Source organism: Patagioenas fasciata, chromosome 1 (genome assembly GCF_037038585.1).
Source record: "Patagioenas fasciata isolate bPatFas1 chromosome 1, bPatFas1.hap1, whole genome shotgun sequence".
Classification (NCBI taxonomy): Eukaryota; Metazoa; Chordata; class Aves; order Columbiformes; family Columbidae; genus Patagioenas; species Patagioenas fasciata.
Genome location: NC_092520.1, coordinates 181,231,148 through 181,303,236, shown reverse-complemented (window position 1 = coordinate 181,303,236; position 72,089 = coordinate 181,231,148). Strand labels below are relative to the sequence as shown.

Genomic DNA, 72,089 nt, shown 5'->3' with positions numbered 1-72,089 from the left:
AATGGTTTGTCACATTTCATGTAACAAATTTGGCTCAGCACAGTTACTTTTGCACTGCTACACATGTTGCATTTGTGTTCGTTTTTTGACCATAAGACACTGGCCTTTTTTAAGGGAAGATTCATGCACAGCAGATGCACTTTATCATAGACTGATATTTTCAATTGCATTCTAACTTGTGCGGTGTCCTCTATGATATACATTTTAATGAGCTGATCAACAAAAATTGAACTAATACATTTCCCTTTTGTCTATATTTTGCCTGTATCTGTTAGTCTTTGCATGATGCATTTTATTTATTTTTGGTACAATACCTGAATGGTTTAAAACCATAACTATTGCTCATGGTCCATTGGACTTATAACTACAAGTAAGAAATACACTTTCATTAATCTAGATGTGCATTTGGTCAATATCTTCTCATGAAGTACCACAGTCTCCTCTCCTAATTAGTTCTGACTGTGATATATTATGGTAGTATTTTGACTGGGTGTCCAGCTCCTAGTAGAGGCAAAAAGGACCTCAGTTGGGATTTCATGTGTCTTTACAGAAAGATAGCCAAATCAATATTTTTAGTTTTTAGTTCTCTGGTCTTTAAGGAAAATGAAATAAAACAAAAACAGTTTTCTATGGAACCCACACAGTTTTTGCAAAGAAAAAAATCTGGTTTGTTCAAAAGCCCAATTTTCCATTGAAAGATTTTCGATGTAGAATGTTCAAGCAACCATAAAATACAGTAATAAATTAGTGGAATTTAATGTTTCAGGCTATCTCCCTGCATCCACTCATTCTCTCACATGCAGACACACACCCACAAAAAGCAGGGACTGCTGGCGAGACTGTAGTGTACATTTTACTTGTCATTTAAAAAATCAGGAAGAGAATAGTGATGTTTTCTAAATTAGAATTCTCAAACAAGATAAAAAAATATTCTCCTGCAAGCTCTATAGAGACCAACATCATTAACATCATACTTCACTGAAACTGCTTCCTAGCCTTTGATACGGACACCTGTAAAAGATAATTGAGCTTTGATAAAATTTCAAAAACATTAATTCACTGAATAAGCGTGAGTTCTCTAATTGTATAATTTTAAGAGGAAAGGCAAATGTGGAATGATTATAGTATTCCCTACACTGCTTAATGAGACAGAGAATTAGCTGAACTTCAGATGTGTCATATCTGGTAAGTCAATGCATTATTAACTTTAATGCAGGAAATGCATTGTTAGGCACACATTTAACAACATAAAATTCCAAGATAATGGTTGCAAAACTTGTGAAATAATAATCTGTGCATTACAAGTTCATAATAAAAATAGCGACATGTGTATATGTAAGTGGATAAGGTGAATGAAGAAAAACAGGAAAAGAAGCAGAGAAGAAGACAAGAGAGAAATAAAGATGCATATGACTGACCATTTATAATGATATTCAGAGAGCAGTTTAAGTACACCCATAACCCATGTGGTTTCTACTCTTGCCACTGGCTAAAGCCCGAAAAATAAGTAATTATAGTATGCTAAGTAACTGCAGAAATCACAATACCAGCTACTGGATAGTTCACATGTTTTCTTGACTCTACCTGATCCATTAGGCTTGCACAGAAGGGAGTTTAATTGGACCTTTGATTAAGTATTAGACATACTCAGGGTTTTGTTTTCTAGGCTAGAATCGTGCCTTATGTGCAGCATAGAAGTACCCAGATAAACTCCACTCCCCAGTCACGCCATAACAGCGGTACTCCTATAGCTCCAGAGGAGCAACTTTAACTGACACCAGCATTGATGTGAACTGGCCATTTTCTGGGTGAGAGATCCCTGAGTTTCATCTATACACTTCAGAATCAGATCTCACACATTTAGCTGTGAAGTCCTTTCAGAATGTGTGCAGTTTTTGTGGGTGGAAAAACATGGTTGTATGACAACTCGGAAAGAAAAAAATTAGAATGTGGGCCAATATGGTAAAAAATTAGAGTAGATTATCATTCCAGTTTGTAGCAGTCTCAAGAAGCTGAGGAAAAACCTCTGCTGTTCTGACAAGGCAATAGAACAGTTTGCAAGCAAGTATGAAAACCACTTTTTTATTTTCAAACATCCTAGAAAAATGGTAGTACAAAAGCCTTCAGGAACCAAAGATATTGTCTTTTGCACATTTTCACACAGAGAGCTCTTGAACATGCTGCCCTTGTACAAAGTAACAGTTATATGCTGTAGTGAGGAATGGGATGCCTCTCCAGACAGTTGTTGGCTGCTCTCTGCTTTGATCTTAAAAACCAAAATCCTTCAGAAATTAAGTGAAGTAATGGAGAGCCTTGAGACAATGAAGCAAAGCATGTTTCCCAGCAAACAGGTAATGAAATAAAACCCGGTTAGCTCACTATGTTTTATGTGTTTGGGAACAACAGAGATGACTCAGAGATTCCTTGAATTGCTTTTGTGCCAAGTTTAGGACAGTTCGTTTTGTAAATACTTGCTTATTATCATACATTTTGTTCTGTGGAAAGGATCTCAAAGCAATATTTTTTCTTTGTAGAAGGGTGTTTGAAAACTTTATATAAAACATTGGTCTTGAGTACAGTGGTTTTATTAAAAATGACTATCAATCTGAAAATGTCAACGTCAATAGTGAGCTTTAATTAAGTTTTACACATGTAAGCGTCTAAACGCTGTGGGAACATATGCAGTTAGGTTGCTGAGGTGAGATGTTTGGACCAGGATGTTTTAATTTAGATATTTCAAATAACAATCACATATTTTGCTGACTTTTTTTTTTTTCCTAGGCATAATTACAGCTATGCAATGTTTGTTTCCAAATATTTAAGAAAAGGTTAGAAAACTTCATAATGGACAGAGTTTTCTGAGACAGAAACTTTTTCATACAGGCTTCTGTTTCCATATTTGATCTTATTGGAAGAGCTGGGGGGAGTGGGAGAGGAGCTCATGCTCTCAGAAGTTTCTTTACTTTAGGCAGACTCTGATAAATTTTCAATATAAAGAGAAAAGTTCAAGGTGAGACTTTTAGCTGGAAAGGGGCAGACTGATTTGGGAAGAGAAAGACCCACCTCAAACCTCTATTGGAAGGTCATACTAATTTTAAAGCAAAATATTTTCAGGTTTTATTGTTTCTTCCTTTTTCTAAATAAGAGTAATTTTTGGTGCTTCTGAGTGTACTAAACATTCTCAAGCATTTCCCAAGTGGCAAAAGTCAGTTAGCATACCATAAACTACAATAAGAATTCCCTCTCTGCAAGGAAACACACGAAGCAACAGCAAAAATACAGAAATTTGAAGGATCAAATAAATCAAATAAATCACAGCAGCAAAATCTTAAGTCTTGTGAAAAAAGATTTTGAAGTATCTTTTGAAATAAGAATTGGAGTATAACGACTGTAGAGATCACTCCAAAACAAGGTCATCTGTAACTGACCTATTTATTTTTTTCTGTAGATGCAGCTGACAAGGAAGTCACAAACATTTTATTACCTCTCTCCAAGGTTATAAAGTTCTCATTCGTAACAATTTTTCATGTTGACATCTGACCCTGTTCTATCATGTTGGAAGAAAGACTATTATGATTACAGAATATTAGTATGAAAGACCGTAAAGTGTAGCTCTTGCACGAAATCTTCCTCCTCCCAAGCAGCACCATTTTATTCAGCAAATCTCCTTTTTTCATGGATTCTGTAATAGCTGCCTGTACCAGTAATATAAATAAGCTTTCTCTCCTGCAGAGCCAACACAGCTAGGTAATACTAAGCTGCACATTTTGTTTGGTCTTGTATATCATCAACAAACGTGCTTAATAACTTTCAGCTGGATACACCTGTGCAGTTCTGTTGAGGGAAATAGGGTGATAGTGCCATCCACAGAGAGCTTAATTTGGAATTTAGTGTTGCACAGATGTATCTGGGAGATCGTTTGCTTTGCAGAACATTTATGACTAGCAATGATAAGTGACACAAAAAAACCCACCATAGAACACGTACCTTGATTCTAAGGAATGCAGAGAAAACATTTAGGAAAAAAAAAAAAAAACAAAGAAACAAAAACAAACAAAAACAAACAAACAAATAAACACCACCACCACCACCCCCAAAAAACACATACATGGACACGCCAAACCAACCAACCAACCAACCAACCAACCAACCAACCAACCAACCAACCAACCAACCAAAAAAACTAAAAATCCCCATTTTATTTGCAAAACTAAGCACATTTAATATAGAAATTCTTGAGTGATGATGATGTGGAAACCACAATGCATTAGCATAGTGATCTTTCGGAACAGGACCATACTTATATTAATAAATTCAAAATTTGCAAATCTAAATTAATTTTGAGGGTATATCCAATATATCCAACATGAAAAAAAAATAGAATTAATGTTATATTAATTTTATAATGAGCATAGTTGATGCAAAGACCTAGAAACATTTGTTAAGATATTTGATCCAGAGCCTTGTTCCAGGGTGAATTTTGCTTAAAAATTGGCTATAGAATGATTTGTATGATCTTGTCAGTAATCCCTGAAGAGTCACAGAGTAAAGAAAACTGTTTTTTCTAAACTGACTACAAAGTTGTATTTATTAATTGTACTAGTATGGTCGTGTGCCGTCCTGCATCTGTGCATGTGATAAAACGTGGTCAGAGGGTTTGATTTGTGTTCACTTGCCTGCATAAACAGCCCAATCAAGAAGCTGCGCAGGTTTTATAGAGTCGGCATTGCAGCTAAACTATGAGTTAAATCTACAAAGTCAAATATTTGCCTTGGAGTTGTTAATGAATACAACTGTAGGAATTTATATCATATTAAATGTTAGTAACTTTCCCTTTCATTTTTTCAGGAAGAAAGTGAGGTATTTTGACAGTGTGTTTCATGGGTCTTTCAGGAGATTTTTCTTAAATCATGAAAAGAAATTTGTGGATATAGAGTAACAAAAAGCCTTATACTTTTACAATTGCATACTTTCATGACTAATAGTAGAACTGTAGTGCATGACATCCATGTTGTCAATGTCATTCAACTTTTCAGTCTATAAGACAGTTCTATAAGACAGTGAGTGTTGTATGTATGGTATGAATTCTGCAACTCCAAGTTAATTATATTTATGTATAAACTGTAACCAGATTTGCAGATGTCAGAACTGTCAAGGCATTTCACATGATATGAAACCTGCTGCTTTGGTGACAAGGATGTTAAGGTCTTCAATAGACAGAAAATATCTAATTTCCAAATAAATATTTTTGTCATTATTTATATATAGCCATCTATATTCTAGCTTTTTATAAAAAGGCATGAAGTATTTTCCCCGAGGTTAAAAATTTTCCTGCAATACAGAATTTTTCAATGTGCTTTTACTTTTCCCTTGCCTTCTATGAAAAAATGTCTTGTAAGGTCTTTCTTTGCCTTGTGTGATTTGTATTACTATGATCTTTTTACATACTCTGACCTTTTTAAGACTTCCTTCAGACTGAATAGCCAGCATAGTATACTATCACTTGTTTCTTGTAGTATAAGCTTTTGTCTTATGCCCAGCAAAAGCTGGCTTGATTTATGCATAGACAAAATTTCTGATCCTTGCTTTTAAGTTCAAAGGTGTTAATTTGCTCTCTCACCAGATCAAGTAGAATACATCATTAACCGTACAGAAACTACAGTGGCATCAGTGTTGCTGCCTCTCACCGTGCTCTCCAAGCCTCGGGATTGTTTTCTTAAAACTGTGGTTTCTGGAGTCATGTAACTTTACAGATTTTTTTTGTAAAAATGTTACAGACTTCCTATGACCCTAGATGCAAGTAAATTCCACAGTTTTAAAGATTTCTCAGGATTGGATGGTCTGAATAATTACTTTTGGACTCTGGTTTGGCAATATTGATACACTCACAATCCTCCTAGCCAATTATTATGAAAGAGTTAGAAGTGCAGAGATGCAAACACTTTTAAAACCACTGTCTGTCTGGAGATATACATGGAAAAGGACTGGGGCAGGAGCAGATAGGAACAATAACTCTTCCAGACAAAAATAAATAAATAAAAATGAGGAACTTCATATAATGCTCGATGTTAGATGTGCTGTCAGTTCCTGGGTACATTTCCGGTGTTGAAATCTGTGAATGTCATTGCTGACCCAACATCTAAATTCTAGCAGTTCTTAGACCTGAATATATCTCACCTTGTTTGGACACATAGTTGAGGTCACTCAGTTATGAGAGTAAGCTCAGTATCACAAAACATGTCTGTTTACAGAAAACTGAAGAAAAATCAGTCCTATCTTGCTTGTAATTAAATAGTTCAAATATCCAATGGAAAAAGACAGAGATATGGATTATACACTCAATTATTTATATTATTTAAATAATGATTTTTATTATTTGTATATTTTCAATAATCCAATCTTCAGTCTGAATTTAGCAAAAGGTATGTCTCCATCCAAAGACAATGACATGTCTTTAAAATTCAGGTTTCCTCAGTAACTCTTTATCATAATGTAGTAAAAATGGTGATTTTTTAGTTATTAAATATATTCTTCTTCAGAGGGACTTGAACCTGGAGAAGCATATCACAGGCAAGCAAAAAGAAGAGGCTAATGAAAAACACTTCTCAAGTCCTGAAGTGGAAACTAATAGGGAACTGCTTTTCTTGCCTCTGAATAAAAAGAAAAACAAACCAAACCAAAACAAACCAAGCAACAGTTTAGGGGAGGTATTTTATATTATAGTGTGGACATGTGTGAGAAACTCAAAGTTGTGAGCTATTAATAATTAGTTATCAGTGACGTGTTTAGACTTCCCTAAATTGAAGGTGATTAAAAGTTTCTGCATTATTCTTGTCATTTGCTGAGTACAGTCACACTAAAATAATAAATGAATGTTCTATAGCTAGCATTTACCTAACCCTCTTCCTCTGCTAGCAGCAAGGCTGTCTGGAAAAAACTGTCAGTGAAACGGTAAACTGTAAAGAGTAGCATTAGCAAATTCCATGTAAAGAAAATATTTTAGCAGTGAATTACTACCAAGAAATTCAGAAAAGTGATTCTGAGCAGATGTATTTTTGATTTCTGATTTTGCAAATATATCCAGATGTGATTAAAATTGTTCTATTCTGCATGTAATATCCATCTTCTACCTATTTTTTTAAAGACAAAGACATTATTCTATAACTATTCCTATAGCACCAGAAGATACAAGTCCTGCACCCACTAGTAAGTGGAGTGCTTATGACAAGTACAACTCTTCATAACAGTGGTCTAAAATTTATATTACTGCAGCGGTGAGTCTGTGTGAAGTAAAACAATGCTTACCCAGGAATGCATTGAAGCACAATCTTAAACTTATCTTTACTCATAAATATGCCCAACAGAATGACCATTAGGACTAAAGTACCTGATTCAAGTGTTTTCTGAGAGAGCTTCTGTTTCCTTCCCCAACTGGGGTCATTATGCCTGCAGTCCAAGATCACACTCCATTTTTACTGCATGCCATAGCTTCTCCTTTTATAAAATGAAGTTTGGGAGCTACTAGCTCAGAGAAGATAATCTCTGAAACCTGTATCTTTTCTGTTCCTACTGAACTGCTGTTAAAGTACAGTACCTCACAGTAGTTTGACATATATCTTAAAATAGTAATTTGTGGCCAATATTGTCTTATGATTTAAGATATCAACAGACCATCTGAAATTTACTAGAATGGATTTTTACTACAAAGCTTGCTCCTGTGATTTTCTTGTGCTTTTTCCCTTTTGGCACTAAATCTATTTTATTCTGTTTGTTATTTTCACAGCATGATGGACTGAAGTAGTTAGTGAAAATAAAACAATATTATGTGTTCCTGCAGTCATGGAAGTTTTGGTTCATACAGATCTGGTAGGATGTTAGTCTGATGGTTGCCTCAATCTAAGTGTAGGTATTTTTCTAAATGCTTTTAGAAACAATACTACGAAGAACTGAAGTGAGAAAATATTGAAGCTAAAGTTGCCCTTTTTGTGTTGTGTTTTTTTAAACTGTTAGCTGCTTTGGATGTTTCGTGCTGTCCCTAATAGAAGATACGGTGCATCTAAGTTTCCATGGGCTTTTTGAACACATATTTTAGAGGCTATAAGGCTGTTGTGGCTTTGTTACAGACTCTAGCTCTTTTCTTGTTTCAGTGTGAAACACAAATGACTGGGGAATTTTGACGGGAGTTTGCATAACAGAGGACTGAATTAATTCTATAATAGTGGAAAAATGTCTGTATTACATGTCATGTCCACATTTAACTCCCCAACCTCCAGACTCAGCTGAGTGGCAGTTTGGGACAGTGGTTGCAACGATGGTTGGTAAGTGTATTTCTTGGGCCAAATCAACGTTTTTCTTCCTCTTCATTTTTTGGCAGACAAGTTCTGGAAGGTTACATCTACCTGGAAAAGAAATGGCAGAAATAAGTGCATCCTATTTGTAACTAGTTTCACATAGAACAAGAAATATTATATTAATTTATTAATATTTTTTCTCATTTGCCACTCATTCTGTCTTAACAATATTAAATGCCAGAGTCTACAGGAACTAGCAGAATAGAGAAACTGCTAACTAGCATTACCTGTTGCTGCAGAGAGACGGTTTCTGATTCACTCTGCTCTGGTGGTCAGAAATATTATCCTAAATTTTAACTTAATTTTACTCCTGATTATTTTGCCTATTTGTTCTTAAGTCAGGACTGTATTTTATATTATAGGCAATAGTCCCTAGCTTATTCATGAAGAAATAATATTCTAATTTAAAAGAAGTCCCACCTAAAAGTCCCATATATAAAGTCCCAAAAAAGCCATGCCTTCCTCTGCAAGCCAGGTTGTTCATTTGATAACATCATTCTGGAAATAGATCTTGTGTTGACACTAGCAATGAAAGCTCACTGAGTAGACTCCTTCACAAACACTGACCTGCACTGCTCAGTTCCGTGGCACATTACACCAAAGTGTGAAGTGAGCAGCTGTGAGCAGTGGTCAGCAGCTGAGAGCTGTGCTCATGGGTTACACAAGGCGGTGTGCACATGATAATGCTGCTTCTGGATTCAAGCTAGCTTGGGTGGAACTAGCTTGGATAGCCACTTACCAAATTTTCTCATGCTTCAAGTGTCAAAACTGCCTTGTGTGAACAGATGTGGCTGCCTCTTCAGTATCCTCAAATTGTTCTTTGTTTCTTGAGTGCTGGGAAGTTATAACTTTTCTTGCCCTTGTCTATTAAGCCAATAATGAGACAAAACACAACTTTCCATTTGTAGAGGGATTAAATCTGTTTTTCCTCCCAGGGAAAAATTGTCCCCATACAGGGAAAGCACACTGCACTTTCCTGTATTATGGGCACATTAGACCTCCTTGATGATAATAACTAAACCGTTTTTCTTGGTGCCTCAATTTTTTTTTTTTTTTAGACTTATTGATTAAATACCATATTACTAAATGTCTCTAGATCCTGTAATATTATATCCACAGTATCTGTATTACAGTCTTCCAAGAAATAACTATCATAACAAGCTAATGGCATAATTGCATAGTTTAGCTAAACAACCAAAGGGAATTCTGCTTGGTTTTACTTTAATGATGTGTTTGTTTTTAAAGATATTCTTCTTTCTTCTGTTTGATATTCCACAGGTAGTATATACTTTATCTTAATAAGAAAAACCATGGATTTATATAATAAAAAAAAGTCTGAAATAAAGAAATTTATAGAATTCTGATATTCCTGATAGGTATGTGGAAAAATATTCTATAAATACAATCCAAAATACTTGATCTATTTTCGGTATGAAGTTAAACATAATGACTCATGATTCTGTAATGTGTTTCAGTCAGCTGAGATTGTGCCAACAGAATATGTGATACTGAGAGCTTTTGTTTCACTTGAAGAAAACAAAGCAACGAAAGTATCCCCATAGGGACAATCATTGCTCTTCATCAGTGCCCCTTGCTAGTCTTGAAATTATTACTAGATATACTAATATATTCTGAAACTAAATGGTTGGGAAAGTATGAAAGTATGAAAAAGTATGTAAATTAATTTTTGTTGAGTGGTTCGCTTTGTGTTGAGATGTTGCTGATGTAGGCCTAGGCATTGATTAACTGGAATCACAGATTCCTGGCCATAGAAAAGAAACAGAGCTCTCCTTCCCTCACTTGTAATGCATAAGAACCAGTGATTAGTTGATAGCCTTACGTATCTTCATAACTGCCATCCTCTTTGCTGCTCAGCACGAACACGTTAAAAGAAATAAAATTATACCCTTTTAGCCGATCTATGATCATCGATCTTCCACTTCAGCTGTCTTTACCTTGTGTCAGTTTGATCACTTCAATACTATGATACTATATCTACTATTACATCCATGATGGTAAATGCTTTAAATGAGAAAGGAAAACAAGGCTGATTTTCAGCATGATTTCTCCAATGTTACAGAAAATAAAGAGGTTAAGAATTTTTATTAGAACCTGGTGCTTCTCTGACTACTTAAGGAAAATAACTGATTGCATCTAGATATCCAAGCAAAGTAAAAGTATATGTTAAGCAGACAGTGTATGAGAAATCTATTTGGTGTGGTGTTTGGGGTTTTTTTGCTTGTTTGTTTGGGTTTTTGTTTGTGTGTTTGTTTGTTTTTCCTTCAGTGTATTTATAGAACTTCTACAAGAATTAATTGTAAGTAAACAGGAATATTCAGATTTTTTTAAGACTCTAAATTACTTTTAATGAAGATTACAAATTAAACTCAATTTAAAGGAGAAATTTTATCAAAGTTTATTCATATTTTGGACACCATACATGAATTAATGTTTTCAAAAATTGCAAACCACCCCTTGTGACTAAAGTAAATATGATTTCTCTGTAGACACAGATTATGTTCTTACTTTTTCATATCTTTGAGGTTTCCCAGTCCTGCCCCTTTCTTTCTGATATATACTAAAAAGGTTAAGATTTTACTTTACTTTTAAATGAAAGTAAGAACCTAACAACATCTTGTATTTTTAGGAAAATTATAATGTATTACAAAGATCAATAGACATCTATTCCTGGTTTAATTTAAATTTCTTATAAGTGTAAAAGATAAACATTGTGGCATTGCATTAATACCTTTGAAAAATGATGAAATTCATTAGAAACCTGTGCCTAATTCTCCATCAGTAGAAAGTGATGATTAAAGTATATAAATTGAGATGATGACAATTTAATTTAAAAATAAATTTCATGTTTATTAATGTATAACTTAAACAAATAGTACAATTTTATTGCCACTTTTACTTGCATGAGGACTGCTATTTGACTAATACTTTACATAAAGGTTTGTCTCTGCTGTCTAAAAAGAAGAGTAGTGCAGACTGGCAGTGTTTTTCAGTCACCTTTTGCAGTCACTAAACTAGGTTCATGATTTTAAACTCAAACCCACATATTTAAACAGGAGAAAAAAATGATATTTAAATCGTTTTCAACTGATTTAAGGCTAATGCACAACCCATCAGACTGAGTAGCATCTCTGTGAATGCATGTGTAATGTCTTGAGTGAACAAATTTTTCCATCTGCTACTAGTTCTTAATCAAGAATTTTTTTCAACAGATATTCAAGTGCTTTATTTTTAACTTGTTCTTGGTAAGTTATTACATCCTCCCACAACTCCATCTTTAAAACTTATTTTTTTATACATTTCCTCCTATCCCAAAATGTTATTTGAGTTTCTAAGATTGTTTAAATTTTTATTATCTTCACTATTCAATTTATTTCATAGATAAAAGAAAAATGAACTCACACTAAAATGTCTAAGTAACATGTTTTTTATTAGTTCATTACAATTCTGGATTGGCAGCTAACCATTATGAAGTAGAAATTAATTTTATATTCTCTTTTGTTATGCAAACCAGTCCAACTAAACTGAAAAAGCTGAGTAAAAAGCCTGAAAACTCTAACTAAATGTGAAACCATGTAGAAAAGAGTTTTCACTTTTTTTACACAATGTTGAGTGCACTCAGGTGGGCGTGAGGAAGACTCATGTTACACTCTTCTCCTCTCCAGAAATATTGCTCTGAAGATTTTTGCCAAGTCTTTCCCCTGCTCAGCTTTCCTCTGCAAGACACTACCAAGCTTCTTGCACTCCTGGAGAAGTTAGTGCGCAGCGTATATACCGGACGTGCAGGTGTGCAGCTCCAACAGATGGGGCCAATAAGTTATTCCACATATGGTTAGGTCATAGTGACAGAGGAGGGGCAATAATTTGGCCTGAGATTACACCCAGGCAGAGAGGTGCTTCAAATCCATCTCTAATCTAAACTCAGAATGTGAGGAAGGGGATAAAGAATTTCAAGTTTGTTCTGTAAACACCTCCCTGACACTTCAACAGTATTTCTATGGAAATGATGTCCAGGGGTGCCTCCTGGAAGAGCCTAAGGGCAAATTTCTATAAAGCATTTCTGTAGTCTGAGTTTTTCCTCATCCAGAATTCAGGATGATATAAGAAAATCAGGTAAATGCATACAAAATAGGTAAGTAAAATCAAGATATGTTGCTGTATAAAAATAGCTTCTGGGAGATTAGCAGTGCTCGTGATTTACTGTCTTTCCTGAGAGCAGCCCTGAAAGGCCAAAGTGGCAGCTCTGATTTGTCTAATTTAACAAAACTTTGTCAGTTACCTAAAAGACGTATAATGCTTGATGTGATCATCTGGAAGAGACATTACCTCAGTGACGGACATTGGAGCCTGCAATTAATGGGACCTTCAGTGAGCAATCACCTTTTCCCATTTAAGTCTGAATTGCAGATAAAATTAAAAGCAAGGGCAGGCTATAGTAGTAAAAAAACCTTGCGTTTTTTTGACCCCAAGGCCGAGGTTAACACAGTTCACTTCTACCCACCTGAACACTGCCCTGTGCAGAGCAGTGCTGATCATGTGATGGCTCTTGAACTGTGCCTGGTGTTGTTTTAAATCGACTATAACAATAATAAAAAGCTAAAACATGACAGCAGGTGTGTTGGTAATTAAGCAATATATCATGTTATTGCTCAGGGCTGTTCCTTGGTTTTTTATTGCTATAGTCTTTTAGAACATTGACTTCACTCTCAATGTGTGGTTATATTATAGTTAACTGTATCCTGCCCTCTAAGATTTATATATATATATATATATATATATATATATATATATAAAATGGACTTGATCAAGATCACCACTACGTCATATGGTTTTGGGTTTGTGTTTGTTTTAATGTTTTCATTTGACTACTGCAGACGCCATTAGATCATCTAGTCTGACCTCCTGTATAACAGAAAGTTGCATTCTAACTGTCTGAAACTCCAGTAACTCCCATTTAACTAAAGTAAATATTTTTCAAAGGCATTTGGTCTTGATCTGAAGACATGAAAAGGTAATACTTGCCTTGATATTTTGATTCAGAGGAAAAAATTTTCTCCCTGTTCAGAAATCATGCTTTGCTTCTCATTTAAACATGTCTTTATTCAATTTCTGCAAAACAGTTGTTCTTATACATCAGTCCACCATATTAGAGATTCCTTTAATACTGGGTAGTTTATTTTCACTAATTAATTATGCATGACAGCTAAATAATAATCTATTTAAAAATCAGATATTTCCATACACATGCATTCATTTCTATATGTAGTTTAAAACATTTAAAAAAATAATGTTATGAAATGCATACAGTGTCTTAATGTTGGTTAAAGTACTGTTGTTTTGCAGACATATTGTACTTTCCTGTATATACGTATGAATATATCCTCCAGAATCACTTAAGCGGATTTTGCTGACTTGAACAGAATCCTAACCTAGAGCCAAGTAGGCTTATATTAATTTTTTTCTTATTATTTTACATTAATCTTTTTTAAAACATATTTTGTAATAATGAAACTCTTGATCATAAAAAAGTAACCAGATCATATAATATGGTTGCCATTTTTGCTTCTTCATTTATCATCTAAACATTCCTTCTTACCTGCATGTTTATTGTGTTGCAGATGTTGAATTCAACTCATTACGTAGTCAGTCTCTGAAGAACCTACAAGCAAGCCCTCATATAATGTTGATTTACCACTGACCTTTTCTCTCTCTGCCAGTTATTAATTCATTGATGCATTATTGCGATTGTATGGTGTACTCTTTCAACCAAAATGCCACGGTAGTTGAAAAACCATACAAAATCTTATGCCATTTCTAGACTACCTTAATTAGTCACCTTTGTTGAAAAACCTGTAATCTCATCAAAGAATGAAAGCAATTTTCTTTGACGGTGTCTCTGCTCTTTAAAATCATGCTCACAAGCATTAATAAAATTGTTGTTGAGCAGTCCTCTACAAAATTAAAAATTCTGTCAATTTTCCTATCTTCTTTCTGTGGACTAATGTAAAAGAAGATACAGTCTGTGATAACTTAGAATCACCCCACTAGGCTTTATTAATATTTCTGTAACTTTAATGGATTTCTGGTCTTTGGAACTGCTCTTAAATTTTCTTTTAATATCAAATTAACTATCTTTATCCAGAAATGAATTCAAACCAAATCTGCAACAGGTCATTTCAATGACAGGAGTCAACTATCAGACTGGTAGTTCTTTCCTTTCGTATTTTCTGTCTTCTTACAGAGCAGATCTCACATGGGAGATTCATCTCTGTGTTCATGCACCAAGACTAGCTGAATGTGTTGGCATGTTCAGGGAATACTGGACACACTGCTTGTCCTTATCGCTTTGGGTTCATTCTTACAAGGTTTCTGGCAACTATCTTTGCAAAAAATCCCCCCCCCTTTTTTTTTTTTTTCCCCACAGCATATGTAAAAATTAATCTCTCTTATTGGCTAGCCTTGCATTTTTTCTCCAGAGCCCTCATTTTCTCTAATAGACTTTCTATACATCTTTCCCTTGAATTTCTCTAAGTGCAGTATTAGCTTTTGTTTGTAATTTCTGCTTTTAGCAATGCTGAAGAATGTCTACTGAAAATCATCTTCTATTAAAGAGCTGTGAAAGAAACTTATTATTTCATAGATGACTTTCAAAGGACTCCACCTTTTTTTCCTCTCATAAACGTGGAATGATTTTCTGATTGAGAATTGCAGACTACCTGCAAAATTATTCTTTTCCACTTTCAACTATTAGCTTTGCAGAATAAATAAAAGACAAGTGAAAGATATAAAGGGCAGAGATGTCAGAGCAGCCAAGCAGCCCAGTCTCTGGGGAGCATGGGAGGATGGAGGAGCAGACTGAGTGCCCCTTTGCCCATGGGGTTGGAAGACGGAATTTCTGTCGGGAGCCTTAGGGCCTAAATCTTTGCTTCTTGGTCACTCAGGCTGTCAGGACCCTGCCACTTTGATATGTTGCTGACACCTGAGTTTTTATGGAGGTATCCTGGAATAGAAAAGAGCAATATTCTTTAAAAAACAGAAATTTTCTTCTTCACTTAAATACATTCACCTGATGGCAAAATATCTGGGCTTGTCGTTAGGAGGTATTTCAGTGTTTCACATATAAACCAAATCTGCGCGTGTAAATCTCTATGTATTCCTTGGAGGTTACATTAGGTCTTAGAGGAAGACTGAAAGAATATCTTCTGAGTTTTTGTGTCCCTTCTACAGCTCCATTTTGCTTCTGTCCATTATAAGTTGTAATTTTAATTTTAGCTTATACACCTCCTCACCCAAGCTATAGCATTTTCCAGTACTTCAAGAATCTGTCAACTGGAAAGCAAGCTAAAATTTCAACAGAATTTTGTGATTTGTGGAATTATTTTTATTATTATTACTTTTACTCTGGAATTATTTGTAGCTCAAAATTGTTTTCAACTGCTGAAGAAAAAAAATCTTTGAAATAAAATGACCTTTCTGAGACAAAAGAGAATACTGGATGCCTCATTTCTGAATTGTATGACAGGAAAACAGAAAGATGAGATATATTTTCTTTGTTTTTAATGGGCTGAATAATCATAGAACACATGGTAAAAATATGAATGATATTTTCCCAGCAGTCATTTCCCTCTGATGCATAATTCTCTGTTTTCCTTTAACAGGTATTAAGTTCATTTTACATGGAAAAGTCAAAGAACTGGCACTGAGGTCTAAGGTACTGTTCAACAAGTTGAAGTGGATTTTAGCAATCTAATCTTCCAGTACCATTTATGTTGGTGCTAATGAATGGGTTTAATTTTTTTTTTTTTTAAATCAAAATGGAATATTAAAAACTCAAACAGGAACATCTAAATTTTTTTTTTTCTAGTACATTTACTCTTACACAACATTGTGATTATCAACTCAGAGAGAAAAACAGGACTAAAAGTATTATGGAAATAATGTGACTAAATTTAAAATGATCTCTTCATTCATATGTTAACAGGGTACTGTACAAAAGTGTTACTGAAATTAGTTTGTATTTTATACGATAGCTAGAGTATTCTTACAGAAATAGTTACATTCTCTTTCTAGAAGGTCCCAATTTTGTTGTCACATTAACTTGGCTATCATTTACACATATATCTTCTTAACCCCAAAACAATATAATTTCAATATGAAATCAGAGCTGTTTTTTTCTGCTCTCCACAGATAATGTTGGACTCTAAAACTGCTTTCTTCCTTATCCTGTGAATTATTAGCTACACAAAAAGAAGTTACATCAACAGAGGAAAACAAATTATGGCATTCCCATCAGGACACGAATGACTCTAGTCTTTCATATTTCAGCACTTCCCTGTGTGAAGATGTGGTGTTTTGAAGTTGGGTTTCTTCACTGTTTCTGAGTCAAGAGCTTCAGACTTTGCTGGTGGGTTTGGGACCTACTTCCATCTAAACTTCACAGAACTTAATATGAATGTTTTCAAACAAGAGGTTATTTCCTGGAAGATTTCTAACCAGTTTTGCAGCTGAATGGGATTCAGCTGCTTCTCGCACAACCCAGCAGTTCTAGCTTTCTTTTGAAAAGTCCAAGAAATAGGCTTAACAAAATAAAAAGTTCTCTTCCCTGGCACCTGCCATGCTTTGGCATTCAGTGTGTCCTAGACCCTGAAGACAGGACTAAAGAGGTGTATGATGTAAGATGAACACTGACAGTCTGTTTTATTCACCTTTTATTTTTTTTTTTTTTATTCCCAGCTCTCAAGAGAAGAAATTCACAAACGGTAAAAAAAAGACACAATTCTTATCACAGTAATGATTCAGTGAGTTTCATGGTGTTCATGACACTGCTACAGTACAGACAACAGGCACCAAGGGCAGAAATTTGGCTTTCCCTGCAGACTGTCTAAATCTGCTCAAGTATTTTGTCTCTGCAAAGAAAATATTAATCTACATGAAATACAAGTAGATAACCTTTTGTTATTTTTTTCCCCATAAGAAATAGTAGGCAATTTAAGGAACAAAAAGACAATTCTTCAAGTAAGCCACAATGGACACACTGTGAATAGGAAACAAGAAAAGAAGTAATGTAAGGCTCTGAGGGATGCTGATGCACCTTGAACTGTGTACAGCCACCTGCAGCAAGTAATAGATACCTCTTTACACCACTAATGTGGAAAACAAGCAGGGAGGTCTCAGACAATAGCCAGCCTCTTAAATAGAGATTTAGATTTCAGTTGAACCTTGCTTCTGCATACTAATACTTATTCTTACCTGAAGACCCCTGATTTTTTCATGTGTATAGTGCATAAAGGATCTTTGTTACTTTTCAAGATTTGTCTAAACAGAAGTGTAGATACAATGTCTATCCTTACCTATCCTAAGTGAAATCCTCACACAATATCCATAATATCCATCAGAATAGGATATATTTTTCAATTTTAGCTCATCTCCCTTCCCTCTTTTTTTGGTGGACCTCCAATAAAATTATTTCCTAAATTCACAGAATAATATTCTAGGATAACGCATCTAATCTTTGTCTTTAAAAGACTCTGCACCTACTTTTACTTTCATATAAACTGTATGTTTGTACTATTATTACAGCATTAATGTTGATAATGTTGATAAACGTTCAAAATTTCTATTCCACTGCTGAATTACTACTTCACTGCTGACTTGTTTAAATTTTGGTGTGTGCATTCAGCTTTAGATGCATTTGTGCTGCCCACTAGTGGACACCTGAAATCACTGTCAGTACTTAATTCTTTAACAATATTGATTAGTAATCATATTTATTTGTCCAGATGATTTTAATATTATCCTTATGTTTTTGAATTTTAAATATATACATCAATTAATTCAATCAAATTAGTTTCTCCTCAAATTGAAAGAGCTCTAAAGAAAACTGAGCCATGGGCTCAGAGGATGACAGCTCAATTTTCACTGAGGACAGAGACCTTAAAAATAAATAATTCTTTGTTTAAACTAAGAAAAAACTAATCAAAATTTGTGAGAAGGACCCATTAAAGAGATTTGTAATAGCTGATCTGATTATGGTATACCATCAAGAACCATTGCTTCCTTAGAGCCTTCAGTAACTGGAAAAGGGAAGTTCACACAATAACCTTAAAATCATATCACTAAGTAAGAAGGACCAAGGAAACTACATGGAACAAAAGATCTGTTTTGTATTCCCTCATCTCCTGTGTGACTAAATACAGAGTTTTAGTCTCTCTGCCTGGCAGCAATGCAGGTTTCAAATAGTTGTTACTGGACCGCTGCAGCAATCCAGATTCCTATTTGTGCTGTTGCTATGCTTATTATCTAATATATATATATATAGTCTAATATCTAATACTGGCTTTTTGTGCATTTACCTCCTCCTGCTGTTTTTATTTACCCTATGATACACTAAACTAATCTGAAATTGCCTCAGACCAGACCTAAACTGACCTGAAAATTTGTGTAAAGCTATAGGAACTACCTGTATGTTGCAACTTGTATTTCACCTACTTGCAAGGGTTTCTTTGGTTTTTATTAAGAGATGTCACCTGCAAAAACTGACCAAGAAAACCTTGTTTATGGTATGCTATGAATCATACCAAATTCAGCTGATGAACACCAATCTTCTAAATCAGACTGTTTCCAAGGATAATGTCTAAAATTCCCACTTTTTTTTTTTTTTAAACACCCACACACACACACAAAAAACCAAAACCAAAACAAACAAACCAAACCAAAAACAAAAAAACCCAAACAAAAAAACCATGTTAGCTTCAAAGTTAAATGTTGCATCTACATCCCCATTTCTAGAAAATGCTGAATTCAGCTTTGTTATAAGATCGTCCCTGGAGAGAGAAGCTGAGCTGGGCAATATCTGCTCTGGAAAATTATCTCAGCTGCTATATTATATTACTTCCTGGAGTGCACGGAAATTGCTCACAAGAAATAAATTAGAGGAACAAATTCAGAAAGACTCATTTCAGTGTATTGCAGCCTGGATCAAACATTAAGCATATCAACAGTGACACAGAACTCTTGCCTATCTAAATATAGATCTGTGTTAAATTAATTGAGCTTAACTTTACAATTCTTATGTTTATTTGGATTAACTTTATTTCAGAACTCTCATTCCTTATCTTTTTTGGTACAGAATATAATGGTTTGTGTTTTCCTCTCAATCTTGGAGTAGGATTTGTGACATCTTTTCAGAAATACCATTGAAATGTTAAGTAATACTTCTACCAAAATGTGGCATAGAGATGATGATCATTTGGCCAGGATACACAACTGCAATGCTGGTGGTTTGTTTTTTGTTTGTTTGTTTGGGGTTTTTGTTTTGGTTTTTTGGTTTGTTTGTTTGGTTTTCTTTTATTTATTTTTTTATTTGCTTGTTTGTTTGTTTGTTTGTTTATACTGCAATCAGTTTCTTCAAATTGTTTAATTAGGAGAAGAGGCCCTTTGGCATCAGAGTGTTGTCCCATAATGTAAACTCTTCTGATTTTTAGCTTAGACTATACGAAATGTACGTTTTTTGGCAAAGTAATATCCACCTGAAACTTATTGACCAGAAGGTGAGCCTCAGATCAAGTCATCATTTCCTGTTGCTCTCCACACTTTGCACTTGGAACTCCTGTTGATTTTGCTGAAAGAAGTTTGAGTTTCTCCAGAACTTGCAATGTCTCCTATTGCATCTTTCCAACCTTCATTATACGTTAAGAACTACTGCTTGTAAAAAGGCAGGCATGTAGAAATTATTAACAAATAGGAGTCTCAAGGCATATGATGTTAATTTAGTAAAGGCTATACAATTCATTTGGGAACTGTCAGAAATAGCTTCACTAACCTAAACAACATAATCCTTAGCAACCTCTAACAGCTTTCTTGCAGAGATATTATTTTGTGACTCATCAAGGATTCAATATATCAATTATTTTGTGACTTAACAAGGATCCATCATATCAAGATATATTACCTAAATTAGACAGCATGTTAAAAAGTAATGCCTACAATTATATTTTTAATTGGGGGGCTGATCATTACTTGCTTGCATGATGCTGTTGTCTATTGGTTAAGTAACTTAGTTACAGCTGACAGTGAAATCAATTAGCCAATGAATAATTATCCCCCAAGAATAAGTGACAAAAACTGTGGTAACTTTAGTGATATGGACAAGATGGCCCAGCATTATTAAACACAGCCATGGACAAACACATCCTTGGGTTCCTTAGCACTGATTACCTCCTGCACTGATTACCTCCACTTCATTCTTCAATCTACCATACTGCCTGGTTACAACACGAGTGACACACAAATATCCATTCCTTTCAAGCCTTCCTCTGGAGTAGCTACTGTGAAGTTTATTCATCAATGCCTTCTGCTGAGTTTCTTTGAACAAAGATGTGCCAGCAGAATGACAGCTCAAATGTCACTCAGCTTACATTTGTAAAAAGTAAAGTACAATTATGTAGGGTGGATTCTTACCCTCCTCACTTGTTCTATGAGATTTTTCATTCAAATGCTTGAGAAAATGAGGCTGTATGAAGATGATAAAACTATAAAACAAGCCAGGACAAACCAAAAATAATTGAATGACAAATTCAGGTTCATAGATTTGTCAGTATCAGCTCTGGATGAATTATACAATTTCTCCTGGTCATTCTCATTATAGGAGAGTCAGTTTTTCTCATAGTGACTACAATCCAACTTATTAAAAAGTCCTACAGAAATTAGTAAAGTACTGCTTCAAAAATAGTAGCACAATCTTTGGTTGAATGACTTTTCCATATTTCTTTGTATTGGACTTACGTAACATTTGTTTAAAACCTTACTAGTTGACATAGGCAATCCAAATTTTTAGCAAACAATCTCATATTTTCCACTCTTTCACAAGCTGACCAAACAACTCTCAGTGTTGATACACATTGATCTCGTTGATCTTCATTAATTTGGATAGAGAAGAAAATATACAGATGTACAGAGTACTGTGACTAGTAACCTCTTATCATTGAATGAAGGATCATATGTCTGTGTCTACTGACTGTCTTTGGTGGTGTTGTTGATAGGGATGCTTTTAAAGTATTTGATTTTTTTTTTTCTTCAGACATCAACATATTTCTGAATAGCTGATTCTATTGTAACAGGATAGTACAATAACAGATATTTCTAACTGAAACTGTGGTCAGTCATAATGTGAAATTTTTTGTGGTTGATCAAGAGGTAAACAAAATTTCTGGATTTTTTTTTCCCTGCAAGTGAAAACTTCTTGTTTTATTGACTTATAATTTCCCATTGGAAAATAGTCTTGAGGAAAAATGGCTAACTTTCCACTTAGGCAGAAGACCACTGCCACATCATTGCAAGGGGCTGAATAATTCCTAATAAGCATATGCTTGTTAAGAGTGATTATTTTAATTCCTCTGGGATTTGTTAGATTCTGAATATAAGGTTAAGGTATTGAGAACACAGAAGAGTAACATTTTTCAGTAACTTATACATTTTCATAAGGTTTAGCCTTACTTATCCTGCTCTGAAAAATTCCACAGTAAGTGATGTCTGACAGGTCCTTGAGATTCATTTGTGTAAAGACCATAAAATACAAAACTACTCTAACAGGATCTGACACTCTGCTCAGCTTTCTGCTCAGGATGTTCAGGGTAGGGAAGTGGAGGTCTGTTCTCCCAAATACAATACCTGTTTCATCTAGTTGGTGATACTAAGGAAGACAGTGTTGCTTGTGAAGCCTACCTTTTAAGTGTTCAGACAATATCATAGGACATGTCATTACAAGAGTATCTACAATGCTCTTGAGCTTACTGCACCTTTATTACTCTATCCTGTGATGCTAAACTGAAGCAGGGTAGCCTGACAGAAAATTAGGCCATGGTAGAAATTTCCATTACTCTTTCAGAAGATGAAAAATAATGGGAGGTGAGGGGAATCACAGAATCACAGAATGTTAGGGATTGGAAGGGACCTCGGAAGATCACCTAGTCCAATCCCCCTACCGGAGCAGGAACACCTAGATGAGGTTACACAGAAAGGTGTCCAGGCAGGTTTTGAATGTCTCCAGAGTAGGAGACTACACAACCTCCCTGGGCAGCCTGTTCCAGTGTCTGTCACCCTTACTGAGAAGAAGTTCCTTCTCAAATTTAAGTGGAACCTTTTGTGTTCCAGTTTGAACCCATTACCCCTTGTCCTATCATTGGTTGTCACTGAGAAGAGCCTGGCTCCATCCTCTTGACACTCACCCTTTATATAACTGTAAACATTAATGTGGTCACCCCTCAGTCTTCTCCAAGCTAAAGAGCCCCAGCTCCCTCAGCCTTTCCTCATAAGGGAGATGCTCCACTCCCTTCATCACCTTTGTTGCCCTGCGCTGGACTCTCTCCAGCAGTTTTCTGTCCTTCTTGAACTGAGGGGCCCAGAACTGGACACAATATTCCAGATGTGGTCTCACCAGGGCAGAGTAGAGGGGAAGGAGAACCTCTCTTGACCTACTAACCACCCCCCTTCTAATACACCCCATGATGCCATTGGCCTTCCTGGTCACAAGGGCACAGTGTTGGCTCATGGTCATACAGTGCTGGCTCATGGTCAGACTTGATCAAGTTATAGGACATGTGACATTGTATGGCAAAGCATTTGTAAACTGAAGTTCCAGGTGCTGCACTGGTGACATGGACATAAAAAACTTACTTTTCCTCTTTCACATATGCTGGGCTAATGAAGTGTTTAGAAGTGGCATTGCCAATGACAGATTTTCATGTTGACATTCCAAACTGTATTATATGGTACAGTACAGTGCAAAAAATGTGTAAACAACAGTCAAAGAACAGCAAAAGAAATTAAGCATGTCTTATGTGTTCATGATTATATGACTCATTAGTTTAAAAATGATAAACTAAATGTTAATGTGTTTCTCTTCTGAAGAAAAATACCATAAAACATGTTAAGCTGATACAAATATATAGCTACATATTTGTACATCTCAGAAGTGTTTATTTTTAAAAATCTTTGCAATGAAGACTGTACTAAGCTGTATGGGGTAGGATTGCACTGAGGAATGCTTAGTTTACTTGGTGAACTCAATATTGTAATAAATCTTTCACTGCTTGTTTGATGACATGGTGTGCCATTTGATTAGCTTGTGTAGATTTTCTAGGGTTCTTCAATATTTTAGCAAAACTTTTTGGCATAGATATGGTTTCCTCATGGGAAATGTTTAAACAAACAAAAGACCTTATTGAAGTCACAAATGTATTTAAGTGGAAACTTCTGAACATTGCCTTCAGATCTGCTACCTGCTAAAAATAAGGGAATTTACTGTGCGTTTGCGGTTGCTCTTTCTTTCTTTCTTTCTTTCTTTCTTTCTTTCTTTCTTTCTTTCTTTCTTTCTTTCTTTATTCATTCATTCATTCATTCATTCATTCATTCATTGTACTTTTCAAGTTAACTACAAAACTGCAGTGCAAAAAACTTCCATGTCCCAGGAGATGCAATGAAAGAGGTATCTACTGTCTGAATTTGCATTCTGTTTTATATTTCTCTCCTGCTGCCCTTGTATGTGTAGGACTTCATTAGGACTGGATTAGTTACCATTCTGAAAATTGATTTGGAATCAGTGAATGAGGCACTGAAAATCTGTTACATTGCATGGACTGAAACAGGCACTTCCAGAGAACAAATTCTCTGATTCTTTAGACAAAAATCTTGGAATGAAATGAACTGCCTTCTTTAGATTCTTACTTCATGGAATGTGAAGGGACAGCACAATGACTAAATTAGACATCTAACTTTTGGATGCTTAAGTTAAAGTAGGTGTATTCCACTGCTTGATCCAATAGATTTTTAGAATATATTTTATACCCTCTAAATACCCACACTAGGATCCTTCTTCTTACTATATGCTCACAGTATCTTTTCCTCATGCTTCGTGGAATGCTCCCATCTCATGGGAATATTTGTTTCTGTATTTGTGTTTCTGTTCACGAAAATTCAGGTAATATTTGCCTTCAGTGAAAACCCAGAATAGTTGCTTGTTCTTGTCAGGTCTTTGACTCAATGGCTCTGGAAACAAGAAAAGATGAAGATGTATGTATTGCAATGTTATGGCCCTATTTTATTCTGGGAAGGCTGCAAACGTCAACCCATGTGCCTTGAAATAAACCCAAGACATAACATCAAATGTGTTATGAGTCCTCATTTACTATATTTTGGCAAGGCTGAGTTTACTTCTGACATTAGAAGTCTGCCTGGAAACCATCTGGCAACCTTTTCATTTTTTTCCTTGTTTTGAGTTAGAACATTTGTTCTTATGCCATTTCAGTATCCTAACAGCTTTGGCGATGTGCACAAAGATTAGAGCAGCACCTTGTGATCGTATTTCTCTCTCTGAAAAAAAGGAAATATTAAATGAGGTCTAGATCATTATGCCCTCTCTTCACCACCCGCCTCTTTCAGATAGCACACACTATTTCCATGGCTTTGGAATGCTACATTTCTGGTTTGAAATCAATGGTATTGTTTATCAGTGCTTTACCTTCTTGGGAGCATTCTTCCTCGCTGCTTACTCTCACTTTTGCAGTGAGGTGGTAGGTGGAAGTGGGAAATGCCCAGATTTTATTCCAGCAGAGTTAATTGTAATGTATTTTGATGTCTGCAACTAACTACAGACAGGAAATCTGTAATCTCTTTGCATTCTGGCAGATTAGATTGCAGGCTGCTGCTAGCTGGCAAAAGTGGAGTACAGTTTTTTCTTTAAATGCTCTATCTGGGAGAAACATTTTTGATTTCTTTTTGCTTCTGTTAAAATTGAATGTAGTCATAGCACAGGACACAGGTTTTACAGCTTTTTCCGTTGCCCCTAGAGCTGCAACTCCTTTGTCAGTCAAGTGGTTGGGCAAAAACAAAGCAGCAAAGCACAGTACATCCAACCCAGCTTTGCTGTTCCTCTCTCTCTCTGAATACGTGTATACATGTGTGAGTTATGTGGTTTCCAGTCAGAGAACAAAAAAATAGCTTCAGCATCTCCATATCTAATGCCTAAGAATTCAAAGGAAACAATGCTAAGTGATAGATCCTTTAAAAGCCTAAAATCTTCTATGGTGGTGAAAGCCTTGTGACAACTCAGTGATGGGCAAGCAATGAGGAGATCACACTAGGGGAAATTTTTCTGGATATATGTGTGACAGATTTAGGTTTGGAGATGAAATGTCTATATACAGAAATAAAGTGGAATGAAATCAATTCTACTACAAAGAGGACAGAGTGGTCAAATTCTTGGAGCAATTTGTGACTGCTTCACCGAATGTTCATGTGAGGAAGAAAAGATTATGAACTCTAAGATGAAGTAATCTTTTTTCTTGTTGTTCATTATAGGGAGTGAAAGGAATGCAGATTAAGATGCTATTTCTGCAGGTAATGCCACCAAGGTCAAACTGGATACAATGATTTATGGAATTGTTAGTAACCCTGTGTGATTAGGATTTGCCCTTCTCTTTTTTTTCCCTCTGCTTTTTTTCCTTCTGTGGCTTCTCAATTTATCTTTCCACACATATAGTTAGACCAAAACCACAGCACTAAGGATACTTGTATCTGGAAAGAACAGACTGTGTACTAACAAAAGATTCAACACCTGCTTTTCAATTAACATGATTTACTAGAAGTGAAAATACAACAATGCAGCTACGGTTTTTGTAGGTTTTTTGTTATCGGATACTTTTACTGAATCTCCTTCACTTATTTTTCTTGTTAACTTCGAGGAACTTCTCAAAAAGCCTTTAAAACCACATTGACTGGAAAGTCTTGGAGTTCCAAATCTGTCTGTGAAGCTATTATTTTCTCCATTCTTAATCTACCGATGCTTTCAGCATTGTATTTCTTGTATGCATTTCTGGCCTTGTTTGTAAGTTTCTTGCCTAAAATTATCAAGACATAAAGCAAAGATAAAGTATAACAAAACACACATTTAAGCACTTGTAGTCTCAGCTGGCAGAAAACAATTGCTTGCTACTTACACAAAATACTGTTGGTCATAAAAGAGACTTTTGCAAGCCAATTTATTTTATTAGTGAAACAAACTTAGAGCAATGATTGACAACATTTATTATACATTCTTTGTAGTATCAACTGATTTTAACAAAGAAGTGCTTTTGGTTATCATGACTGAAATAGAAGTTTGCAATAGTTTGAAAATCAAAAATATTGTTACTACAATTTTAGATGTTAATTTTCTTGTTCAAACAGCACTGACAAGATTCAGAGCTTCTTCTACATGCCACTGAATCATAGCATCCATTCAGTTCACCATAGAGAATATCTAGAATAGTTATCCTCAAAAAACTGGCCAGCTTTTCTCATGAGTTGTGATGTTTTTGGTACACCAAATGGATGCAATACAGTCGGCCCTATAATTGCACAGTAAATGAAACCATGAAAGAATTTGGTTAAAAATAATTTTTTGAGGGGTTTCCTATGATGTGAGAATAGAAATTTCTTTCCATCATTCTGCTGCCGCACCCACCAAAAATCATTGTCTCCTCAGCTCATGATTGGCTATTCACTCATTAATACACGATCTTTGGAATGTGGCAACTTTTAAGCAACAGAATTTAGGTGAGATAAATCCTGTCCAAACTGCAAAACCTCAAGTTATGCAGAAGAGCCTGTTAAACAGCTGAGAGATAAAGTGTCTCCCCTCTGGGTGACTGGTCCCCAGTGTGTAGGCAAGAATAGTAAGCATGTCTTAGAATACTTCTCGGCTTTTGTCTTTCTGTTTTAGAAAAACTATAAGGATGTTCAGTTGCCTTATAGTGAAAAACCCGTGGCTGAAGAACTATCTAAGAAGAATTGTGAAGAATTCTTCATAAAAGGCAATTTCACCATGTTATCATTTGTGTGAAAGAATAATACTTCTTTGCAGCTGAAGTGCAAAATTTTTCTTTGACAAATGGTATGCACATTCAATCTATAATTACAGGGTGATTTAGATAGAACACAAGTTTCTGACCCCACTTGTTCTCTCTTTATTCCTCCTGCCTGTTTGTGGTATTTCACTTGTACTAGGCTCTTGTGTGGCTAAGAAAGGAGCTGTATCTAGATTAAAATTAACTCTAAAAAATATGTTTTCAGCTGGATCGATACCTCAGCTCGTTTTTCAGAGGTCTATGTGAGCTAAAGGACAATGGAATAAGAAATGTTGGGGTCAAGGACTTAGTGACTTTTGAATTTCATCTCTCTGCCAAGCTGCTTTCCAGCTGGTTGAACTTGGGCCTCTACTGGTACCTGCGGTTATTCCTCTAAGGTGCAGGATTTGGTAGTTTCTCTTGTTGAACTCCATAAATTACCAGCTGCCCAGTTCTCCAGCTTGTTCAGGTCCCTCTGAACAGCAGCACAACCATCTGCTGTATCCACCACTCCTCCTAGTTCAATGTCATCTGCAAACTTGCTGAGGGTCCATTCTGTCCCATCATCCAGATCATTAATGAAGAGGTTACAATACTGGCTCCAGTATCAGCTCCTAAGATACACCACTAGTGACTTCTCTGCAGCAGGACTTTGTGTTAGCAGCCACTACTATTTGGTCCCAGCCATTCAGGTGTTTCCCATCCACCTCATTGTACACTCATCTAACACATATCCACATCCACATGAGAGGCTTCTATATGTGTTATAACTGGAGACCCTGCAGTTCTCTTCAACCTACTTAGAGATTCTTAGTAATATGCCCAGTATTTTCTTTTGTTCTATTTTCTGTGGAGAAGTTTATCTTACATTAAAAGTTTTGTCTGTTTGTTTGTTAGCCTTATTTGTTGTTTCCTGATTTTTTTTTTTTTTTCCTAAAGTAAGACTGTACCAAGCTGGTAATATATATTCAAGAGGTAACGATTTTCTAATGGTCCATTTTACTTGTCTTTTATTACATTGTACATGGCGTCTGCTTCATTTCCTGTTGATGACATTGAAGACATGTCTGCTGACCTGAGGGGGTGTGAGTTTAGTCTTTGATGACCCATAAATATATTTGACTACAACCACATGCTCTGCTGTTCCTAGAGACAAAGCAAAATATTAAAGAAAAAAATTACAAACAGTCCTTGTCTTATATGATCTCTGGCCAATCTATCTCAGGACAGAAAAAGTATTTTTAGGAGAACACATCAAACAAACTAATTTGTGAACTCTTATTTTTCCTTTAGAAAATGCAAACTGCATCACAAGCAGTAATAGGCTGTATCAGCTTGGGCTTTGCTCATGGTAGAAGGATCACAAAATACTGACAGTGGGAACCTGTCTCTTTTACTCAAAGCTGTTTCTGCTTACCAGATTTGTAAATGTCTGAATCCAGATGCATTTGTACCCTAGCTTTCATGCTGATGCTATTTCACTTGGATGTCATGAAAGAAACAGTAAGCTGAAGAGACTTAGGTGGTTACCAGAGGAGAAAGTTGTGCTTTATTGTCCTGTCTGCTAGTATATATTATTGACTGAATAGTATACAACTGTGAATTGTATCCCTGTTTCACAAATAGCATAGCTACCAGTAGTTGAAACAGGACTTGTGTTTAGTTGTAATTTTTTTCCTTTCTTCAGATAGCTTTCCCCAAAGTAACATAAACAATTTATTTCCTAATGTTCATGAATGAAGACTTTGTACATAGTGTTATAAAACAGCATTACTCTGTACCCAGTATTAGAGAAAATAGGAGTCTAACTATCTTGAAATGAGTTTTCTTCACTTTCAGTCTACAGCTCCAGGCAAGATATTGACTCCCAGAGTCTTCTCCCTCAGGATACTGCTTAGAAAATGCCCTCATCAAGGAACCAACAATCACTAAAGTTAAAACTTTGGGATCATTGCTCAGGGCAAGCTAAACAAAAAATATGTGTTTCAAGAGAAAACCTTCTAATCCAAATAAGATACAGAGAAATGAGCCCTTCCTTGTTTCACAGGCATCTGTGAATTAGTATCTGTGGAAGAATAACTAGCTGTTATTATTTAGTAGTTGTTGCCACTAATATGTTTTTCACTAGTAGATAGAGACAGACAAGTGGCAGTAAATGGTGTTTACATATGATTTAATACATGCCCCTTGGGCATATACATGGACTGTATTAGTCATGTTTACATACTCATTAAGTGAATATTAGGCACATAATTCTATTATCTTCACTATACTTTTTGTTTCATTTGAATCTGGTTGCACTTTTACAACTTAAATGTAAACATTTCTTTTAATTTCAATTCCATTATCATTTTTTGAGATGAAAAATTAGTGTTAAATTTGATTTGAAATATCGTGGTCTCAACTCTGTCTTTTTTCAGTCATGAATCCGAGGAAAAATGCACAATGAAAGAAAAACAAACAAACAAACAAACAAAAACAAACAAAACCCAGCAAAACAAAACAAATCAACAACAACAACAACAAAACCACAAACAAACAAGCAAAAAATAGATTGAAGAGTCAGAAGACTACCATATCTTCCCATTTTGGAGGCACGGGAACCTTGGGACCCATTGCTTGCTGAGTAGAGTTTGGTACTGAAGGAGTGATAAATGCAGCCAGGCAATGGAAGTGGAGGAGGCACATGCAGCTTGCATGAGCTGGAGGAAAGCAAGCTCACGGTGGGCACTGTGAAGAAAAGCCTCAGTTATTGCACAGAATATATGGTACAGTACCACCAAATTCAACCTCTATCTCGAATATGGAGTTTCATATCAATGATTTGTGTTGATTTTATTGGGGACAACTCTGCTCTCAGATTTATGTCCTCTTTCAGGGTGAGTTGAATCATGCGTCACTGTTGTGTTGCCAAACAAAAGTGTTTATTAGGTTTTATTTTTACCTTCACATAGTGTAATTTCTTTTTTGCAGGAGTACAGAGGCACACTCTGGCATGTAATAGAACATTTAATCTTTGGATAAATATCTGCAATTTTTAGTTTGGCCCCATCAGAACCAGGCATGTCAAAAAATATAACCCCAAGTCAGATGACATGGGGCACTGGACTTTCTAACTTCTGAATAGGTGCACACAGGCTTTACTGCCCTATCCCACTATTTAACTCAGAATCATGGCTGAATAAGACTATTGGGACCAAAGACAGTTTGCAATATTGGATTTGGTCACAAACAGAAATAGAGATAGCAACAGGAGGGAGATGTACCACGAAAGGTGAAAACAGGACAGCATGAAGCAGAAAATAGAAAATATTATCTAGAAACAAAAGAAATTAAACCATTTTCTAAGTGAGTTTTCTCTTATGAAAATAACCTAATTTATACCTGTATGCATTTAGATTTCATTGTTCTTGTGCAGGTTATTCTGTATGTTCACAAATGTCATTCAAATAAATCACTGTTAGCTCAAAAAGAGTAGACATGGGATGCTGGTGTTAACATTTTATGAGTTAAAGTACAAATGAAGTAGGTTATTTGTCAATTCACATTTTCTCCCCTGGTGCACATCATACCTAACAGCACCTGTTTCTCATACAGTCCTTCTACTTGTAAAAAGTCTACAGTGAAAAAAAAAACTAAAGTTGTTGGTTTTTTTTTTTTTTCCCCCCAAAAAGGCCTGACACAAACTGTCTAGCACTTCAACCAAGTGTAGCTGTCACTTCCATAGTTTGATAAACCTTTGCTCATATTTATGCAGCATCTTCATGTCATCAGTAATAGCCTCATTGTGTCACCTAAGCAATTAATTATTTACACATTTTAAAAATCCACAAAGATAGCTTGGCAAGTGAAAATAATATACTCCAAAATCTTCAGATCTGAGGCGATGCAATGTATAGCTGTGCTGGCAGGAAAAAAATCGCATGAAGCCATGTGAGACTTCCAAGATCAGCATGTAGAGACCCTTGTTCATTTATAAAGTGCCTTTCTTCTGTGTGCATCCATGAGCCTTTCATTCATCACTTTACTCCTCCTTCTGAAAGTAACTTGGATCTTAGAAGCACATTTACTCCTTTAAGCCCATTGCAGACGTTTACAACAATACTGGAGACATTCTCTGCAGTAGGGAATCTCCCTTTACAGGAATTCCTGGTAACATAGCCATAGCCAAGTTTTCCAGCTTCTCTGTTTTCTAGTGAGAATGTTGTGGGTTTTTTGTTTGTTTGTTTTTTATGTGGATGCTGTTTTATATAGACATTTATTTATATGGCATTTTTTTATGGACATCCAACAGTCACACTCACATCAGCTTAGAGCAAAGACAGTATTCCATCCCAGAAACATAGCTAAAAATTGACAGAAACATGCTCCTTCCTATCGTGTGAAATGAATTAACCTTTGTACAGAACTAGAACAGAATGGAATCAATGGAATGGAATGGAATGGAATGGAATGGAATGGAATGGAATGGAATGGACCAGCCTAGACTAGACTAGACTAGAATAATTTCAGTTGGAAGGAACCCACTATGATCACCTAGTCCAGCTGCCTGAACATTTCAAGGATGATGAAAAGTTAAAGTGTGTGTTAACAGCATTGTCCAAATGCCTCTTAAACACTGACGGGCGTGGGGCATTGACCACCTCTCTAGGAAGTTTGTTGCAGTGTTTGACCACCCTCACAGTAAATAAATGCTTCCTAATATCCAGCCTAAACCTTTCCTGGTGCAGCCTTGAATCGTGCCCACATACCCTATCATTGGATATCAGGAAGAAGGGATCAGCACCTCCCTCTCCATGTCCCCTCCTCAAGAAGCTGTAGAGGGCAATTAGGTCACACCTCAGCACCCTTTTCTGCAAATTAGACAAGCCCAAAGTCCTCACCTGATCCTCATAGGACATTCCTTCTAGCCTTTTTACTAGCTTTGTTGTACTTCTCTGGATGCATTCAAGGACCTTCACAGCCTTCTTAAACGGTGGATCCCAGAACTGCACACAGTATTCAAGGTGAGGCTTCACCAGCACTGAATACAGCAGGATAATCACCTCTATTGACCAGCTGGTTACACTGTTAGATTCCCCCAGGATGCAGGTTGCCCTCTTAGCTGCCAGGGCACACTTTGCTGACTCATGTTAAGCTGTTGTCGACTAGCACCCTCAGGTGACTTTCTGCAGAGCAGCTCTTGAGCCACTCCTCTCCCAATTTATACCTGTGTACAGCATTACTCCATCGTAGAGTCAGAATTTTTCATTTAAAATTAAACATTTATAAATAATCAGCATTAATATCACGGAGAGTGGCTTGACATACTGCACAGAGCTGTGAGAGTTTGTAATTTATGCAAGACATTTCATGCAAATTTTTATTCAGAGACTCTAGAACACAATATTTTTAACCAGGTTATCATGAGCTTATAAAAGCAATGTTATTGTGCAGTTTACTATTGCTTACAATTCATATACATTATGTATTACTAATTTTGTGCCTGCAGGAACTCAGTAACTTACATCAATGTTGGAAGTTACAGGCTACCACAAAGAAATATTCCACAGAGACATCATGATTCACAGATCACACAAGCCTTGGCCTCTGAACAAAATACAGGCTTGCTGCAAACTGTCAAAGAGGATCAGCCAGAGGCTGGCTGGTTCAAACCTTGCAGTCACCTCCCATTTCACAGCTGGTGTCCATACCTTTACACCCGTATTTCAGATGCAAACCTCGTTTTGTTACTGTTTCTGACAGTTACAGTCAACTTGAGTTCTCTGCATTGGTGATAAATAGGGAGTTCAGATAGAAAGAAACAAAATCTACCTTCTGCCTACATTCAGAAATCTTGAGATGGCCAGTGAACTGGTGCCATCTCAAACAGAATTTAGTAATCTGGTTAGTACCATATTTTAATAGGTTCTGTCAATGCCCATCACTGCCACGATAAGGAAAAAAAAATATTTAATCATTTCAGAAGTGCAAGACAGGAGATAATGCTTGCTAAGAAGAGATTACTGTGTTTTAGCTGGAATATGTCTCCACTGCTGGAACAGGCTGCCTGTCTCTTTCTGGACGTGATCTGCCGGTCTCTTCCTGGACATTGCTGTTAAGCAATATATGAACTAAGAAACAGCACAGCCTGGCTTTGTAGTGTGTCAGTGTACCTCATGCAAGACTCAATCAGCACAAATGGATGAAGCCCACCATGTCTCCTGCTGCATGTTCCTATTGCCCTATAAGACAGATACAAGTAACAGAACCACACTGTGAAAGTGAAGAGATGATAGTGCAAATGGTCTTTTGACTCTCTGTACTCCATTTATACTGGCCTCTAGGGCTCTCAGTCCATTTCCAGTCACAGACACAGGAGCAGGAGCCAGTCTGGAAAAAATTGTCCATAGGTCTACCCTCTACCAACATTTTTCTCTCTGTGAAATACAGAAAAGTAAATGGGAATAAAAATTCACAGCTTCATAAACAATAATGACAACAATAAAACCATGGCTAGGAGAAGTATCAGAAACAAGGTTTATAATGGCGGTTCTTTTACAGTCTTCCTAGACCACCTTGTTCTGCTCCATCCCTTCTTCTATCTGTCCTAGTTCACTTTCTTTAGCAGTGGATCTTCTCAGGTTTTGTGTCTTTCCTCTCTCTGTCTTTCAAGGCATACCCAGAGGAAGCTCATATCACACCATAAATTAAAAAATATACTGAAAGAGCTTCAGAAACTGTTGATGTGTTGTTGGACATAGGGAAGAACTGAAAAAAAGGTAAGGTTATCCGCCCATTGTCCACTGAACTAAAGCATGTCTACAGAGTAGTCTCAACTAGAGCTCAAATGATATTTTTATGAACTACTTTTCTATGGAAAGATTCATAATGTACCAAAAAGAATTGTTAGGGAGATTTATCCCTAAGAGACCTTTAGCCTTATTTCAAATAAAAAGTTCACTGGGCTGTACTGGAAATAGACTTGACATATATTTATGTATGAGTACACAAATTTCTCCACCCTCAGCTTGTGAACCAAAATGAACTCTCGAGCAAAAAAGACATCTTCGCTGCATGCCAAGTTGTATCGCTTGCTTCTCTGGATATGGAGAATTATTTAAGCAACCTAGTAGATCTTCCACCTGTTTTTTTCCTCTTCCCCAATAGTAAATACACCCTGGGGACTGATTTCTTCATAGGATGGAATCTGTTGAAGCTACATGATACATTTTTGGCAGTGAAGCTTTGTTCCTGTGATGTTTTCAACACAAGAGCATTCCAGTCACAAAGATTGTTGCGTAAGGATTGGTGTATTGCTCTTGGCACTGTTGCTCAAAGCAGGAATGAGGGAAGCCTGCCACTGCCCATAAATTACACCATGAGAAGATGACTTTCACTCCAGCTATAAACAGACAATTATGAAAGGCTTTGCATTGCCATCCTCAGGCTACCAGTGCTGCTAGGAGAATGGATCTCTAATGAGCAACACATACTGACAAGTGTTTTGGGTCTTGTAAAATATGTTAACCCTAAATCATGTTCAGATTCAGAAAGAGATAGTGTATTTAAGGTAGATAAAACATATGCATGGCAATTCTGGTAATACCAAGTGTTGATGTAGGGAGAAAAGTTCTTTCCCTGAGCAGCAAGATTTGACTGCTCCTATTTAGCAAAATAGTAAGAAAAAGAAAATGTATGTTCTTGCCTTTCCCAGAAGCTAGTAATCAATGATCACTCTTAGCTTGGAGAAGGCAGCTGAGTCTAAGCCTCAGGAGTCTCCCCCTTGTCTTTGCAATGCTGATGTAAATATGAAAATAATTAAAACCCTCCAGTCGTATATTCACTGTTCTTGGAAAAGAGTATACTACTCTTTTCCTCTCTTTCCTGTCTAAATTATTCAGTAGAAGCACATTTCTGAGTGGAATTAAATGGAACAAGAGTTTGGACCTTAAGCTTCAAGGAGCTGTTTTGAGATATATGGTGCAGCAGAAATGAACTTGCTTCTTAAGGAGGTTAAGTTTTGAAACCCCTTACGTCACTACTTGCATATCCCACCATCAAGGGTAAATAAGACATAGAAATCCAGACAGCCCAGAAATCAATATGAATCTAAAAATTAATAGGATGTAACTAGACCATTAAGCAGATACACACTCTACTAGCCCTACACAGGAAAAAGATTGTTAAAACTGTTAATCATTTTTTCCTTAAGCATGTGCTACTAACATGAGAAGTTACACCTGAAGCCAAAGACAGGAATGGATGGATAATCCTGTTTGACAGCCTGTTCTTATGATCCCAGAGCAAAACCAGAAAATTTGCAGTGCCAGAGTAGAGACATGTAAGACAGTGCTATTTCTGCTATTGTGGTCACTCCTGGCCTATGCTCTGTTGCGCAGCACATGATTATCCTGAAGGTATTTGAACACATTTGCCTTACATTCTACAATTTCAAAGCGCTTTCTAACCCTTGAGAAGTAGCTTCCTTGTGAAGCAGGTATTCACCTCATTTTACAGGTTCATAAATGTGACTGAGAGCATATGTGTGTGAAGCAGATAGAGAAAGAAAGAAGGGGAATGAGGGAGGGAGAGATGAAGTGATTTGTATAGTTTTGCACTGTAATTACAAGTCAACCTTTGCCTGATGACACAACTACCCTAATTAAGCATCATTATGCTTCCCTTGGGAACATTCCGATTAAGCATGCCCCAATTATGTGGAGTATACATAATGATGGTAAAAAACAGCACATTTTCTGATTGTTGCAGCACACGATAATGATGTGAACATCTCTCTTGGGACCAAAGGATACAAACAGTTTGACTGTGCTTTTAGTCACCCAACAACACATTCCAAACCCAAAGATTTCTGAAACATTGATAAACAGTTTAGGTCAAATTTAAGGTCATCTACAGCCTTTTAAAAATGCTGAATAAATGGATAAGCATTCAACAATGGATTTTTGAAGTCTTATAACCCAACCTTTCTTTTACCTCATTTTCTTAGATGTCAGTGGCATGAAAACTGTTTCTCCAAACTCCCGACTTCAATGCTAGAGTTTATTCATGCACAGTGCATTTCTCTTATCAGCAAATTCAGCAAATTTTTGCCTTGTCTGGTGACTGTATTATATGACTGATTTGTTGACACAGATTTCCTACTCTGAACAGTATAAATAACACTTCTTAGAGAAAGGCACATGAAGGAATAAATGTTGCACGATGTCTAATAGGCTAACCAGTAATGATGGAATTTCCCCATTCATCTGATGCAAAAGAGAAATATCTTTTCTGACTACAGAAGATGCATTTAACTAGCAGACACATAGACACTGTGAAAATTTTATTCAAGAGTATTAGCAGCCACTAAATTGAAGAGTAAAAGGATCTTTGAAATTTCCTTCTTCAGAAGAAAAATGACAATAGCAGGGGACAGAAATTTTGGACATATGTGAATTCTCCCATTCTGTGAGTGTCTTTGTCTATTTAAAAGGTCCATGATAGCAGACCTGCCAGAGTGATCTTCTCTACTAGACTTCCTTGAACTTCGACAAATATAAAAATAAGCTTGTCAAGATAATATTAAGAGACTAATTGCCCATGGGTATAAACATGCAATGAACTTAAAAGCTGAAGAAAAAATTAAAATACAATATTGTCAATGAAGCAGCTAGATTATTTCCCCTTTGTTCAACTCCCAAATGTAAAATTGAGTTGTTTTCAGAAACAAAAGAGTCATATAAATGAAAATATGATGAAGACCAGAAAGGCTAAAAGACCATAAATATAGGAGAACTATTTGGATTAAAAAAGTAGAATCAAACCTTAATCCTTAAAACAGTAAAAGGAGCCAGGCATTAACATATTTTGAAAATCTAACAGAACAGAACAATAAGTTCTTTAGACTATCATAACTGAGCTTTCTTCATACTTTACTAATTAACTTCTTCATTAGCCCAACATTTATAAATAAACTGAAAGACAATCCACATACTTGCCAAACTAATTCCTTTGATCATTAGCTTTTTTTTTTTCTCCAATCATACCTGTTTATTCTAAATAAACTTGTTTTACTGTCAGAGTATGAGAAGTTCAGCAAGCTGTCTGTGTAAACAGTCACCTGTGAGATGATTCTCCTTTTCTGCTGTTTCTTTTACCCTTGATTACTTCACATACATGTGTGCTATGTTAAATGATAGGTAATAAGGCTATCAGCTTATTATTTCCTTTATCTGCCAGAAGACCACTATAGTTCTACAAAACTGTAAAAGGTGACAACATTAAAGTAAAAATTTTGTTAAAGTATAAACCAGTGCCTTAGGAGGTGATGTAATTGTTTTATTTCTGAGTTGTAACAGCAATCTTTGTCTTTCAGTCACGCATCACAATATCATTATACAGGCTTTCAAAATAGTTCTAATACCTCTATGCATGGGAAAAAAAACATCAAATAATGGCTACAGTGGCAAAGAAGTTATTTATTCACTGAAAATGCATATTCAAGGCAAACAAGGAATTAATGGTTATTTTTGGCCAAAATAAAAGTGTCAAACCATTTAAAAACTTTGTTCATGAAATGTATAAGAATTTAGAACTGTTGAAGTACTTTGGCATTTCTGAAATGTTTATGTTTCTTGTAGCACTAAGCCAACCCCCCCCAAAAAAAAACAAATTCCCAAGAAGATGTGCTGAAGTTCCAAAAAACATCCTAGTGCTGCTACCTTTATCCAAACAGCCCGTATTTTCTGAGACTAGGTCTCAGAACTACTACTACACCAAAATGAAAAAGATTCATCTGCTGAAGTTCTTGTCTTTGCACTGGCATCCTCCAGCACTGATTAAAAAAAAATAGAAGATGGTATATCACCTCAACTGGTCTGACCAGAAGGCATACGCATTAACTATACATAATAGTATGAGATAATAGTTAACATCAGTAATAGTAACATAATGGTTAGGAGATCCAGCTTTTTCTGCCTCAACATTGTCTTCTAAGTAATGGTAAAGTAATAATAACACTAATAAAAAGTTATTTGTGTAGAATAAACCACTCTTAGCTCAGGAACTCTCTGAGACACAGATCTGTAACAACATGAGTATTTAGGGTAAATATCAATGTTTTCTTCTCCTATTCCTAAATATTTATTTAGGCACTCAGTAATGGCCATTCTCATACATTACTGTTATTTGACATGATAATTATTTAAATTAATCTTTGATCTGATCCCTTATTACACTTCTTACATTCTTATGTTCATATGAATAGTCTCATCTACAAAGCTATTTGCAATGCTTAGCAAAACGACTATTTAATCGTAAAGTCCCAGATGCGCTGTATGTTCTTGATCACATTTTATTGACACAATATTAAGAAGCTATTACAGATATAGTTGTCTTTATTTTATGAATGTGTTACTTCTGTGACCTAATTGTTAAGGGATTAAAATGGTAAAATGGTATTGATTAGCTTAATTTAGCTCTATCTTGCCATAACACAATTTGAGAAGCCCAGCTGGAAAATACAACACTTATTTGAGAATTCCATTAATTGAACACATTTGCCTATTTGTCTGAAAACAAAACAACTGGACAACAGCAAGGGTTTTAAAAAAATAATATCTGATTGTGACTTCTGAAATTGGGTCTTATGAAGGTAAGTGGAACCTGAAAGGAAGCTGGTTCAATTACTATGAGTGTCTGAGACAAGAGTGTATCTTAATTCCAACAGTGGGAATTGCTAATTTTATTAATTTGTTAATTTTTATTCTCCTCTGGAAAAATAAAGAATGTCTTTTTTAAACATGTTACAGGATCATAGCCTGCAATTTCATTTCACGTACTTCATAGTCAGGACATTTATTGTCATTATTTCTGAATAAAGATGAATTGTGGTTTAAATGATCAGTTAAAAGTCCTCCTTAGCTCTCAGGATGCAAAAATTCCCTCAATCCTGCTTTAAAACTAACTATCCTTTTTCCCACAATTTTCAAGAAATTCACAGTGGTTGCGTATATGCTAGGCATCAAGGCAGGACACAATCTGTGCAGATCATAGCAATACCACAATCTCCTTCAGTGGATTAAGATGCAGTCAACTGGACATGGTCAGGTAAGTCTCTAGCAGGGTGAAAACCCAGCTTGACCTGCCAGGGACTCAGCAGAGGAACCAGAAAGTTGTGAACTGAGACCCAGCTCCAAAGTAGGATGAACAGTAGAACTCCATCCTGAGAGAGGTACAGGCACAGTTCCCACTTTTCAATGCCAACAGGCAGAATGAACGTGGTCAAACACACAATGTGCTTTGAAACCATTACATGTGTTTACTAATCCCTGAAATAAGTCTGGGTATCTTACTTGTATGTTAAGATTAAAACCTCCCTTTCTTCCACTATGTTCTCTGTCCTTGCTCTTCAGCCCTGCAGGAACCTGGGGGTGCTGATTGACAGCAGCTAAACATGAATCAGCAATGTGTACCCTGGCAGCCAAGAGGGCAACCCACATCCTGGGGCCATCAAACAGTGTAATCAACTGGTCAAAAGAGATCATGCCACTGTATTCGGAGTTGGTGTGGCCTCACCTTAAATACTGTGTGCAGTTCTGGTGTCCACTGTTTAAGAAGGCTGTGAAGGTCCTTGAATGAATCCAGAGAAGGGCAAAAAGCTGATGAAAAGACTGGAAGACATGTTCTCTGAGGACCAGCTGAGGACTTTGGGCTTGTCTAATGTGGAAAATATGATGTTGAGGGGTGACCTCATTACTCTCTACAGCTTTTTGAGGAGAGGTCATGGAGAGGGAGGTGCTGATCCCTTCTTCCTGGTATCTAGTGACAGAATGTGTAGGAATGGTTCAAGGCTGCACCAGGAGAGGTTCAGAGTGGATATTACAATACATTTATTTACTGAGAGGGTGGTCAAACGCTGGAACAGGCTTCTTAGAGAGGTGGTCAATATGTTTAAGAAGCATTTGGACAATGCTGTTAACAACACACTTTACATTTGTGTCATTCCTGAATTCCCATCCCTTCTTTCTTCTCCCCCCACCCCGCCCCGAGAACAGGCTTATGTAAACTCTAAAGTTCTCAAGACAATTTATTCCCTTTTCTTAGGGACACTTGGCAGAAAAACTAGTTACTAAGTAGGTTAAGATTTAATAAATTGAGGACACCCATGGATGTCACTTCCATCTTCCTAGAAGTATGCAGTCTTGTACCTTCTCTCCACAATGTTCCTTCTCTTCCAATTTATTTGAACTCTTAAATAAGTGTTTTTGCAAACACACATCTGGTATTCTAGCAATATGTATCAAATGGATTGAGACTTATACTAATAGATATGTCAGTTTTTCTGAGTGTACCTTTTCTGGGTTCCTAGATACAATCACTAAACTAAAGCAAGTGCTGGGATCTCAAAGGCTAAGAAATTCCAGTCTGCCACTTCATGCTGATTTGTTGTGTCTTTTCCACACTATTTGAAGAGGTTTCTTTTTTTGAAAATAAAAATCTGTGGCTTTTTGACTAGTTTGACAGTGGCATCTGCGACCCCAACAGCTGTCACTCTTATCTATTGCCCATTTTTGAACAGAAGAGGAAACTCTATCAGACAAGGGTTGCAGAGTGACATTGTGAAGTGACTCCAATGTTCCATTTAATTATTCCAAAGTAATAGTTTAAAAAACAGTTTGCATCACCCTTTTAATGGAAAAAAAACCCCAAACAATTTCTTACCCACACAGTCTCAGGCTGAATAATTCTGGCATAAAAGCTAAAGTCCTGACAATGACTCATGGAAATTATTCTCTTTGAAAGTAATTCTGTTCATAATTTTATGTCTATCTGTATAATCAGGAAAATAAGATATTTATCAGGTAAGTGATTAAATATTTTAAGTTTTATTGCTTATTCCAAGCAGATCTAAATTTGAAGCTGATTGCCAAAATGGGCAAGATAAATGCAGATCTTACTACTAACTGTACTACAGTAATTTTTAGAAATTGGAGTTAGCGATATTAGCTTCCTGCCTTTTTGTTGCTTATGTCTGTGTACTACTTACAAGGTACTTGTTACGTAGAATAATTACATGGTGCTAAACTCTGCTTGGTTTCATGCAATTAGGACGGAAGTACTGCAGCAAGATTAGGTTGTTTGAATGAAGACCAGATGAGTAAGGATTGAGATTAAGAGTGACAGGTTTGAATGCCATATTTAGGTAGAGGCAATATCTCAGGTTACCACAAGCTTGTGTTATGACCAAAACAGAATGATCATATAACTTAGGGCCTTTACTTTTTCAGATGCAAACCCACACCTGCAACTAACCGCACATACGTACCTTTATTAGATGATAGCATGTAAGGTTATGGTAAACTTTTAATAGGATAACTACATCCCCAAACCAAACAACTAAAAGCATTCTGACTTGGAATTTCAACTGAACTGAGTAATTTTGCAATTCAGACACAAGAATTGGTCTCTCATACTCAGCATCAGATTGAAGCATTTTACAAAAGAAACACTGACATGTAGAAATTCCAACATATTAACCCGTTATAACAAGCAGCAAGTTCCCATGTATAAGCATGCACAAATTTTTGTGGGTTTTGTCTGTTTGTCTAACATTAGCTTTGGAAGGACAATTTCCATCAGCACACTGGATGAAGCCATATGTGTGACAGCCAAGTAAACTGAAGAGCATTCATGGACTTTAGCAGCCCCTGGAACCTGAAAGTCTGTTCCACTGAACTGTGAGAATGGTCCCTGAAATGTGGTGGGCCCAGGACAAGCAGCTTTCTCCCAGACAAAACGAGCATGATTCAGAATTTGTGAGGTCCCAGGAAACATTCTCAAAAGGCAGCTTTGCCACTCCCACTTTGGAAACCGTGAGACTTGCATAAGCAGAGGTTGTTTTATGCCAGCTGGTCTTTGTGTCCAGAATATTCCTGGATATATTTCATATACTAGGACAAAGGAAGGGAATGAAGGTTCTGTACACTTCACTTTGTGAAAATAAGGGAAACAAAAAGCAGAAATAGCAGAAACTGTTACAGATTCTTTCATCTGAGGTGACAGTTATTTTTTTCCACCCTAGCTCATGGTAGATAATTTGCTCGTTTGCTGCCCAGAACCCTGGTTAAAATTCTTACAAGATTTACCTCTCAGCTTGCCAAGAAGGTTTTATTCTTGTGTTCTTGGTGCACAGAACCTTGACTCCATCACTCACACTTCTGACCCTTCATCAGGTTGTGTACCTCAAAACCATTCAAAAACATGACCTCTCTCTTCCAGAATAAGTACTTTGTAACCCTATTATTTCATCCACAGCATTTAGCAGTCAGTTTTCAGGACAGATTTATAGGTTTGGCTTTGACCTTTTCCAAAACAGTTTGAATTCTGCTTAGTTGGGACTCATTACTTTGCCAGTGTCAGGTCACAGAATACCCATAATTTCCTGAGAAGGTCTGGATTAAATGAAAGACATCGGCCAACAGTGAAATTTTCAGTCTGAGCACACTTTTCCTCTGAGTTTGCCAGCTCTTGATGTTGGTGACATGCAGGAATCCTTTGTTTTTCTAGGATTTTGTTTTTAAGAGATGATGTTGACTGACTGATTGAAGTCTTTTTTAGGAAAAAAAAAATATTCAAGACTGTTGAGACAGAAGTAGATTTATATATATGTATGTGTACGTATTTCAATACAATTGATAATGTTGTGTCTGCACAACGAAAGAATTAACCTGTGCTTGCGAGATGAAGGAGTTTGTCCTAGGGAACAGTGTCTAAAAAAGACTGTCCAACTTAAAAAGACAGCAAAGAAGTAAGCAAATTGCTCTGGCTCAAGTATCTAACTGACATGAGTTCCAGATGTCTAGTGAAGAAATCTTGTTAAAAGAAGTCTACATTTTCCTTTTCAATCAAGGAAAATCCCAGTACTTCTGAAAGGTTTCAAAAGTAGATAGTGTCTATCTGAATTAAGGTGTAGATGTTCATCAATTGTTTTTCCTTATCCACGTAAGCAAGATTCTGTCTTGTGCAGGCAAAGGAAAAGCTGAGTGGTCTGGATGGATCCTCAGTCACTGCTTATTATTATTACTATTACTATTTTTATTTTATTTTATTTTATTTTATTTTATTTTATTTTATTTTATTTTATTTTATTAACATATGAGACCTTTTTGTCTTAAAATAGATGGTCTTGTTCAAACAAGGGATCTATGTAGCCTGAATATGTAGACTGCACCAATCTTTTCTAGATTTATGAATCCAGCACTTAATGTTATCACCTATTACTGCAGTGTAAAAGGGTGCTATTTGCATTGTTGGATTTTCACAGTGTATTTTGCCTGGGTTTAAGTAGGGTTGTCATTGTTATTATTATTAATGTCATTGTCAATATTATTATTATTATTACTACTCTAGGATTCCTTTTCTTTTTACTACTAAATGAAGTATCTTTTTTGGGAGGTGTACTACTTTTTTATTCTTTATTTCCATTAGTAGGAGCTCTGAATATCTTTTCTGTGTAGCTTGAGCGGAGGATGCAAGCCACCTTTCTCAATATGTGGTGTCTAGACTGGAAGATCTGTGTTTGAGAATATGTAAAAAACCCATTACATTTTGTTGTTATCACAGGGATATGCAGACTAAACAGGTAGAACAACTCAGTTTGCATATTTATTAATTGTAGCACTATGTTACATGCTCCTGAATCACACTGTGTTCTTTAATTCTTCAAGGGCAATATCGCAGATATCCTCCTGCATTTCACACAAACTGTTTCCTAGTCCATTGACCTATTTCTGTTCAGAGACATTTTCTTTCATAAACCACATCTTGGTAACTCAAAGACAAAGAAAATAATCCAGGAATGTGGATGTAATAATATAATGTGATTTTTTTTTTTTTTTTAATGAAAATTTAAAAAGATCTGAAGAGAAAAAAGAGAACTAGAATTGCAGCTCTATGTTAACTGCCTGCCTGTACTGATAACAGAAGTTCACATTACAGAGTCTGTTCTGAAAAACTTCAGTCTGCTTTAGACATGCACAGAGTTCGGCACACTAGGTGATGTAGTCTTTCTGCTATATAAAAAAATCTCACCTTTCAAAAAAGCAGAAGATAAACAAAATGAACAGTCTACAAAAGAAAGGGAAAAATATCCTTTCAATGAAGAAATGATGTTATTTCTCTATTTCATGTTTTAGAGAAGGTGTTTTTAAAAGACGATGAGTACCTCAAATACTTATCAGGTTAAATAACAAGGGGTTTTTGCACTAAACCAGAATAAACAGGTTTATAAACTTATATTAATTTCCAGTACGAAATTCACTACTGTCTTGAGGCTGCTGTAACTTGCATACTTAGACTTAATTTCACTGGCAAATTCCTCTTTTAACATCAGGTAAGTTTGGAGTAACCACACAAAAGCCTGCCTGGGAGGAATTTAATTAAAGCAATCTGAATCAGTCTGTGCAATTCTAATACTCAACAAAAAATAAGGAATTAAATATTTTCTTTGGGACTAAAATGATATTCTGTATCTCTCTGCCTAGACTCTCCCTGATACTCAAGAGAAGAATTTCAAATCACTTTTCAGGGCACTGTCCACATTCTGAAATGTGTTTTCATTCCACGCAGCTTATGAAAATAGAAGCTTTTAAGTGACAGTCCTTTGAGGTTCAAGTTAAGGAGCTACCCCTTTATTCTATTTTCTGTCTTCTTGTCTTTGTAAAAGCTAGGGCAACAAAATTGTGAAAAACTTCCAGTTGTTTCAGTCATATGAACTCCTCCTTTCTTTCTGAGTATTTTAAAGGAACATTGACCTGGATAGAGGACTTGCTTGTATAAATGTGAGCTATAATTTCAGTTTTTTATCCTTGAGTATTTTGAAGGTTAAATTACATGATAATATTATTTATGTGGTAGTATAAGTAAATCAGTCAGTTAGATGTGTATTTTACCTGAATGACCACAGATGCAAAATTGTATGAAACTATATGAGAAATAAAAGCCCCATGTGTATCTGCTGTCCAGGTTATCTGTATCATACAAACTCACACCAGAGTCAGACCATAGTATGGTAGTTTCATGTTAGAGGTTTGTGAAAGATACCTACTCTATGTGAAGGGAAAGGTAAAAGCTCCAAAACAATAAATTTGAAGGAAGAAAGGCACTATAGCTATTCAATTCACTAAATTAAAATAATGTTATTCCTTCCAAAACACAAATAGTCTCCTCTTAAACTGTCTCAGTATGATCAGGACCATGTCATTAATCCAAAAAAATGTTTCTCTTCTGAAGGCTTTTAAACTTTCACAGAAAACAAAACAAAACAAAAACAAACAAACAAACAAACAAAAACCACAAAGGAAATGCTTAAGAAAGAAATAGAGTTTTGCAACAAGCCTTGAAAGTCCACAAGTTTAAGTTCTGTCACACTGTGAAAGAACATTTTCTTTCAGAACATACATGTCCCCAGAAATCAACTAAAAGCCCATGCTAGTCTGTGGAATATAGGTCTAGTGCATACTCTGCTTAAAGCACAGTGTGAGAAGCAGCCACATATATTTGGGACCAGCTGTGATTTCTCAACCTTTTTCAGTCATCAGTCAAGAAAAACTATATTTAAATAAACTAAATCTGATATTCAAAAGATTCAGCATTACAGTCCATAAGGAAAATAACACCAAAATATCCTCCACACCACAGTTAATTCAGATCAACCAGGAAAGATGATTAAAGAAATACCAGCATGATTTTTACCTCATTTATGTGCCCACAAATACAGTCCTGAAAAATGTATGCAGTTTCCTCAGAAAAGATTGAAGAAATAATTCCTGCCCTGTTAATCATCAGCTAAACAGTGTTACCTTGGTCTTGTCTAAAGTGCATTTCACAATTCTCATTCAAATAAGTCCAACAGCACTTTTTTTTTTTTTTTCTTGATGAACCTTGTGTGTTTCATTTAAGTTAGAGGTGGTAATAAATCAAATTGGAACAAATCAGGACTGACAAACAAGTAAAAACTTTTTTTTTTTTTTGAATTGAGCAGTAAATGAACTAAAACTCACTAAAAGTAACAAAATCTTCCTGCAGCAAAATAAATATTTACCCAGATCCCTGGAAAGAAGAGAACCCCAAAGACTTACCTTTAGGAATAATTTGTGTTTTGACATCACCATTATGTATTCACTGTGTTTCAGCATCAGTATTATATAACAGGAAAAGTCAGAATCAAAACTTAATTATTTTCTTCTGATGATGGTTAAAACTGGACTAAACATCTATAGTACAGTTTCCAAACTAGTCACAAAGATAAAAAATAATTTGCCTCTATGCAATAAATTCTGATAACTTTAGAAGAATTTACTTAACTCGCTTGTCTACTGTTCCTCTAAAAATAAGGGAAGAATGAAATATGAAAGAAGGTCAATATAACATCAACATGAAAAGTATATTTTTTTCTGCTGTGTCTGAAAAATTTCTCTGTTTATGAAACCATTATCCAGGCTGTCTGAATAAATTCAGCCAAGCTACTACTTCTGCTGTTACTCAGAAAGCAAGACCAGAGCTGCCTTTTATTCACCATCTTAAACTACTCCAAAAATCTGAGAAAACTGGTGATAGTTACCAGCTAAAGGTCAAGCACTGAAAAAGTTGACCTTTTCTGCTATCACAGAGTCCAGTAGGGCTATGTGTGATTGAGCTTTTCTGTAAAGTAACTCATATTAAATATTGTTTAACTGGGAGTACAGAACACAGATAAATCTGTTGAGTGATTTTTATTGTTTGCAAATCAGCAGCAGAAGAATCATATATTAAATAAAAACTAAGAAACCAGCTATAGAGTTAGTGCATGATTAGAGAAATCTTCAAGTCCACTAGTATGACAACCTTGAAACACACCCCTCATCCTTAGCAGAACAAAGGACCTTGTTATGCCTTAAACATCTGTTTTTTGTTACTTTGGGAGGAAAAGATAGATGACACCTCGTCTTATCTTTCCCAAAGTTTCATGGCCATGGAGGCAGACACCTTGTGAGATAAGGGCAATTAACAGTGTTGCTGTGAAAGGCCTCATGGCCTAATTGGGATGATAGAGACAAACCATCTGCCAGACAACCAACTACCAGAAGAAGCCATGAACCAACAACTACCTCTGATGGGCAAAACAACTCACTTCTGGTCAGTACTGTGAACTTTCACCTAGTTTGAAGACCTCAGACCCATTTCCAGAAGAGTCTTCCTAATTAACATGAAGAGCGAGAAGAGGGAAGAGATGAACCGCCCTCTCCTATCTCGCATGTAAATGAACTGGGTTATAAAACAACCTCACGTATGATATGGGTTGGTGACATGTAAATCTTCAACATGTCCGCCCCCTCCAGAGGTCATCGTGGGACTGATGTACCTGTGGAGTGGTGATATCTTACTCTCTCTCTCACTCTCTGATTTTCTGATATCTTAGTTTTCCTCCTCTCTCTGTTTCTTTTTCTTAAACATATAAAAGTAATATCATTGTAAGTTCTGCTACTGAAGTCTTGTTAAGTTTTGCATTACAGTTACTAATTGTTGCCAATCCACGGTTTTCAGAAGGGCTTTGGCTGTCAATGTATTGATAAGTTTTGTGTTATTATAACGTACTTTTGTCAAGTCACTAATTGCTGTAGTTTGTATACCACCATGTGCTTTTAGTAAATTCATAATTGGACCGCCGGAGTGATTGTCTGTCATTCACTTTGCATTGCTGTGCAGAATTACTCAGAGTTAACTCACACCTGATCTCATCTGTTGAGTCAGGGTGTATGTCGTGGTCAGAGTTAACTCATCCCTCATCCCATCTGTTGGGATGGGACAACTAGATCATCATCTTTTCTGCCATATCACACCTGTGAAAGATAACTACAGGCAGGACCATGAAGGCTGTCTTCCTAAGGAAGCAATGCTTTTTTTGCCTTTATTTTCACTGGTTTACTGAAGGTAGATCATGCCTCACCAAGCTAATGAATCTATGTTGTTATACTGAGTTTGAAAGACAAATGATATAGGATTGAAAACTAGCTAACTTCAGGGTATCCTTACAGCCAATTCAGAGAAACAAGCACTTCTAGTTTGCACATTTTAGCTGTGTTCTTTGGGATTAAAAGAATCATGTCAATGCAGTCCCAGTTTTCTCTATTGCCTATGAAATGAATTCAGGTTGCCTAGGTCAGTCTCGCAGCTACCCACAGACAGTACATCAAGATTAAGGATACGCTGGTGTTAACAAGCAATATTCAAAATATGATTTTGAAAAGTATGCATGAAGGTTCCATACTTGCCTTAAAGTCCTCCTTTTCAGTTTCTTACTGTGGTACTCAAAGGTACTTTTTTACAAAACTAGGTTGCAAAATACTTATAGATGAGAGAGATTTATCCGACGTATCCACCCGAAAATTGGTATTTTAACTATGAATTTAGCAACTTCTCACTTTTCCATTTTTTCTATGTTACATATTATTTGAGTTATTTAATTGCAAAACTGAAAAGCTTTTGGGGGTATGGTTCAACATAGAAGTCTATATTTTTCTATTCCATTTAATCATCTACTTTATTCAAAATACCATTATTGTGTTGGTCATTACTGGCAGATCTAAGCATCACAAGGTTATTACTTATCTGAAATCTAGTCATGCTTATCTAATCTGGAATAAAAATATGACAGATACTTTCAGTAAACGAACAACTGAAAACTGGAAAGCATATAATAACAGGTCTGTATAAGATAGTTCGATGAATTGTGATGGGATGTGAACACCACAAGCAAAAAGAAGATTATTTAAAGGACTGTGGGTTTATTTTACTGTTTCACTGGTATTGCTACAAAATAAAATGTCATTTTGCATGTTAATTAAGTTTCTCTAAAAATTAACATTTTAACTTAAGTCTTTGAAATACTGCACAATTTCTCATCTCACAATGTCTTGTATCTCACAATTAAATTCTGTATAGAATTTACTTTCCTGTGTTGCTGAAACAGCAAAGAGTTTTCTAAGCTGGAAATGTTAAATATTTCCATTACTGTTTCTTGACAATAAAATATTAATTGATTTTTAAAATGGTAACAAAGCAACACAGATGTTGTAATTGTAATTATGATTTTCTGATAATGGTACACTTCTCAGTGACAATGAGAATTAATCAAATAATTAGTACTTTGCACCGCTGCCCATGTTTTTTTTTTTAATGTAGTTCTCATTCCCAGGTGGTGATTACCTGTTAGGTGAAGGTGTGTGCATTAAATACTCTTTTACCCCATAAATTTTCAGTATACAGTCCAAGACCTACAGCAACCTGTGATTAATCACCTACTAATTGGATCATTCCTTCACTGTCAATAAGTTACAAACTGCATACAAGTCATTCTGTTGTTTACTAGATCCCTTTTCCTATAGAGAAACAATATTTTACAATAAGACAATAGCCACAACTACAGCAAAAATGTTATTTATTAAAATGCAAAATGCACTCAATTTCACCATATTGCCTTCGATAATAGTTTTATTTGCTAGGGAAAAAAAAAAAAAAAGAAAAGAAAAGGGAAAAAAAAAATAGAAACCCTTCCAAGCAAGTGTGTTCATTAAAAAGTTAGGTCACCTGCTTTTTCTTTCTTGAAGAAAATATTTGTCTGTGTTCACTTTAGTACCTTAATATCACTTTCCACCATACAACTAGTTGTGTGGACTGTGTATTTAACCTCCTAATAACTGGGTTGAACATTTAATTATTTTGACGTTTAAAATTTTTCTAGTTAAAGGTGACAACCTTCCATTAAACCTTGGTGACATCAGTACTGAAAAGCTACAGAACAGTAGGTTTGATTTGTATTTTTATTCCATGAGATCCCAAATTCTTTGTTACAGTTTAAAGTTTAAGACCATTGAATTAATGTGGAAATACACAAATATTAATTCAAAACCACTTATTAGCAGGTTATATGCCAATGGAGGAGCTTACAGGAAAGAGCTTTTATTCCTTCTCAGTTCATGTGAATTTCCATGAAGACATGGAAATATTATTTTTGATTTTTACATAGACAACAAATTCACAGTGAAATAAATGGGTGGAACAATTAACTTTGTGTCTTTAGAAGTTACAGATCACACTAGACGTGCATAGACCCACACATATCTACAAGCTTGTACACCTTGATCCCAAACACATGAATAGGGGACAACTGGAAAAGTCTACACATGGCCTCCAAATTCACTCCCTCATGAGCTTCTCAATGAAGGAAACAGCATACCCTACTATCAAGAAGGACAAAAATAATCTGAAAAAATGGCTTCATCAATCTTTCTTTATTTCCATGTTATTATAAGTCTCTAGAAGCAGAGCTGAAAATTGAAGTCAAGGGGATGGAGAGACTGCAGGATATTTCTGAGTAAAACTTCTGCTGAAGCTATCAGCACATTCTCTCCGCATTGAAGGCACCAAGCTGTTGCCATCACCCATAGTTGCTTTGCTGCAGATTTTAAAGTACTGGCAGAAGGAACTAACAGAGGCATCCAGGAGATAGGTGCTGGTGCAATTAATTGAAGCATCCAGAATTGATGAGTGCTGTCTTGATGAGGATAGCTACCAGGGGAGCCTGACAAAGTGACTGGAAGAGATCAAGGTTATTATAGGATCTCAGGGAAATGACTGGAAGCAACAAAAAACAATGAGAGAGCACAGCATGGCATGTAAGAAAGTTGAACAATACTTGTAAACCTAATTATGCACTTAGGAGTGAGTGACGTGCCACAAGGAATTAAAACACTGCACAATAAATACCAGCTTCCACTTATCAAAGATCAAGACACCACTAGCTTGCGAAGATAATATTAACTTGTTTAGTTCTATAGCAGCATGATCCCTGCATTTCACATGCATTTAATGAAAGGTATACTGGCTGGGCTGTTGCTGTTTTCTTTCTGACTGAACTTTTGAAACAACAAAAATAAACCCTATAGTAGGTTTTGTTTTTATTTTTCTTTTTTTTTTTTTTTTTCCCAAGGATACCATGCTGACTGTATCTTTCAAGTGTGTATAAGCAGCTGAGATCTCACTGCAGAATGTGCTTTGCTAGTAGAAAAGTAGTAATGGATATTTTACAAAAGGAATTAAAAAGAAAATATAGGTAATATGTAGCAGTATCACGGAGAGAGGAAAAGGGATAAGACACACTAAGAGAGAGAGGCAGAGAGAAAGTGAAGTTGTTTTACCAAGCAGTCTAATCCTTTGGATGACTACAGAAATAAAAACCTGTTAGCACATTCCACAGGAGTCTGAAGATTGATTATGTGTCCCAGTTCCCCTGTGCTTCCCATGCTGAGAATGTCTTTTTAAACTGCTGATTTCACAGTCTATGAAAGGGCTGAAGAAGGAGGCATTGGCTGTAATCTAGATATAAGATTGAAAGGTTCAGAAACCACCTTGAGAACATGATAAATATTTCTGCTTCTCCCAGCACTTCAAAGAATTGCAGTTGCCAAAGATGTGAACTTCTTGATTGATAAGAGGTAGTTCACCTTGCATAAACCTTCACTTTCCAGCTGAATCAGAGAGACATAAAACTGGAAGTCCTGGAATAAGATTAATCAAGACACTGACTCAATTAAATATAATAGTTCAAAATACATGTCTTTGCCTGCTCAGTGAGCAGACCCTCACTCAGTGAAATTTGCCAAGATACCTACATGAACAATCCTTTGCAAATGTTCAAGGAGGAAACAGAGCCATAGCATTTTATAGCATATGAGGATCTTGTGTAAGCATTTCTTGAGTCGTTTGATAAACAATGAACAGACTTTAATGAAACAGCTGTTTCATTCTTTTATTCATTCCAAACACTGGTTTAACCCATGGTAACATTCAGTGTTCTGTGCTGCTTTTTTTTCTTTGGTTGCTTTTTGGTTTTGTTTGATTTGTTTGTTTTGTGGTGTTGTTTTTTGAAGATTACTTCTCATTTTGCAAAATTATTTTCTGGGAATATCTCTTTCTTTTTATTAGGCCCTGTAGTCATTATTAAATAATAATGTATTTAATCTTTAGAATAAACTCTCAAATTTTGAAATTGTAAATGCATCTTGGAAGAGGAGGAAAAAATGAATGTGCAACATTGACCAAAGAACTTTGAAGAAAGTATAGAGTCTTTCAGAAATGTAACAATACAATATAGCAATCTATAAAACTATAGAAAAATACAATCCTGTTCTATACAATATGCTACTGTTACATTGTTAATTTATCTTTTAACTTTTAAGAAAATAAAAATAAATGTAGAGTATTCTGAATATCATTGGGATTGGACATCTGTATTTCATATACCTTTAAAAATCTCCTTCAAAAATCTTCAGAAATTCAGGACTTCCCACCACCCCTGTGTCCCGTGCCTTCAAATTAGGACATATTTAGCTCCCTAACTAAAAAAAGTTAGTGGGACAGGTTATTTTTTCAAGCATTTCAAAACATGACATCAAATACAGAACTTGTGAGCTTCAGGACTTCAAAAAGTGGCAGATTCAATATGTAGTGAAAAACAGTCTGATGCTTCATTGGAAATGCACAACTGGAAAGAACATGATGAACTGAAACTCTGTCTGTATTCAGGAAACAGTTCTGAGCAACTGGATTTTTTTGAAGTGCAGTTAATTTGATATTTAAGTTAAGAAAATAAGATAGAATTCCATGCAGAAATTCAGGTTCAAATCTGAATTTTTAATTCAAAATAGGTGTTTTCCAAAATTCTATTTTGCATAAATGATTAAGTATTTTAATTTTGCACCAAGAACTGGGGAAAAATTAAAATGTCATTGCCTAGCTGAGTCTGAAAAAATTCTCTCAATGGTCTTGCCTGCTGTTTGGAATAAATAAATTAAGTAATACTTTAATTTGTAAATATCCCAGTCTTTTTCACTATTGTAAGATATAACACGGGTTCCATTCTCATTCTGATAAGAGATCTTTGTACTGATAGTACCATTGCAATAGGCAGAACTCATCTATCAGGTTTCCTTTAACAGAAATGTAAACAATTTTCTATCATAAATTGGCATGCAAGTATCCATTTACAAATAAAATTTCTTAGAAGAAGCTTATGCATAGTGCTTCCATTGTTTAATTCTATTTGCTATAGTAAAATGGCCATTGCTAAATTAAGCATTGACTTTTATGCCATAACTTTATAAATTTGGTCTAAAGGTCCGCCATGATATAAGTCTCCTGCTGACTTTCCTGTGATAGGAACAGTAAGAAAAAAAAAATAGCATATTTAATAGATCTCAAAACACATTATAATATTCTTGAAAAACTTTAAAAGCTATATGGACATGTAATCACATAAAAATATTTATTCTAAATGACTGTGAGTTATAAACTGATAATACTGAATTACTTGAAGCAAAATGACTAAAAATGCAAGGAAGAACATGTAGAATACGCTGTTGCATGAGACAAACTTATCTATGGATGCTCAGTGTCTTGTACATTAACCATTTCACTGTTTTAAGGATATACGAGAATATTAAGGAAAAGAGAAAACTCATAAACAATGCGGTGCAGTAGACCTTCTGTGAGTTTATGATCACAGGGATTACTAGTAAAATACCATTATTGCAATAATTCTGAAACTGAAAAACAGTTGAAGGTGTCTGTAGCTAGTTATTTGCATTAAAAATGTTCTAACTTTATTTCTGTACCTTGTTTACATAGAGAGACAGTGCAACAACACTCAAGAGAGATTACAATTTGGCTTTTGTCATTCTGAGAGCTTACATTTTCTTACTGTAATTCTCTGAGGGTAGGAACTGAAACCAACATCATGGAAGGAGCCAAGTTTTTGCCATTGACTATCCTGACCAAGACCAACTGATAGGTCAAGACCTAGCTGCTGGTCACCGTTTCTGTGTGGTAAAAGGTAAAGAGCAGAAAAGGGTATGATGTGGGGAAAGAAATGGCATTTGAACGAATAATTTAGATGGGAGCAGATGAAAGGTGGAAGCAGTTGTGTGCCACAGCCAGGAGAGAGGAGTGGGGAGCTGCAGCCTGGAGCTGAGCTAAACACAGGGTCTCTGCATGATCACCAGAGTCCACAGGTGAATAGTGGCAGATAGCAGTTACAGAGTGAGGAGAACGTTTTGGAATGCTTTATCAGACTGGAGATTGCACTGAAAACTTTGAGCTCCTTTCAGAGTTGGCAACTCTTCTGTCCCCAAAATGAAAACGAGAATTTTTGCAGCCAGAAAGAGGACGGCAACAGTAGGTACTGCAAACAGCTTAGTAACTTGGTATAGCAACAGGGAAGCAGAAAATTCCTAAAAATGTCCCAAATAATGACTCCATGACCATAATTAATAATTTGACCATAAAATAGTAATATCCTGTGGTCTACATTTTCTTCACAAGGGGAGAAGAAGGGGTAGGTGCTGATCTCTTCGCTCTGGCAATCAACGATAAAACCCAAGGGAATGGCAGGAAGATGTGCCTGGGGAGGTTTAGGTTGGACATTAGGAAGAGGTTTTTCACCCATAGGGTGGTGAAGCTCTGAAACAGGCTCCCCAGGAAGGTAGTCACAGCCTCAAGCCTGACAGTATTCAAAAAGCACTTGGAAAAATCCGTCAGACACATTGTGTGAAGTGTGTCATGTGCAGGGACAGGAGTTGGACTTGAGGATCCTTGTGGGTCTCTTCTAACACAGGACATTCTCTGTTTCTATGATTCTATGATAATTAATTCTTGATGGTCATAAAGTGGAAAAGATAGAAAATAAGAGTTTCTTGAGAAGATTGTGATTTGCAGGGAAGTGACGGTAAGTGCACACAAACAACATCTATCAACATTACATTTAAAATAGTTCTGTGATATGCAGGTTTGTTATTTGGACAGGCAACCTGACAGCAGAGATTGATGCACCCATCTGAGAAGAATAAGAATATAAATCTCTGTCTTATCATAAGGAGAATGCAGGGAGCAGATAGGAATGAAGCAGTGGACATAATCTATTTAGGTTTCCAAAATACATTCGACATTGCACTGTAGAATAGAATAATATATCTTCAGGTTAGCATGTAAGGCACAGTAGACTGCCTTCCTTTCAGGTCTCTCAAGCTGCAATGTAGGACACCAGTTCCCAAGTGCAGGACAAATTTTCTTACCTAGTTTTCTTCTCAGTCTTTTTGTTTTTCTACTCGTATTTTCTAGAAAGTTATTCTACAAAATCTCTTTCTATCTTTCACTTCTTTTTTCTTCATATAATTTCTGTTTCCTTTTATTAATTTTGACTCTTTTTTTTCCTCTTATTCATACAATGGGAATGCTAACGAAGCATCCTGACACAGACTGGCATGATGTTATCTTAGCATGCTGAGTCTAGCAATTAGAGAATGGGGATGAACCACCGTCCATCGTGGTCTGGGAACTACAAAAACCATTCCCAAATAAAAGATGACTGCCTGTCCTCTCTGGGAACTTTTTTCAGTTTTATCAGTTATCAGCAATAAGGATATTATACAAGTGCTGCATGAGCTGCTGTCGAGGGTTAGGATTGCGGGGTGACAATCAAACCCTGGCAAATGTATTGTTAACCTCCTCTCCCCCCCACTTCCCCCTTTTTCCCCTTCCTCTCCCCCCTTCCCACTCAGGACAGGCGATCGGGAGGGAAAGAAGGACAGAGAGAAGAGAGTTGGAAAAGTTAAAGATGTTTTACTAATGCTACTAATAAGAATAGAGAAAATAATACAAAATATACAAAACCAATCTTGTAAGTCTCAGCAACTGCAGAGCCAGCACCCAAAGTCCTGGATTAGACTCTGTAGCCAGCCGGAGCTGGATTCAGTCTCTCACTAGGCCTCAGTTCGCAGGGACGACCAGCAAGGTCCTCTCCTAATGTCAGCCATGAGGAAAAAGGGCAAAAGGGCAAAAGGACCGAGATCCTCGTGATCTCCCACTTTTATATGAAGTATTCACGTGAATGGAATGTTATACACCGTTGGTCAGTCTCTCGATCATCAGTTTCTCGTTGCCCCTCTCGCGAGATGTCCATCCGTGCTTATCAATAAGTTTGCATTCCATTGCTAGGTTTAACCAAAACATGTGTTGGGTTCTCCAGGAAAATGCAGCTAATATGAAGGCTTTAGCTGACAGGCAAAAATTCACTAAAAGAGAAACTTGTTTTTTAACAAAACCAGGACAGCTGCTTAAGGGTAAACTAGATTCTAGAATTGATATGAATGGCAATTCACAAGATATGAAGACACAATGAGGATATAGAAACAGTAGTACTCAGTAAGGTTCAGATAGTCACAGCAATGTTCAGATTTCTGAATGCTTTCACATACTCCTTTGTTTCTTCCATTTTGTTTCCAGGGATTCCACTTCAGGATGCTTAAAGGCAACATTTGGTCAAAACACAGGAAAGAGGAAATGTCCAATACTGCAGTACCGTTCTATCAGCCTCAATTAGAAAGGTAGAGTGCCAAGTACAGATATGTCTGTTTTAGCTCAGGAAAATATGAAGCTGTCATTGGCAGCAAGTAAGGCATTACAATATGGCAAGCAAGAGGCTGCAGTAATGCAGATCAGTTAGGTTTTTGCTTTTAATAATCCTTTTTATAACAATAATTAGTTTGTATATAATATGATACAGACTTTTTTTCTCAGAACTCTTACACTTCTCAGAGGATATGACTTCCCATGTTCTCAGAGGACAGGGTAATCAGTTCCCCTGGAAGATCTGGGCAGATTATGTGGGGAAATTAAAACTGGTGTGAGTCATAGAAACATGATGATTTAAGCTGTGAGTCTGTAGGTTATATACTTCAACCCATCACTCAAAACAGGACCATTGTTTATGTTACAGCACCTAGCACAGGATCCTGCTCCATCAAGTTTTCAATATCTCCGTGGATGGAGATTCCTCAGAACCTCTGGGCTCCAGCTCCAGGGTCTTACCACCATCACTCTGATTTTTTTTCTTTACATTCAGTCTGAATTCCTGCAGCTCTTGGCTATTGTGCATTTACTGCACACTCCAATATGAGTTTGACTCCTCCTTCTCCACAGTCCTTCATTAAGTAGTTGAGAACAGTCTTTCAGCCCTATTAGTGTTCTTGTCTTTAGGATTAATAAATCCATTTTTCTCAGTGTCCCTTTAGTTTTCAATTGCTCCAGTCCCCTAAATTGTCCCCAAGACTGGCCCTTTGCTGGACTTTGTCCGGTTTTCAATGTCTTTCTTGTACAATGGACTCCAAAACTGGACACAGAACATACGCAGTGTCACAAGTGCTGAGCAGAAGGGAATAATAATTTCCATTTACATGTTGCCAGGATATGACTAATGCAGTCCAGTATATAGTTAGCCTTCATCTGCATAATGAACTTCACTGGTAACAGCATTTTAAGATTTTAAGGTGTTTTGTGATTCCACCTTAAGAATATCAGTATATAAAATTTGCAATGTTTGAACTACCAGTAACAGGTAAACTACCAGTAACACTGGGACTATGTACTTAGAAAAAATTACTCTAGAAAATACACATCTTGAAATTGTCTTGGGAAAAAACATAACTTTTTTTTTTTTTCCTTTTAACCTGAATGTAATGGTATATAACGACTAGCACTTGACAAGGAAACCTTCTAACTTTTGAAATAATGTAAATTAATTCTTCTGTTAAACAACCCTTTTAAGTAATGAACACAAATGTAGAATCTATCTTAAGAATTTTCCTACTGCCTTAAACTTGCCCTTTAAAAAATGGTAATTGCCAAGTGAGATAAAATTCATATGAGTTTGCCCTTTCCACTGCTGTCTTTCAAACATTTGTCAGGAATTTTAGCTAGTGAAATGATCTTTGTGTTCTTCTGACACTATATACTGATAATACAAGGCAAAACCATCAAGTTCAGTAGGTGTTCTGGTAATTATTACCACAATTACCCATTCACACCAATAGAGTAGGCCTGTACAGCCTTCGTTTGCATACCGATTTATAGAACCATAAATGTATACGATGTGTTTAAGTCTGTTTGGAATTGAAGGAGATATAAATTGGATAAAAACACTCTACAAAGCAAAATAATATGTTGACACAGTTGAGAAGAAAAGAAGAAATTTCCTATATGGTAGAAAAATATGATCAAACAGAACTAATTTTCAGAAATCAACACAATCCTATAATGTAAAGACAAAGTTCAAGTTTTGTCAGTAACATTGTACAGAAATCTCTTTCCAGTATGTGGATAGCATGGAAGTGAAGAAGAGAAAATTTGCAATAACTAAATAGTGTAAAGAATGCAACTTAAAAATCATGTTGGCTTATTCAGTTTGAGCAAAACTTTGGGTTTTGACTTCACTGGAGATTACATCTGACAAGCTAAATTTAGACTTCAATGCTGTCTACCCGATTAAACAAAAAAAAGACTGTGAGACAGTTAGGTTCAGTGATAGATAACCATCTATGGTATTAATTGTAAGCAAGTTCTCAAGCATGGTTTTGATCTGTACTTAAATTCTTCCAGGCAATACTCAAGACACTTGGGAGAAAAGATGTTAAGAATTGTCCATAAGAATGTTCCTAATAATATTTTCTCCTTTCAACAAGGCAGTTGAATGAAATGTAAATGAAGTGATCAAGTCACAGAAGCACCGCTCCACTGAGCTTCATTACGAAGTCCTTCATGGTGCCTTCAGCAACTAGAGTTCACTGCCCATCAGCTTATGGAAATTGCATGGACTTAGTACCACTCTCCTGGTTTTAGCCTGTTTTTAGCCAGTGTTAGCTTTCCCTGAAGAAGAACGTATACGCCTTTAACATTTTTTTTCCCCCAATCTGACATTGGAATTCTATATTTTCTGCTTTATGCTCATGAGAAAGATGAGAGAAAATCTATTTCCTAATGCCCATGCTTTGCCTAGGCTGGGAAGCAAAAAACACTCCTAAATTTCTGGACATAGCAGAATGCAGTGTTGGCAACATTCATCTCAGTAGACTTAGACATCTCAGTGTAGCTTGTCACGTCTGAACTGGTCAGTTCTAGTATGATATTAATAACCACAAATTAGATGATTACATTTGTACATGCAATTATGCCTTTCCATTGAAAACTACAGTTAGTTCTGTGTTGCAGAGGTGTAAAATGAATATAATCAAATCTCACACCAGGTTTTATGGATTGTATAAAAAAAAGCTAATATTTCCCGGCTGAAGTGAACAATTGTGTATTGGCAAGGAGAGTTGTCATCTTTGGAAAGTCTGTGATCTCCTACCCTAAACCTCAGGAACTCCTTCAGACAAAAAACTTTACTGGTGTCCGTCACCTAATCTGGAAGAGACGAACAGTCATCTATAAAGCAAATAGCAAACCAGCTTTGCCATCCAGCCAGACAATAATTTCTATACCAAAAAAAAAAAGAACTAATTATAGAACAAATTGTATCTTCTTCTCACTGATGAATTAGTTCCTAGAACCAGAGAGAAACAGCATGAGGTGATCTTTTAGTCACAAAGTGGAAGAGTGCTCAGCACAACAGTGGAAAGAAAAGACTTGAACTCTACATCTATTGCTACCACCAACTTCATGTGCAGCCTTGGGTAAGTCACTTATTCTCCTTACATCATCAGTTTTACCCAGCTGACAAATGAGAAAATCTTAATGCATTGAGTGTTGGGAAAAATAGTTATTAGCTTTTGAAAAGCACTTCCAAAGGGTCTGGTGCAGTATAAATGACAGATACTTATGTCAGACAAGAAAGCAACAGATATGACCATTTTGTTTCAAGGATTTTATTGAAGGAAAACAGAAGCGTTGTCAGTGTAAGTTATTTTCTAACATAGCAGCAATAGAGAGGTGAATACCTCTCTATTGTAGGTGAATACAGTAGATGCAAGGGAGCTACTTTTAAGCTGACACATTAAGAAGCTTGAAATGGTTATATGAGATAGCTGAGGGAGTGTACTGACATTTATGCTGTACCTCAGGTTTATGCTATCATTATTCTACATGCCGTGGAACATATACTGAGACACCCTAGTATGTGACAGTGCATATAAATTCTGACCAAAAGCTTTATGGAAAGAGAAAAAACTAAAAGAGAGATGTATCCTTAATATCAATATACTAGTGTGAAATTCCCTATGGTGTGATGAAAGATATGGCCACACTGAATACATCTCAGCACGGATCATACAGATGGAAGAATGACTGATTTCTCCAGTGCCTGAAATAATAGACCTTAGCCTTATTAGAAGATGTTACTTAAAATAGTTTGCATTTTTGAATACCACTTTCAGAAAAATATAATGAAAAATTAGTTCCATTTCTGATGCACATGTTTTCAATAAAAAGGTATGAGTAGAATGAGCAAGACAGTTATGTGAAAGAAAATGAAAATATATAATTTTGATTGTTTTTTACAAAATTTAAAGGTGTTCAGAATTTCATTTCTCTCTCTAACACTGTGTCAGAGAACTTCGTTTGCATCCAGAGCTGGAAGAGGGGACTGACAATTAATAGACTGACAATTAATAACATTGACATAGTTCGCCTTCCTTGCCTCTACTGCTTTACCTGCAGTAGCAAGGGAAATGGGTATATGTTATGATTAATGGTTATATGGCTGTCTGGAAACCATACTTTCACATCTCAACCAAATCTCCTATTCTGAAGGGAAAATTCAACTTTTAAGATTTGTTTTATTTCCAAATTAAAACAAAAGCCTGGTTTCTGTAATCATAAATGAAAAGAGAGCTTCCCCGTGTCTCATGAAAGAGTGAGCTCGGACTTCTTAGGACCATGACAGCAGCAAAACTTTCTAATGTCAAATATCATCTAAATGAAATATTATTTAAGTAATAAGAAAAAAAAAAATAACTGAAATTCAGAATGGCCTGAATGTAAGCAAATACTCTGAAATAAAATATGTTTTGACATTATGATTACAGGAAAAACAAGGTAATAAGGTCATTTTTATTTTTCCCAGAAGAAATTTTATCTAACTACCACATTCCCATGGAGTGTTCTGAATAATTACAAAAATTAATTACAATAATTATAAAAAAAGACACACTCTGTTATATGTTGACTTTTTAAAAATAAAACTGTTTACCAAAACTTCTTGTTACAACTCCTCTGTGACCTTTCCCCTGGGAATCCAACAAAGAAATATCAACTACTGTTACTATTAGTGCTTTAGAATACCAAATATTGGAGATTTATGAAAAGCATAAGGTTTTCCTCATTTTCTGGGTTGGGTCAAACTGTGAAGTGTCCTGAGTTTTTAGCAACCATTTCATAGGCTTAGTCCTTTCTTAACACACTAAAACAGTAACATAAAAACAAAACCAGCAAATTTTTCCCCAAATGCCTCATGAATTAAAAGTAACGAGCCATATTTGTCTGTAGTTACTGTTAACTGCTTGATTCTGAATAAATCTAGAAACACCAAAAAGATACCTGTGCTTGTTTCAGATACAGTGAGTTACTAAATATAAGCATCTAGTGTCATTTGAGATGTAAGCTATCAGAGATGTTCATATATAACTAGCAGTTATGACACAGAACCTACAGGAGACCCAAGTCCCCAGGAAGTATCAGAAAATGCTAGGCAGGATACCCCAGAACATTTCATCTGACGCTGTCTGTATTGACATCTGAAACAAGCCCAGAGGTTGAGATTTATCTCCACATTAAATAGATTGGTTGGAGGCATCTACATGTACATTTGTCCAAGCTTCTGCTTGGGCAATGAAAACCTAGTCAACAGGTATCCAGTGTCTCCTGGACAGGACTGCATGACACATAAGGAAATGCCTAGGTTAAGTTCAGTTGCCTGTTGTCCAGTGTCATTTTCTAAGAGTATTTAGCCTGGCCTCCAACTAGCTCTAGAGAAGAGCTGGAATGCCTTATAAGTCTTATCATAGGTGCCAGTACATCTGAAACTACTCCCAGAAGATGTTTTGGACAGCCAAAGGTGTTGAATATCTGTGAAACTGAGTCCTCTGCACAGCTTGGTCAGCAGAACAGCTCTCTAGATTCCAGTGACTTTATTAACTAGATTTCCAGTAAACTCTATAATGGTTAAACACGGATGCAGTCGCTCAACCAAAGGTGGAAACCCACACATCAGAAAAGTCTTTTCCCAAGCAACTTACCATGTAACCAACAAAGACAGCCAAAAATGTGTTGAATCATGAGAAAACCTGAGAAGAAAAATACATTTCTTTGCCAAAAAAAAATTACTTTGGTGAATAAGACATGATAGAAAAGTATCTTCACAATCCTATATAGCTTGCCCTGAGAGGCTAGTCGGGTTTTTTGGCTCAGATTGATTTAGAAATATTTTATTGACACATAAAAGTATAATGTCTAAAGTAAAACACTACTGGTAAAACTATCTGTACAGCTTTAATTCATGTCTCTGTGTGTTTGCACTAGAGCAGTCTTTAAATTCAACTTCAGGATTTTTTTCAAATAAGCTTTGCTTCATATAGCACATAAGACGAATAAATGCCTAAATTTCTATAAACTGTTACCTTCCCAACTTGAACTCTATCTTGTACTTCCTAGCTTTTGAATGCATAATCTAGAATCTGTAGCTCTTTTTCTGTATAATATCTTATGGATATTGAAAAGGAGACTGAGCAAGAAAAACTCCTTCATATAAAAACACACCATCAACACCAATTCCTTGACAGTGTTAGGAACCTTTGACTAAATCCACGTTAGTAAACAAATTCAGGTCAGGGCACTGGCACCCATACTGCTTAATTTTTAATGGGTTCTCCACTGTTTTTGCCCTGGGCAATTAGTAGTTTCCTAGACAATGCCAAGGCTCACGTAGGGAAAAAGCACACACAGGGAAAAGGCACAAAAGTGTCCCACTAAGTGATTTTAACACAATTGCTCTGGTCTTGGAGAAAGACTGCGAGGAAGCTTAAGCATGTCATGTGAGTTGTACTGCTTGAGCCAGTCTCCATATGGTCCCTGGCATGTCTTATAGTGCCACTAACTAATCATAGATTGTTACTGTTGTGTACATTAGATACTACTGAGAGCTGAAACATTTTACTATCTTGGATTCACTTGCCAGTTCTGGTAAGGAGTAGTAAGACTTTCTTGCACCTTCTTGCTTCCTAAACCTTAATTCTCTTGCTTTATCCCAACAGGGCTCTTACAGCTAATACAACTTATTAAACTGAGAAAACTAAGTAAAAAATTCAATGAACAGTTAGTGAATCAAAATTGCATTTTTTGATAGTCCATTCAGGAAAGAACTAAATATTTTGTAGCCTGTGGTTTTCATCCATAGCCACACATAATTCTCATGCTTAAAAAAAATTTAAAAAAGGACAGGAACATGACGCTTTTAGATAAATTCTGTTCACTGACATGATTAGGATCTAACTGTAAGTCTTTGTAAAACTAAACATCTATATTAAATTTTCTTCATGAGCAATGAAGAAGAGAAAATATATAAAGCATATTCTAGGTAATAAATGTTAAAATATCTCAGGTTCTTAATCCCACACCCTTAATGAAATAAAATAAAATGAAGAAAATTCCATTAAGGCTGTGCTTTTATTATTGTCACATATTCTATGCAGGTCCCTTGTCCTTTCATTGTGCTTAGATCTTTAGAACAGTCATAACAACAGCTGTTCCCAGCTACAGAAGGTGCCTGCAGTGTTTAAGACCCAGCATATGTTTCTAATTGTATTGTCTCACCTGGGTCCACTTCCCTCACAACTTGAGTTACCATGAAGGTTTAGGTTTAGGTGCACATGTACTGATAAAATTCCCTATGAATCCTCTGTTGGATATACTCCAGCATAGTCATAAAGTCTGTGGAGCTTGAGGATTCAGCCTCCCAATTTAGTATCTGAGAGATGCTCTGAGCCATGAGAAAGAAATTTACCTCCTTCCCTTCTGTCTAGCCTAGTCTGTGCCAAATAACTTATCACAGACCTGAACATGAATCACTTTGCACCACCCAGATCTTTGGTATTATAAAACAAGATGGCTGAAGATTCTCCATGACAACAGATTCTCATACATTTTTGTATCTGACTATTCAATAGAGCCCATTTTTCTGCTACTACAGAGATGCTAATTATTTCTAGTATTGCCAGTATAAAAATGCTGTTGTATGCTGAAGCTAGCATCTGGCTAGACCATCTTTTGTACATTCAGAAGGGATTATCTAAAAAAGAATAGTCCTTTTCAGAATTGTAGATGCTAAATCATATTCAACAGTGAGCTTTCCATCTCCCCCTCATTCTGTTTTGCCTCTGTCTTTTAAGACATCTGCTGAAATGCTCCAGTTCTTCTATACTTTTAATACTGGGATGGGTGGACAGTAATTTTTTCATGTTCCATATATTTCTGTAGCTTCTGACTTCTCTCATCTAAAATAAAATATCCTGTACATTTTCAGTGGATTAAGACACCTTGTGTTCTTAACATCCTTGCTACATTAACTACCACAGAGAATAAACATAGAAATTCTACTAGCACTGATGATCTTCTGTCCCTTTGTGCACTCAAGACAGAGTCTAGGTGGGACAAACACCTACCTCATACCTTGTACTTATACACAACTGGCAGAAGCAGAGCATTCCCAGAAACATTTCATTTTTAACAAGAGAGCATTTTAGCTCTGATACACTTAATTTAACCTTAAGTCATTTTCTGAAGTAGAGTTATAGCCACCTTAACTTGCTAAGCAGTAGAAGAAATGAGGTTGGCACCTCTGGATATCAACTGGAGTCTTAGGTGGAGTCTAGAGGACCTGCTCTTCTAAGTTAGGTGTCTCAAGTTTCAGAAGTGAGGTGAGATGGTTCCAGGAGCTCTGTGCAGTCATTGCCCTCATCAGAGAATGATATGATTGCAGAGACATCAAGTTACCTTCAGTAATGAGGGGCTGGGTTCCATTTAGTCAGCTGTTGCTGAATTTTGTAGTAGATCAGCAAAGGGAAAATTTTACTTATTTAATTTTACTTATTTAATGAAATCCCCTTTTGTTTTAATGCAAGGAGCAACCTATTTATCATGTCCTTTAATCTCAAGTATGCACAGAGAATTCAAAACAGAGAAAAGAAAATAATTTCTACTGAAAACTAGGACCCCAATGATATTTCTGGAGACTATTCTTCCAGGCCACAACAGAAGTCCTTTAAGGGCCATACACCTGTGGGCTTTCCTCTACTAAGGTACCAAGGTTTTACTAGCAGACTCAGAATTTTCTGTGCTAGACAGGCTGTGACTGAAAATGTTCTCAGTTTTCTATCATCACCTAGCATATAAAGTCTTTGTGAGTTTATGACAGTCTTTTGAATAAATTCATATGTATAATTATACATACACAAGCACCTTACAGGTCATTCATATGTACTTGGAGTGGAAAAAAACCCCTATTATTCCATCTACCAGAATTACCTAATTTTCTCAGCTTATTGAAGGAAGCATTCTAGAAAACATTGTTGTTCCCTCCCAACTGTCTTTTATATTTCTCTTTGAGAATAACGTTCAGGTGAGAATGACAACTTTTATTAAGAGGAAGAATATGGTAAAATAATTATTCCTCTTCTTTTTAAAAGTATTCTAAAACTATGTGGCACTTGACCTCCTTTTGTAGTCTTTTATCTATGGCAGCCATAATTGTATTTGCATTTATTTGTCTTGTCCAGAGGTAAAGGCAATAACTGTTGTAGAAGGTGCTCAAAAAAGCAGTGACTGATCTTTGTTGAGATCATTCTGAGAATGTTTTTTACGTTTTCTGATTTGATAAATACTTAATGAATATGTCACATCTAAGAAAAAAACAGTTTCTGTTACTTGTATTTTCATTTAAAAGGAAAATGTCTTTGAGATATACAAGACAGGTAAATGATACATTGTATCTACTGCTAATCCTTTGCTGAACTTCATGACTTTTTTTTTTTTTTTCCCCAGTTAACCTCTTTACCATTCCAAGAACAGCAAACTTTCTCATGGGAGCTTTTGTCAAAGCTTCCTTTCACCTTCAGATTTTCAACTCATTCTCTGTATTGATTACACTTAGATCTAAAAGGGTTCTCTCATTTACTATTTGTGATTGTCATAAAGTGACAGATATCCCTGAGAATGAGGTTACTGCATAAAGCAGGAAGATTAATTTTTTTTTTTATTAAATACCAAGATTTTCAATAATTTGTGTCTCCAAAGAACTCACATTTTAGAATATCAGAGCCTCAAATCAATTCATCTAACATCAGTATGTAACTGGAGCATGTAAATTACCAGCACAAGTCTTTAAGGCTCTGTATATGAAGTCTCAGCTAGGAAATGACAGGCACTTCTGAGAAGATAAGCCAACTCTTACATGAGGTGAATCATCTTATGCATATTTCCTCTGCATTGATTCCACAATGAGCCAAAAGCAACTGTGTTCTTACTACAAGTACCTCAGGTAGGTCCCTGAAGTTAAATGAGATGAATCTAGGCTCCGGTAATTGCAAAAAACACTAGCGAAAATCTAATGCTACATTCTTAAGAAAAGGTGATGTGTTTGAAAGTCAGAACTGATGGCAGATATGCTGACACGACCCATATCTTTCATCATATAATACAGAACAGCAGATGGTATTTATTAACATGCTATAATAAGTTTGAGATGCCCCAGGCAAACTGACAAAGCAGCAAACAAGATGCAATGTTACAAGCAATAAAACAGTTCAGCTCAAAAAGAGGAAGGTGCTGCAGGGGACACACACTGCTAGAAAGAGAGGGATAAGTTTGTCTTTGATGGGGAACAAACAAAATAATCCAGTAGATTTAGGAGCAGATGTTCTGAGACAAGTATATTTTTTGCAGCATAAGACAAATTTGCAACTGAAGTTAGTTCATCTTTTGGTCAGGCATACAAAGGAAATAAATATGGGATGTATACAATGAATAAAGTAATTATAATAACAGAAGAGCTTAGTACCCTACCAATACTTGTTGATTTCTCTGATAAGAATGTGGAGAAATGCAAATAACTTCTGTAGGAAAACTATCCTGCCCGCACACATACTGTGATGGAAACTAAACTGGTTCCTGCTACTCAGGAAAGAGATTTTGGAACTTTGTAGGCAGGTCATAATCTCATTGATCAATAAAGTTAAAACCACAAATCTGGTGCTGAAAAGGTAAGGAGAGATATAGAAAATGAAACAAAAATAAAAATCTACATCTGTAAAAATCCATTTTGTATCCACATCTTAAATGTTTGTTGGATGGATTATTTTGGTCACTCCTGTATTTAAAAAAAAAAAAAAAAATATATATATATATATATATATATATAAAATCATGAGTGTCTTTTAAAAAAAAGGAAGAACTAAGAGACTTAAAAATAAAAGGATCTATAGACAAATTAATCTGTGAAGTTCTTTTCTTTTCACAGGATATGTGAAGGCCAAATTGTAGAAGGTTCTTTAAAAGGAAAATACATTAAAAATTATTAAACAGCAAATGCACAGTACTCCTGAAGATGACTATAACTTCTACCACTACCTAACACTCAAATTATGACAGCGAACACATGTGGAGAAGTGCATTTTTCCTACTCCTTGCTCTTTTCCCAAGCAACCACTGCTGGATGCAGTCATGTCATATGTGATTACTTGTCATGACTCAAAGCCTGTAAGATATACAGGTGCTACAAGACCTCAACCTTTTCGTTCCTGTGAATATATCCAAATCTATAGAGCAAAATAAATTCTTGCCCTTGTTCTTGAGAGACTTTCTAAAAATTACTCAACAAAACCCTGTGATGTTAAAACCGGTGGCCTCTGGAAAGCATGCTCAACTGCAGATATTTGAGAAAAGGTCTACAAGGCAGAATTTTAAAAGTTTAAGACCAATTAAAACTTGAATATAAATGCCAGTGAGTGTATAAGAATAAACAAGATACAAAGTCAAAAGCTAGCTAGTAGCACTGCGCTAGCGTCTATTGAGTTGGGAGGAAGTTAGCTGGCCATGGATCACTGTCCTGTCTTTGTCTCCCCCAAAAAATAGTATTTGTAGCAGAAAGATGTGAAGAACATAAAAACAGGAAAAAAATAACAAGTTATCTCCAAGCAAATACTGTGTACAGAATAGGCATAAAACCTCTGGTCATGAGTCATAAAAGATAAATTTCAGTTTTGCAGTTGGACACACACAGACAGACTGTCCATGTGCAGCCAAAGTAGCTTCACCTATTTTCAGAATCAAGACTTAACATGTTATCAACTCCATCATACACCACCTCTAGCTGCAGAAAGACTTGTTTGCCCTAAAGATAATGATGAAATGTGAATATTGTACTCTCAGTTCTGCTGGTGCTCTCTTTAATGATAAACCAACCAAACAAAAAAGTGGTTTGTTTTTACTACAACAATAAAAACCTATTGGCATTTAAAACATTCTGATAAAGACTGATTTTTTGGACGTATGGTATGAGTTTCTTTCCAGCAAAAAATACCAAGCAAGCCATAACACAAATCATCGAAATTTTTTAAAGAATATATTTCCTACTTCTCTATGGATGCAGTACATTCTCACCTCGTGAACTATCTAGATGAAGGGCAAAACAAAATTAATGCAGCCTTCATGTAAAAATTCCAACAGCAAAGCCAGAAAATCAGAGCAGATAAAGACATTTAGTTATCCATATAGAATCACTATGCATTCTGAATTCATGTCCATCTGCAGAACCAAAGTTGCAGGGTGAGCAATTGGATCTAGGACGCTTGAATTTATTTGAGCTTTTGTAGGCTGCCAGAGGGTTTTGCCTGCAAATAAGTGAGTCTGTAAATTGAAAGGTCTCCAGATTATGAACCTTTGTGTTTTTCCATTCCCCTCTTTCAAAATACCTCAGAGAAACTGATGTTAAGCAGAACATTAATTCTGTATGATTCCTGCAGAAGAGAAATTATGTCAGGATTGTAATGCATACAGCTTGCATGTTTGAAGGAAAGAGATAAGGGATATCTGGGTACACATGCTTTGTTTCTGTCTTGCCTTCTGGAATTCAAATCACCTATGGAGTGCTATCACCTATCCTTGCTCCTCTAGCAATGACTTTTTCATAATCATATTGATTTAAAAGCCCAAGAAATTGTCTCTCTTGTAGACTGAAATACAGCTCTAAATTCTGTCTGTACTTCTTTACTATACAATCTGTACAATCAGAAGAAAATTTTATTTTTGGATCCCAAGCTAATTCTGAAGACAAGAAGTTCCAAAGAAAACTTTACGATGTTTACCTTGTCTCCTACATTCACTGAGAAGCATAAAAAACCCCAAAACCCCAAAACAAAACAAAAAAAACCTTAGTGTTAATTCATTTATAGGTGCTTTCTACAAATAAAATTATGTTATAAAACAGGTTTCTTTTATTTCTACATTTTGAGGTTGAGGTTTTATTATTTTTTAGATATTTTTTCTCTACTGTCAAATGGTCAAAATCACAAAAAGATGTGGTTGCAAGTAATTTGGCGTTACTTGATATGATTTGTAACTACAAATTAAGATTTAAAAGTATTTATCAGGTATTATTCAATTTCATGTAGGACTTGAAATAATTCCTTTGATGGAAAAAATCCAAAAGTAGTGGCATAAATTTTTCATCCCAAGTAATTCATCTAGGCCTAACAAATGCAGTACAGTAAAGAGGAGTTTGCATATTGCACAAAGAGATCATTTAAAATCCTTTATCTCTTTGTTCACCGCTTCTGCCCTTCTTCGTCTTCTTTGCAATTCCAATAAGATTGCAACATCACTGCAACATAAAGAGCATTAGTGATTCTATTTAAAAGGTTCCAACCCTGTTGATCATCTGCCTACCCCATTGCTGTTATGGAAGCATATTTTATTTTTACTCTGAAAGGGATATGGAAATGATTGTGGTGAGTTAGTGCTTTCCCCCAAGTCTATGCCTCAAAACAAAACCAAATAATTACTGGAGTCTTATAGTATCATAATAATTTTCATTTTTTGAATAAACTAATTATTACTTTGGACTTCTATGAATGTTGACAATTATGGTTTATCATCACAGTGTGCTATGGAGCAATAAAAAAATCAGAAAACCAGCCAATGAACCAACCAACCAAATTACCAAAGCAAAAGAATCTGTAAATTCACTTTCTTTGAAGCATAATGGATAGCACAATAGCATAACACTAAGAACCCCACACATGTCCCTCATGCCACCTCCACTACTTTTCTTTGGTTTCATTTCTACACAAACAACTTCTCTGTGCTGTGGCTGTGCCCTGCCTTTAGTGCTCGTACTTCATCCCTGTCTTTTCCTGCTCTCATCCATCCTACCAAACAGGACTCGGTGTATGTGGGGATTCCTGGGTAAGTTGTGGGCTCTGAGGAATGGAGGTGCTCAGAGGTGTGAATGAGCTCCTGTTAATCCTGTCACAGTCTGTTCTGTTCACTTACAACAAGCTTCCCCTGCCCTCACCCCTTAATAATGTATGTATTTTCCTAAAGAGAAAGATCTGGAGTGTTCAGTTTTAGAAAAAAAAATTATGAAACACTTTCAACTCATTATCATTTGTGAAAATAAATTTGGAAAGCAGGTGTTAGATCAGTTATATGCCCTTGTTTCTATTTTACCACCCCAAAAACAGCAGTTATGTCTCTGTTTTGTCAACAGGAATGCAATTTGTCGAAGGTTATATGACCCAAATCTCATAATTCCCAGTTCTGGGCTAAGCTCTGTTTCCTACCTTTCCAGATGATTAATGTGTTCAGTTTGCTGTACTTCGTCTCTTTAGTACATGAAAAGGAGAAGTATTCCACAAGAGAGGTTATTTCCGTGCTTTTCTACAGTCTGGTAAATCTCGGAAGGTATTAAAAATCAGGCAGAATTACTCAGAACTATTTCAAAAAAGTTTCTGAGATGTTCAAGTGGTTGAACCATATAATCAAGTAACAAAATAATCTCACAAAGCATAGGGTGGGTCACTGTTTCATGAAGAACTCAGTATAATCTCTATTCATAAGAAAGTGAGAGAAGGCCGAAAGATTTCCAGTCTAGGACTGAATCTGAGAAAAGTTCATGAAATATACGTATTTTTGTTTACAATGCAACACAGAACTTGTATTTATCTTCGAGTTATAGTTCATGCTAAATGAGGATTAAAAACTTAAATGAAAATTTTGCTCAACACCACATTCTTGATTTTTCAGAGAACTCAGGTATTATCAGAAAATGTGATGACTCCTCTGTTACAGAGCAGGGCTACTCATGCCTGGTGCATTACCTCTTCATTCCTGCTGCAAAACGCAGCAATCCAATTGGTCTTCTGGCTTCATTACATCTCTGACATTATCAACTGCACATTTACACATTTGCTAATAGTACCTCTTTGTGTTGCTAGCATACCCTTGCTGACACCTTATTTTCTCTGCTTGACACTTCACTTGCTGTTGACTCTTAGTGAGAGGGACAGAACTGAAAGCCCTGGCATTTTGAATGTGTGAAACGAGGCAGTAGCTGATGAAGTACAATTTCTCATACCATGAGAAATTATCAGTTATATCAGCTTTGGGAAGGCTTTCAGAACTCTCACTCACAATGCCATCTTAATGCTTTCTGGACTGAAGCCAAATCCCGAGAAAATATCCATGTATAACCATGCTACGAGTGCCTACTGGGCCTTTCTGAAAAAACATCTGAATAAAGTTACAGACTCATTGGCAAGTGATACCGAGTACTCCACGTAATTAAAGTGAATGAGACTATGTCTCAGATTAGAAGGCATATAAACTAGCTTTTGCTTTCAGTGCTACATGCATTTTTTGGCAGACATAAGGAAACTAAGCTGTT

The 72,089-nt window shown here is 36.0% G+C and overlaps 1 long non-coding RNA gene across 1 annotated transcript; it reads right to left on the bottom strand.

Moving 5' to 3' along the window:
- Nucleotides 1-26,082: 26,082 nt before the first annotated feature.
- On the bottom strand, nt 26,083-46,037 carry LOC139827082 (uncharacterized). The gene is made up of 3 exons (XR_011737272.1): nt 45,986-46,037; nt 29,825-29,980; nt 26,083-26,263 (listed from the first exon to the last, which is right to left on the bottom strand). It is a non-coding gene; the product is annotated as an uncharacterized lncRNA (long non-coding RNA).
- Between the last annotated feature and the right edge of the window lie 26,052 nt (nt 46,038-72,089).